The sequence below is a fragment of the Camellia sinensis genome, chromosome 2 (assembly GCF_055761805.1).
Source record: "Camellia sinensis isolate YWXY chromosome 2, ASM5576180v1, whole genome shotgun sequence".
NCBI lineage: Eukaryota > Viridiplantae > Streptophyta > Magnoliopsida > Ericales > Theaceae > Camellia > Camellia sinensis.
The window spans coordinates 88,060,319-88,132,407 of record NC_138962.1 but is presented as its reverse complement, the minus strand read 5'-3'; the positions used below and the strand labels follow the sequence as shown (position 1 = coordinate 88,132,407).

The following is a 72,089-nucleotide window of genomic DNA, read 5'->3' as shown; positions in this document are numbered from 1 at the left end:
GAGGAAATAAACCAATAAAGGAGGAAAAAAAAAAAAGGGAAACAAACACATATTACTAAACCAAATCTTACAAACTTGATTTAGAGCAATCCAAATACCTAAAAAACCTTAATTAACAAATCAATTTAAGGTTTAGAAAAACAAAAATCAAAACCAAAATGAGTAATCTGTTATATGATCAAAGCCCCAACTCTTTGGGATATATGATCAAAGCCACAAAACTATACTGAAATCGAAAAGGGTTGTAAGGGAATCTTACCTTGCGATGAAGAGAAGCGTGACGAATGAGGAGGGGGAAGAGCGTCGGTAGCGAAGAGGGTGGGAAGGAGGAGCGTCGGTAGCGAAGAGGGTGGGGTTTTTTTTGCTTCTGTCGAATAAGAGAAGAACAGAGAGAGAGAGAGGACAGGTAGGGAGGATGGGATCAGACGTGGGTATATTTAGGCGGCAATCATCATTCATTTTAACCAATTTGAACCGTGGATATAAACTTAAGATTCATCTCAACCGTTAATATCAAATGTATCTCACACACATTTTATACATTTTCAAAAACATTCTTCCCTTATTATATAGATACTAATTGATACATATATTATTATTAAAAAAAAATAATAAATACATATATTATTATTCAAAAAAATAAAACTTCAATTACAGGTTGCAGGTGTTGAGAAAGCGACGAAAACGCGTCAAAGATTCAAGAGAGAAAAAAGGGACACAGACTCGTACCAGCCAATACTCATCACTCTCCAATCTCACCCAAGAAAGAGAGAAAGAGCTTAAACCTTGTTTGGATTGGAATGGCATGGCCTTCTCTCTCTTCCTTTCTTCCCTCAAAACCCCTACAATCTCACTCATCCTTCTCTCCACTCTCCTCTTCTTCCTCTTCCTCACACCCTCCCCAAACTACCCCTCCACAAACCCATTAATCCCCCACAGGTCCCTCCTCAACACCATCACCACCACTACTTCCCTCTCCTGCTCCTGCATCCTCCGAACCCCACCTCACAATCGCTGCTCTTTCTCTCTCCTCCACTGCAATGGCGACTCTAACAGCCTCATCAACTACTTCTCTCTCCATTTCTGCCTCTTCCACCAAAACCCATTTGCCTCTGTCCCCTTTCTCTTCCTCACTATCCTCTTCCAGTTTTATGTCCTCGTCAAGACCGCTCAGGATCAATTCTCTGTTGTGGTCACCAAGCTCGTTACCCACCTCAATTTGTCACCCAGTATTGGGGCTGTGACTCTTCTTGCACTCGGCAATGGTGCCCCCGATGTGTTCGCATCGGTCGTTGCGGTCTGCGGAGGCCATCCGAGGACTGGGTTCGGCGCGATTTTGTCGGCCGGGACGTTTGTTTCGGCATTGGTTGTTGGGTTTGTGGCGATTTATGCAGCACCCTTTTCTGTGGACCCTGTGCCTTTTGTGAGGGACGTGTTGTTTTACTTGACTGCAGCTTTGTTCTTGTTCTATGTGTATCTTAGTGCTGAGATTTTTCTATGGCAGGCTATTGGGTTTGTTGGGTTCTATCTTTTCTTTGTTGGGTTTGTGTTTTGGATGGATTTGGGGATGAATGGTGGGAAAAGAAAAAGTGGGGTTGAGGTGGGTGGTGGTTTGGTTGGGGATGTTGAGGTTCAGAAAGATTTGATTGCGCTGGATTATGAAAATGAAGAATTGTTGGGGAAAGTAGAGGGAGGGAAGCCGGGATTTCATTTTCGACAAGTTGGTAGGCAGGTATGTTTTGGGTTACAATTTTACAATTCTGATATCTTGCATTGTTTATGATCTATCTATGTATTATCTCATCGTATTAATAGTGTGAAAGTTGTGATTGCCTGGTTAGTATTGCAATTGGTTTAACTAAGTACAGCTATCATGTATCAATAATAATGTGTGATTGAAACTTAGATCTAATTCTGCAGTCTGAGTAGGGATCTAATACTTGAAATGTTGATTATTAGAGATAGTAAAAATTTGCTTGACATGAAATGACTAAGAATGTAATGGATGCCTTCTTTCCCAATGTAATATCTTGTTATGAGCTACAGTTCCGATGATATGTTTGGATTCTCTATGGCACTACTACTCACCTCTGCACCTTAGCTATTTGTTGGAGCATCATCATGCTTAGTTTTTTCTACTAATGCAGTTGCATAATTTACTGAATATTCATTTATACTCAATTGAATGTGCACACTATGAGGATGAATAGGAAACCATTATAGAAATATATACTACTATCATTCCTCTTTTGTACATCCTAGAAATGACACCGTACATGCTTGCCTAATACTTTAGTTTTGGGATCGCCATGTGTTTGCTATCATGGGACACTTGTTCAATCTCATTGACCAATCTCAAGACGATGGAACTTAGTACATGCCGCAATCTCAGTCTAGGTGATATCTTTTGCCTCTTCACCAAGGCCAAGAGGTGAGACCTACACATGCCGAACAACTTAGCATGCACTACGACGCTTTGGGGTCTATTGGCTGGAGATGAAGGTTCACTGCAATGTGTTACTTTGTGTAGGTCTAGCTACCTTAGGTAGGTCGATTAAGAGAGATACTTCTCCAGACCCAGGCTTCTCCTAAAATCTTCTAGATGCTTGGTTTATCTGCCTCAAAGATATGGGGTTTGTTTGGTTTGTTTTTCTGAAAAATTTATGGGAAAAATTCTCTACATACAAATTTTCAAGAGTAATCAAACCAAACAAATTTTTCCAAAAAAAATCTCAAAATTTTGTTTGGTTACCTATTTTCTAAAATCACTCTCTCTCTCATACACATCAAATCAATCACTTTTTTTAAAACTTTCTTTCCAAAATAATTTTCTAAAATCATTTTTGAAAAGAGGCAAACCAAACAAGTTTTTGTATTTTTTATCTCAAAAACTACTCTACAAGCACAAACCAAACACACCCATGGTTTCTTGCAAAAAGTAAGCACATGGAGTCTAATTTATTTCCTTAGTAAACTCCTAAATTCATGTGACGTAATTGTGCAAACAAACACTTTACCCTTGGGTAAAGGTATAAGATATTTGTCCGACATGTCTAGTTGAGCATGTGCCAGTAGTAACCATGTCTAGTAATTGAGTTTACTGTTTGATGGTACATAAAACTCTCACGCTATGCATAAAATGCTCTATGTTACTTTTGAGATACCATTTAACCCTAGAAAATCGAAGAAGAATATTATGAAATATGAATGTCTAGTTGTATATTCGTGCTTTTAGACACAGTAATTTGAAGAATCTAGCTTAGACTCATGTTGGCACTTGAAACCCATACACTAGTCCATGAAACATAGCTTATTACCTGATGTTATTCAATATAAAACTCTCACTTTACGCATAAAATGCTCTATGTTACTTTTGAGAAACCATTTTATCCCAGAAAACTGAATATTATGAAATATGAATGTCTAGCCATGTCTTTGTACTTTTAGACGTTCTTTTAGACAGCAATTTGAAGAATCTGGCTTAGACTCTAAATCGCACCTGACACCCATACATGAGTCTATGAATCATAGCTTATGACCTGATGCAATTCAACAATGGATTTGCAACGTATAGTTGGTTTATAATTTTGTACACAACTTAGGTTGCAGCACTGGACTCAGCACTGACCGCATGCATGAGTGTGGAACAAAAAACATAATTATTAATATGGGCAGAATTGAAGAAACTACATATTTTTTGCTAAAACTGGCTTAAGGAATAGTCAATTGTTAGCAAATCGGAAGGCACCTAATGAAAATGATAATAAATTTCAGCTCAATTTGTTTTAAAGTTATTGAGCATCAGGAGCCAACTAAATAAGGGGCACAATCCTATACACATAATTATACAACAATAACAGAACTATGAATCTCATACACTTTTCCAACATGTCTTTGTGGATATACATTTCCTTCAAAAAGTCAACAAAAGAGAGGCAGAAAAAAATTTCTTTCTAAGCCAGAAATTTATAGAGATAAGCATGGTTCTTTTTAAACAAATAATCAATCTGTACACCTTCAAAAGTTCCCATATTTCTCTCTCTAGATGCACCATATAATTTTTATATTTTCCCCTATGACATCCCTTTCCTAATAATTTTTATATTTTCCACTACAACATCCCTTTCCCCTCCTTAACTGACTCTGGCATCACGCACTCAACTCCAAACACAGAGTGCAATTGAAGATAAATCATACTCTTCCTCGTGTTCTGGAGGACATGCAAGACCAATGTAACACAAATTGGCACCTCTTTCTCAGATTATTTGTCATTAGGATAACTTCTCTAGCTGCCATCTAAGGAGCTTTTGAGTGTCGAGTCACTTTCTAAGGAAAGCCTTCATCCCCTACCCAAACTTCCGATAAAAAGGAAACCACTTAAAAAAGTGTTGTTCTTGGACTCTCTTCATACCAAAGGATCTTCCATTCGTGCTTGCACCCTCTTGACCCAAAACACCCTTCTTGAAAAAGTCTCTCTAGAAGATCGGATTCTGTAGCACTCCCATGGTAGATAAGGTCCGACAATCTTTCATTCAGATTTAAGATTTAACTGCAATTTCATAAAGGTCTAGAAAACCTTATTTAACTACCTTTTGACCACACTAGGGATCCTACCACAATTGCACTCTACGATCCTTCCCCAGCAATGAAGCCCTTCAAAAGAAAGAAATATTTTTTATGATTTTTCAAGTTCCCACATCATATGACCCCTTATATTAAGTGTACCAATCCCCCAACCATGACCATATTTTCCACTAATCATTGTTCACATCTCTTCCTCTTCCATGTAAAGCTCCATATCCATTTCCTCTAACCAGGCTTTGTTGAACACCTCTAACCTACAAATCCCCAAGCCTCCTTTCAAAGGTAAACAAACCTTGTCCTAGTATACAAGATGATACTTCAACTTCACTTCAATCCCTTCCCCCCATCCACCTAAGAAAGTTCCTCATCAATTTCTCCAACCTTTTCACAACTTAGATAGGGATAGTTAAAATAGACCACTGAACATAGAAAGGCTGGAAATGGTGCTTTTGATGAGAGTAAGCCTGCCCCCCTCAGATGCGTATTGTCTCTTCAATTTAGCTAACCACTTCTCAAACCTTTCCACCACTACATCCTTAGGAGCCTTGTTTTTGAAGGACAAGTCAATGGAAGCTCCAGGATGGTCGAAGACAGATACCAACCTACATTCCAAATCAGTTGCCAAAATATCCGCATCATCTACCACACCAATCATAATGATGTCACTCCTTTTCATGTGAACCCTAGGGCCCAACACTATTTCAAAACAAAGTAATACACATCTCAAAGTTCTCAATTCCTTCTTCTTCTTCTTTTTTTTTTTTTTAGCAAAACAAATAGAAAATGAAACTCTAATACGATCTCATCACCTCTATTACCCACCTTGTGTCCAAAGTATCTCACTATCAAAACCATCCTCTGAATCATATGATTAAGCACCTCTAAAAGGATGAAAAAGAGTAGCAGTTGAGCGTCACAAGCCCTAGAGCTCTAAAACGGCTCTTATCTTCCCCTTTTACTATCGGGAAAAAACTTTACAGAAGAGATGTTGAAGCTTATCTACCTACAACACCTCACCCCCAAGCCCATCCTCTCTAGTAAATTGATTAAGAAATCTCAGCATACATGATCATATGCCTTCTCAATATCTAGCTTGCAAAGAATGTTTCCCTCTATTGTAGAGCTCACACACTTTTTAGCCACCAGTAGTACATCAAGGAGTTATCTTCCTTCCACAGACATTATAGACTTTATGAACACTGCTAGTCAAGCTAGTCGACTTATAATCTTTGATATCATCCATAGCACAATCTGTTGGCACTAGAACAATAAAGGAGGCGTTTAGGTTCCTCTCAAACTCTTAAGTCTCATAGGAGTGTATGTGATGGCTGGACCTTTGACTGAATGGAAGCTCATTATCATCTTTGGAAGTTTGGGGTGAAGCCTGTGTGGGTCCATTACATGGACCAAAGACGTTTTGATCCCACAAATGTAATTGATAGATTATTATTATTATTAATATTTAGTTATATTTTATTCCATAAATTTAGTAAGATATTTTTAATTTAATTAGGATTATTAGCCTATAAATAATGGGTTTCTCAGTGTATTAGGGAGTTTCTGGCTTAACAATATTGTGAGTGTGTTAGGGATGTGGCCTCTTTAGTGATTCGGTCTCTTTCCCTTTTGTACATCAATATGACTGCTATCATAACACTACAATGGGTTCAGTTGTTAGCGTGACTAGTCTGCAATTTCAGGCCTCCTCTTGCTATTGAATGAAAAGTCGTTGCTTGCATTTGAAAGCCTACCATAAACAAGTGAAGCATTCTCATGTACTCGCAATTTCAATCCTCCTCTTGCCATTGAAAAACCGTTGCTTGCATTTGAAAGCCTACCATAAACAACTGAAGTCTTGTCATGTACTTGTTCAAGGAAGGGGTCCATATAGCTACACGCCCAAACAAATGAGGCCTACCATATACAATGTCTCACATTCAGATGTGGCACTGAGTTTTTCAACGTTTAAACATATGATTAGTTAATTCTATTTCCTGATGGAGAGTTAGAAAAGTCATATAACTTAGCAGTAGAGTGTCACCTTGACGTCGTGGTATTTTATATTTTTCTTTAAATTTAACAACACTGTTGGAAGAAAATTATAGAGGATCCGCCAGGCCATAAGCCTTATCTCCATTGAGACTCTTCAAGGCCGCAATCACTTCCTCCATAGATCATTCTCTCTAGCCAAGTTCTTTCCTCATCTTGAATAGAATCCAACTCCAAGACATCAATAAAATGTCTTCTCAAATCTGACTCAAAGTATAATCTCTTGTAGAAGTCCACAATGTCCATGGAAGTAGCCTCTTGCTGCATCAAATCCTCACCAATAATCTTCATCTATCCTATATGCTTAGCTCTTCTATGAGCAGAGGCCATCCTAAGCAAGAATCTGTTTCTCTCTCTCTCTCTCTCTCTCTCTCTCTTAAGGCCAGCTTACTTCATCAGAAATCACGAGCCCTTCGACCTTACCTTTTGATGGGTTGTTAAGCACACCAAAAATAAAGACTAAACTATATCTAATTTCCGTAGAATAATGGCAAGTTTAGGTATCGATCCATAGGAACTAATGTTAAATTTAACTATTTTAAATGCGAAATTTGATGGGAATGGTTGATGGCTAAGATATTGAAACGAGAATAAAACTGAAAATGAGAAACTAAATTAACAATAAATAATAGGGTTTGAGGAATTGAGTTGGGGAAAATCCTAGGGCAATGAATCCACCACTAGATACATAAATAGGGTTTAAAGTTGAAAATTGATTGCGTTACTGTTTGAACTACCCAATGCTTCACAACTACAAGCTTGAAGCATTGATCAAGAGAATTGTCGCGTTTAACTTATAGGCATGAATCATCCCAAGTAGTATGAGTTGTTCGCTCTAAACTAAGATAGCAGCACGACTCATCTCTCGTAGCATGACTCGTCTCATATTTTGAATACGAATGAAATGATATCAATTGTATGGAAAGAATTCAACAATCACAAAAAGAAGAACACTTTGAGAAAATAATAGAAAATGTATTGAAAAACTTCTAAACAATACAATACAACTCATTCAAACCATTACACAAGTCAGAAACCTAAGAAAACCTATTTACATGGCTAGGGTTTCATCAAAATCTTAGAAATTGGAGAACTAGACACTCATGGAGGAGTGGGAAGATGAAGAGGATGAAGCCACCGTGAAAGAGCACCTTCAACCTTGAAGTCCCAAGCTTTCTATCTTCCAAAAATCCTAGCCTCTTTTTCTTTACAAAAATAATCGAACCCTTCTTCAGCCTTTCTTTCCCCTTTTATACTTTTCCAACAAAACAGGTGACTTTTAGAATTTTGGTACGCATCTCGAGTTGTGCCACACGTGCGGGAAATACCCTTTGCACGTACGGATTATTGCAACTGTTTTTGGCCTTGAGAAGGGGGGCTGCTGATGGGTCGTTTCACACGCCAAAAATAAACATTAAACTATATCAAATTCCTTAGAATAACGGTAAGTCTAGGTATCGATGGGGACAAACGGGAAATTAAATTTAATTGTTAAATTTCTAAATTAATTTTAATAAAAAAGATGGTTGTTCATAACCTAATGATAATTAAATTAAACAAAGCGATTAAACTAGCGATTAAAAATGAAATTGGAATTACTGATTGTGGAAATACCTAGGGTAATTAATTCACCACTAGTTACATAAATAAGGTTTCAATTTGAAAATCAGTTATGTTACGGTTCAAACTAAATAGTATTTCGCAATTACAAGTTCAAAGTATTGATCAAGAGAATTATCATGTTCAATGTATAGGCATGAACCATCTCAAGTAGCACAAGTTGTTCGCTCTAAACTAGGGTAGCAAAACGACTCGTCCCTTGTAGTATGGCTCGTCTCATACCTTGAATATAAAAGAAAAGAAAACCATTGCATGGAAAGTATTCAATAATCATAGAAAGAAGAATACTTAAAGAGATAATGGAAAAAATATATTTGAAACTTCTTAAACACCATGCAACTTGTTCAAACCTTTACATAATCAAAAAGCAAAAAGAAAACCCTATTTATTTGGCTAGGGTTTCATCAAAACTTTATAAATAGGATCCTAGCCATTCATGAAGGAGTGGAAGAAGTAGAGGGAGAAGAAGCCACCATGGGAGACATTCTTCAAACTTCAAGTTCTTTTTCTTCCAAACCCTAACCTCTCTCTCCCTTTGCAAATTATCAAAACCCTAATCTAGCATTTTTTCTGTCTTTTTATACCTTTGCTATTTTTTTCCAAATTCAAAACATCAGGCATGTTTCCCGATGTAGGGCCGCACGTGCGGAAAATTCCACCACACGTGCGGGAATGCGCCTCCGCACGTGCAATTTTTTCAGGCTCTGTTTGGCTGCGATGAATGGGCCGCACGTGCGGGAATAGTCCTCCGCACGTGCAAGAACGTGCGGAAAGCATGTTTCTCTCTAATTTTTGCATTTTTGCTCATTTTATGCTCCCGCTGTGTCCAACCTAATTGGCATTAAACATGCATAAAATATATAATTTGACAGGCAAGTAGGGTTAAGAGATCCTAATTATCGGCCTTAGTGTTGCACAATTCGGCCTCAATCACCTACACATGCAGGAATGGCCCTCCGCACGTGTGGTGCATTCTGCTTGGTTAATGTTCCACTTTGGACTTGTTTTGCACTTTAGGCGCATCCAACCTGATCTTCCTTCTGCATGAACACCTGCAAACAAACCCTTAAGAGTACATTGATGGTTGTCCTTCTCATGGGCCCTCCAATGATCAAGTGAGTTTTGTGCTCGAGGAAGATGACAATGGAGAATTATGGTAGAATAGATAGTGTATCTTTCATAGAAGAGTTGGGTGTATATACATAGACTTGCCTCTAACGGTTGTGCTCCAAAGAATAATTCTGTTAGTCTTTCCTCTACTTGAGTAGTGCCACGTGGACTTCCATCATTCCAGGAGGTTAAGGCTACGAAATACGTCCTTCTACTAGGTAGTGTAGTTGTAGGTGGAGAGGATCACTTGATATCATGCCATGTGTACCTTGATGTTGTAACCTTAAACCCCGTGTTCTTGCCCAAGTTGGGACAATGAATTGCCTTGATGAACTTGTTGAATATAAGACTATATTGTTAAAGATTTTAGAAGATATGGAAGATATCAAAATATATGAAGATCTCATGATTCCATATATTCTGATATGTTTAACAATATAATCTTATCTTCAAAAGAGCTAACCATGAGACTGGGCTAGGTTTGGAATGGGTTTTCCCAACCAACTTAGTGCTCTCCCAGCCAGCTTGGCAAGGTCAGCCCTCTTAACTCCCAAGTTGGGTCACTAAACCTGACATAGATCATTGGGCATGACCATTGACCTTACCTGCTATCGATTGGGCTTCCTGAGTCATGGGCCTGGGTCCAACGGGCTAAAAAATGGTTGTAATTTGATGCATTGATTTTTATAGCAACAAATGAGTTCACTGAAACAACAAAACAATTATTGAGATTTCAGAATCAATTTGTTGATTTTGAGTACTTAACATGACATGAAATATAACTAATCACCATTATTATCCATTAATGATGGTGTGATATGAGTTAGAAGATACCATGATATGAGATAGAAGGTTTCTGTGTCTAGCAGTGTGGAGGACTATGAAGCACATATACTTTTAAAAAGGCAATGTATTCGTATCGTATCTGTATTGGATGCCGATACTCCTTGTATACTCAATACGTATCGGATACTTCCCAAAAGTATCGGATGCTTCTTAATTAATTTTTTATTAATTTTGAAATATTGGATAATCCAAGTCACATATTACCTTTACGAAATTAGATTTGTAGCATTTATTGCATAGCATTATAATATAATATAATATAATATAATTGCGAGGATAAATACAAGAATATTTTTTCAATATTTTGTTTAGTTCTTTGATAAGAAGAATATAGCAAATTAAAGTAATATAATTTGTCAAATTGTTGTGTCATGCATGTCCCTTATAGCTACATAGAAAGTAAAATTAAATTAAATATCTTTGGTGATATTGAAATGAAATATTTATAAGACCTATTAAAAATTAAAAGAAGTAAACTAGGTACCAACTTAAATTAATACCTAATAATTAAAGATTAGTATTTTGCATTATAAAAAAACAATATGGTTTCTCAACATTCTTGAGCTCATATGTACCCGACTACCTATAATTTTTAAAAATATCTTTTTCAAAAACGTATCCTAGCTGTACCCGTATCTTATTTTTTTAGATTTTGTCGTATTGCCGTATTCGTATCGTATCATCTCTGTATCTCGTATCCATATCTATGCTTCCTAGGTGGAGGATAAAATGTCTTTAACTTGTATAAATAAATTTACGTATGTAGAAAGTACCTTTCTCATAAAAATATATATAATGCCTTCCAACTATATAGAAGCATTTATAAATGTCTTGTACTGGTGAAGGCAAGGAGACATAGTATATCAAAATGTGCAGTACATAAGTACATAACATGGTTAATTTTCAATGCTCTATGACATGATCAAATTTCCTATTACTATGAATAGGATTGTAACCCATCTTGTACATAACATGGTAATGTCTTGGGGTAAGGGGAATGGTGAACTCAGGCCATCCACTTCCTGAGGGAGATTCCACTGCATGTCATATGGTCTTTGGGGTTTGTTAGGGTTATTCAAATTGGGAACTTTTTAGATTTTTATACGCCTCCCTCCCAACTTGACCTTTACAACTTTTCTTTGGATTTCTTGCTAAACCTATTAATGTTTCTGTTGTCTTTACCTGCCCAGAACAGGAACAGGAAATTGTAATTCTAAAATCACTAATTTGAATCATAAAGTTTTCCCTTAGTTCATTTTTGAAAATGATGTTCCTCATTTTGGGTAGAGTAATTGGATTTTTATAATGTGAAATATCAGAGGTATATAGTAGAAAGATATGATGAATGATATTGTTGTCTTCACTTTTAGGCAGTTGATTATCACTTTTTGGCTGTTGATTAGCACAATTGCAAATGAAAATGCTTGGGATGTCCCTAAGTTGCTTAAAGGGAAGCACTAAAGAATTCCTGCTTGGAAATTTTTCTGGCAGCCACTGTTCAGAAGGGGACTGAATCTGGATGTGGTCAAATTTTATGAAATGAAGTATTTGATTATAAAAAATGCCATTTTTGATATTTTATTATTATTATTTTTTTTTGAAGGGTTATTGATGCAGTCAAAATCTTAAGAAAATTATATTTATATTTTATTATTTTAAAATAATAGTTAATTAGAAATATTGTAATTTACTATAGAATAGACTAGAATTATCATGTGTGTTTGGTTTGAGTTTTTTGGATTAAGTTTTTTGAAAATTGATTTTTTTTTTTTAGTGAATATTTTTAAAATTTGAAGCATTTTTTTTTATTTTTTTAGATGCACCTTACTTAGATGTATCTAAAAAGTAAAAAAATTGTGAAAAACTATTTTAAAAAATTAATAAATACATAAAAATATGAAAAATATATTGAATTCTCGTATTTTTTTATTTTTATTTTTTGTATTTTTGGTATTTAGTGAATTTTTAAAATATTTTTTTTCACAAAAATTATACTTTTTATGTGTATTTATGTTAGGTGTGTCTAAAAATTAAAACAATTTTTTTAAAATATTGAAAAAATTCAGTAAAAACAAAAAAATATGGAAAACAATAAAGTATAATTTTCTGAAAAGTGTTTTTGGAAAACCAAAAACTAGCAAAGTGAAATTTTCCTGATTTGGGATTATTTAGTTTTCCAATTCTATTAGTTTTTATTTTATTTCCTATTTTATTAGTTTCTTATTCTATATGAATTAGGCGAATTATAAATAAAGATGCAAGTCTTGGGGCAGCACAGTTTTGATGATTAATACAATTCAAGTTCGTACTCTTTTGTTATAACCTTGGGTATATCTTTTAGAATCAACCATTGTTGAGCCTTTTACTCCCAATATTCTGTGTGAATCAACATGTTTAGAGAAGGATCTTAGAATCTTGTTTGCAGGTATTCATTTTTGAATCAACGGACCCTAAAATCATCACTATCACACGTTTCCACTACATCAAGTATGAATGTGTGAAATTGAGCATATTGCTTCTATTTGGGCTACACATGCTTTAAGGTATAGAATGCTGGGATAAATAGGGGTTAGGTTGTATTTTTTGATAACTGGGTGTCCGGGCCAGCTTACACGCATCTTTACTAATCCAAGGGCCTTGAAATTACCTCCAGTGACACCTTGGAGTGACTTGAACTCGAGATCTTGTATTTTATCCTTAAATCTTTACTACTCGGCGAACCCCTTGGAGTTGGGGTTAGGTTGTATTTGATCTTAGCTTGTAGCAGTGAACAAAAACTAGATGCATATAAGTGAAGAAGCTATGATCATCAATAGAGCTTAATGCTGAATGTTTTTGTGTCCTTGCAAAACTAGTGTGTTAGGTTATGTTGAGTTCACTTTGTTTCTCAGTAATACATAAATATGTTTTCGGTGTGAACAAACAGTGATTCCATATATAGAGTCCAAATCACCCATTAGCATTAAATCTCACATAGTTGTGTCTTACATTGTATATGATAATGGGCATATTATGATTTCATGAAGTGACATTTTTCCTGTTGATGAACCGTTGTTTGTAGCTTGAGGAACATTTACTGGAATGGCTCTATGCGATGGACTTTGCCTTTAAATGCTATAGAGAACAAAATTGCGATCTTTGGGTTCATGTGGCAGCCTCTCTTTATAGAGAGGAACAAAGAGGGACAAATAATGGCTCCTTCACACACCCTGATTTATTCTGATCTAGAGGTTCCCGGCCTTAGTTGCAGGAACCTTCTATTCAAGTGGCATTTCTTACTAAGAAATGCGATTCCGTGTTTTCAAGTAAGAAACCCAACTGAGATAGAAACTTCTCAAACATATAAACCTTATAGAAACAAAAGAAAAATAATTCAAACTTATTCTAGTAGTTTCTATTTATATAGTATTTATTTATATGTAATAAAGATAATTTGTAATTGACATAAATCTCTAATATTTATTCATATTTTAATACATATATTACAACTAAGCAGTAAAAATAATTGCTAGAATATTTTTATATATTTAATAAATAAATATATACATGCTCCCATATGTGGTCCCAACCTAAGAAACTTTTACATATGCCCTCGCTCCTCAGCTCCCGGCCCCCATCCCCACCTCGGCTTTCTGCAACTAAGTTCCCAGCTGCTAATTCAGGTTTTAGTCAGTTAGGTTTTAGTCGCTTGGCAAAGGGGGAATGCCTATTTTTACTATTTTCATAGGCTTCCTTGATTATCAATCCAGCATATTGCTCTTGTCTTTGGATTCACTAATTTATATTGTAAAAAACAAAAAAGAAAAAAGAAAAAAAGTTACATTAATTTTAATGATGTCATGGAACTTAATGCTGTTGATTAGAAGTAATTTTAGAAGTAGCCCATTTGGAGTTGAACTATATGCATGATGTGACTTTGCTTTGTACTCGCTTCAACTGTAATGTTTCTTTAGAATGTGCATCATCAGCTCATCTGTCTACTGTAATAGTATAAATGAGTACTACTCTTCTTTTGACTAATTCTCTTTTTCTTTGCTTGCAGATCTCAAAAGTGTGGGAGCTTCCAGTCTCAATTCTTCTAAAACTCACTATCCCCCAGACTTCTCCTTCTCAATGGAACAGATTCTATCGATCTGCCAACGTTGTTCTTTGCCCACTTGCCCTTCTATACTCTTGTAACTCATTCATGCCACTAAATCATCCCATCAGTTTTCTCCTTCCGAATTTCCATTTTCCTCTCTGGCTAGTAGTACTCTTTGCATGCTCCTCTCTAGCAGTTCTTCACTACATAGTCCAAAAAGAGCCCCCCAAAACCGAGGAAATTCCCGTAGTGCTCATAGCATTTGTAATGAGCGTATTTTGGATCTCTGTCATGGCCGGGGAACTCCTAAACTGCCTTGCAGCTCTCGGAGTATAGCGATCCCGGGTTTACCCTTGTTGTACAGTGATCCGGACATGTGTCCGTGGATGTTGGTAGTTGATTATTATCTTGTTTGCATCCTTTTTACTTTGTATATTGAGTTATAGGATGTGTTGGGCAGGTTTGTTACAGGTTGGTTGTGTTTGGGAGCCTAGTGCTGCTCTCCAGATTTTTGGACCTTCGCTCGAGCGAGGAGTTGGTCGCTCGAGTGAGAGTTGAGTTCGTGTCTGGTGGATCGAGCCAGAGTGGCTTCGCTCGAGTGAGCGATTGCGTCTGGTTCTAGACCTGAGAGTTGCATTTCTTGGCTTGAGCGAGTTTTCTTCGCTCGAGCGGTCTGGCTTGTTCTTCGCTCGAGCGAGAAGTCTGTCGCTCGAGCGTGCTTCTGGTTGCAGACCTGAGGGTTTGAGTTGTTGGCTCGAGCGAGCATTCTTTCGCTCGAGCGCACTTCTGAGTTTTCGGTTCGAGCGAGAACTTCGTGGCTCGAGCGAGAGTTTTCTATGTCTGGTCGCTCGAGCGACAAAGGCTTCGCTCGAGCGAGCGTGTTTTATATCAACGGACAGTAGCGTTTTTGAACATGAGTTTTTCACTTTCTTTTTCTTTCAAACCCTAGATCCGAGACTCTCTCTCTCTAAACTTACACTCTCTCTAAGATTTGATCTCCCTAGAGTGTGAATCTAGCCTAGGGCCTTTGTTAAAAAGATAGAGGGCGTTGAGAGCTTCGACTTAATCTGAAAAAGTTTGGATTTGGAGCACGTTGATCTTCGAGTCTTCATCTCCTTTTTGGCTCAAACTTCGAGGTAGGGATATCCTACTCCTCTCTATGGATCTTGTCTTTAAATTTTAGTATTTTGAGATATTGGGGTTGGTTTGGTAATTTGGTGAAAGTTTGGGGCTTTTGTGTTATTTTACAAAAGTTGGGGTTTTATTCATAATAAACCTAGATGCATGTTTGGCATAGAGAAATGGAATAAATGTTGAATCATTGATGAAAATGGGACCTTAGGGTTGAAATGTTAATTATGGAAAATGACCTAATTACATTGTTTGATTAATTGAAATAATTAATTGTGAGAAATGAGGAAATGAAATGGAATTGTGAGAGTGGGAATGTATGGGGTTAAAGGGTGTAGTTGAATTATTTGTCACTCACCGGAATGAAATGTTGATTGAATATCCATTGTGCATTTATTTTCTGTTTAGAGATAACTGCTTTGGGCTATCGGTGGAGGATAGTCGTGATTGTTGTAGACAATGCATGATGATTAGGCAAACGGAAACTAATCAATGGAATGTGTCATGGATTTTGACGGTTGATAGAATACATTAACAGTATGTATTGAGTGATTGTATATAGAACCAATGTGTTTGTATACGTTATGTGTAGAGGAGGAGATGGGGGATGTACTCCGCGGTTTAGGGGAAGATGGGGGATGTACCTCTAAACCGGATAGCGTTGGGAGGAGATAAGGGATAAACTCCGTAGATACAGCTCATATGCTTGTCTAGAGAAGTGAAGATAGAGCTCATATGCTTATCTTTGTGAAGTGTGGATATAACTCATATGCTTATCTGTGAATGTGGGATATTGTTGTTATACATATCTGTTGAGAATGTGGATAGAGCTTATATGCTTATCTGTTGAAAAAGGGAAAATGAAAAGTAACTTGGACTCATAAGTCGTATGACATAAAATGTGATTTATGTGAATGTATCAGTGTTGGCCATCTATCAATTGCTAATCTTTTAGTCATTATTCATGGTTGGTTTAGTGTATTTCTACTGGGCTGTGGCTCACCCTATATGGGAATATCATTTTCAGGTACAGGTAGCATGCCACCTCCAAGGACATAGCTTGGGAGGCTAGAGGCGGACATACTTTTGTCGTTTTACTTTTTGATGTATTACATGTAAATTCAAGCCAAGGGCTTAATGTGTAAATGAGTTAGTACTCTTTTGTTGTAACCAAGTGTTAACTTGGAAAGCTGTAAGCCCATAGGGCATTTGCTTTTGTTGTTAACATGTAATACTTTTTGTAATGAAACTCTGATAAATGGAAGAATGTGGAACCTTTACATATCAATGCATATCTTTATTGATGGGTTTAATGTTGTTATTTTGAGGGCGTTACAACTTGGTATCAGAGCGTACCGGGTTCGAATACTTTGGGTACGTGGGAAGTGATTAGTATCACAATGGGTTTGTCTCGCTTGATAGGGACTTAGATGTAGTGTTATATGCTACGTGCTTAATTGATAACATGCTTATGTGACTATGTGGGTATGGGATTTAGTTTCTAGGATGTTGATTGGATCCTTGGGTTTCTGGGAGTCTTGTTGGAAAAGCACTTGATCAATGCTATTTCTAACCGGAACTCTAGTAACGCCTCGGGACTATCATTATCTGGAAATGAAATTCGTAAGTGCTTATGTGTTTGTGTGCTTACGTGGAGTGAATTACAGTTGTCCATGCACTAGAACGTGGGTGTTTAGTTTCGGCACATTTGTGAATGTGCTAATGTTCTGTGTTACCTTTATTAGGATGTCAGGACGAGGAAGAGGTGCTAGGCGTGGTAGACCCGCGAGGCAGGAAGTACCGTTACCGGGTGAGATTCCGGCAGTGCAGGAGGGAGTTGGCCAGGCCAATGTGGCCGAGCCAGTAGGTCAGCAGGCTATGGGTGCCTTGGCCAGAGAGATAGCAGGAGCTTTGGGTATTCTTAGAACTGGGAATCAGGCAACTGAGGCAGGGCCTTCTTTCTTGAAGAGGGAGTTTTTCCGGTCTAATCCGGATGAGTTTATCGGGGATCCGAAGGAGCCACTGAAGGCTGATGAGTGGCTAGAGCAAATGAGTAAGACATTCGAGATGCTTGGCATCGAGAACGGAGCACTGAAAGTGACCTTGGCATCCTTCCAACTGAAGGGAGATGCGGGTCAATGGTGGAAGTACGAGAAGGCTCGTGTTGGTGGTACTTGGGAGGCGTTTGTGAATGCTTTTCAGGAGAGGTTTTTGTCTGCAGCAGCTAGGGAGAAGCTGAGGGACCAGTTTAGCCGACTTAAACAGCAGGGCTTGTCAGTGGCCGAGTTTGAGGCTACTTTTACCAGTCTGTCCAGGTTTGCACCGGAACTAGTGGCGTCTGAGGAACGCCGTTGCTATGAGTTTGAGCGGAAGTTGAGGCGGGGCCTCAAGTTGAGAGTTGGTGGGTCTTACATCCGAGAGTATAGACACCTGGTAGATGCCGCTGCTCATATGGAGATTATGATGCAGGAAGAGGAGGAAGAGCAGAGGGGCTCCAAGAGGAGCCAAGATGGTCAGAGTGATGGCAGGAGGCAGAGGGGTTATAACCCTCAGCAGTCTCAGGGTGTAGTTTCTAGATCGACCTTTCCAGTGCCGAGTGCAGGCTCGGGGAGAGGCAATCAGGGGGAGTTTGCTTGTTACAAGTGTGGCCAGCTGGGTCACAAGGTTTCTGTTTGCCTGCAGAAGGGTGGGGGTCAGAGAGCTGCTTCTTCTTCAGCTAGACCGCAGAGTCAGAGTTTGGGCAGGGGGCAGCCCTTGTCTTGTTATCAGTGTGGACAGCCTGGGCACCTGAAGAGGTTTTGCCCGCAGTTGAGTGCCACTTCGGGAGCGTCTGGTTCTAGGCAGACGCAGGGTTTTCAGCCAGCTCAGTCTGTGCAGGCCTCGAGGGCCAATCCGGGAGCTTCGTCATCCCAGTCTGTGCAGCAGTCTTTTGCTCCGAGAGGTGAGCAGGTAGACCAGGGGCCTACGGGGCGCGTGTATGCTGTTACCGCGCAGGATTTAGTACCGGCTCCATCGGTAGTGAGAGGTACTTTTCTGTTTTGCAACTTGGTTGCTAGTGTGTTGATTGACACGGGTGCATCTCATTCTTTTGTATCTGCTGCATTTGCATCTGTTTTAGAATTGGAGTTGGCACAGTTAGCATCTCCTATTTGTGTGGTATCGCCTTTGGGTGGTGAGTTGATCTTGAAGCAAGGTGTTAGAGGTTGTGATATAGAGGTCGCCGACTATAGGCTTCCTTTTCCGTTTGTTGTCATGCCCATGAAGGGTTTTGATGTTATTTTGGGTATGGACTGGCTATCGTCATACCGGGCAGTTATCGATTGCTACCGCCAGAGGGTCACGTTATGTACCTTGAGCGGGGAGTGGTTCCATTTCTTGGGAGACCGGGTTGGTAGTGTTTTGCCACCGGGGTATGATTCGCGAGGGCGAAGTGAGCTTAGTGGTCTACTTGCTAGCTTTGAGAGTGGTGAGTGTGATGAGACCCAGATTGTATTGCCGAGGGTGGTTTGTGAGTATTCGGATGTCTTTCCCGAAGATCTTGTTAGTTTGCCACCTCACCGAGAAATAGAGTTCTCTATTGATTTAGTGCCTGGCACGGCGCCGATTTCTATGGCACCTTACCGTTTTGCTCCAGCAGAGTTGGTTGAGTTGAAAGTTCAGCTCCAGGAATTGCTCGATAAGGGCTTTGTTCGCCCTAGTGTTTCGCCGTGGGGAGCACCGGCCCTCTTTGTTAAAAAGAAAGATGGTGCCTTGAGATTGTGCATAGACTACCGGAAGTTGAATCGGGCTACGGTCAAGAATAAGTACCCTATGCCCCGTATAGATGATTTGTTTGACCAGTTGAAGGGTTCCCGTTGTTTCCCTAAGATAGACTTGAGATCGGGTTACCACCAGTTGAGGGTCAGGGAGGAAGATATTCCGAAGATGGCATTCCGTACGCGGTATGGCCATTATGAGTTTCTGGTGATGCCATTCGGGCTTACCAATGCACCGGCAGTCTTTATGGACTTGATGAACCGGATCTTCCGGGAATTCTTGGATCGATTTTAGTCGTTTTTGTGGATGACATCCTTATCTATTCGCCTTCTGAGGAGGAGCACGAGGCACACTTAAGAGTGGTGCTTGAGTTACTTAGAGCCCATAGGCTGTATGCCAAGTTTGGGAGGTGTGAGTTCTGGCTGAGGGAAGTCAAATTCTTAGGCCACGTGGTATCCGGGGAAGGGGTGTCTGTTGATACATCCAAGGTAGAGGCAGTGCAGGATTGGGCACAGCCTAAGAGTGTGTTTGAGATCCGCAGTTTTCTGGGATTAGCTGGGTATTGCCGTCGGTTTGTGAAAGATTTCTCCAGGTTAGCGTCACCGTTGACTAGACTGACTCGGAAGGAAGTCAAGTTTGTGTGGAGTGAGACTTGTGAAAAGTCGTTCCAAGAGCTGAAAGTTAGATTGACCACCGCTCCGGTGTTGATTATTCCGGAGAGAGGGTTGGGTTATGCGGTTTATTGTGATGCCTCACGAGAGGGTTTGGGTTGTGTGTTGATGCAAGAGGGGAAAGTGGTAGCTTATGGCTCACGTCAGTTGAAAATACACGAGAAGAATTACCCCCACACACGACCTAGAGTTAGCAGCAGTGATCTTTGCCTTGAAAATTTGGAGGCACTACCTTTATGGTGAGAGGTTCGAGGTATTCTCGGATCACAAAAGTTTGAAGTATCTGTTTACACAGAGAGACTTAAATTTGAGGCAGAGGAGATGGATGGAGTTCATTGAGGACTATGATTTTGAGTTACACTATCACCCGGGAAAGGCCAATGTTGTGGCCGATGCCCTTAGTAGGAAGTCCATTAGTGATGTAGCTTGTATAGCCATCCGGGAATGGGAGATGTTGGGTGCACTTGGCGAGTTTGACTTGCTTCTGAGTGAATCAGCTGAGGCTGCGGCCTTGTTTTCTGTTGTTGCGTAGCCTACACTTGTGACTAGAGTGTTAGAGGCACAGAGAGGTGACCTTGACGTAGAATCCCTCCGAGAGAAGATCTCCAGTGGGAAAGTTGAGAAGGGCTTGACAGTGTATCCCGACCTGAGTGTGAGATACCGAGACCGTTTGTTTGTACCGGAGTCTTGCCGAGAGGAGGTGCTTCGAGAGTTTCACCATTCACGCCTCGCGGTGCATCCGGGAGGCACTAAGATGTATCGGGATTTGGGTCGCCAGTTTTGGTGCGGGGTATGAAGAGAGATGTGGCTGTTTTCGTATCGAAGTGCCTTACTTGCCAGCAAGTGAAGGCCGAGCATCAGAGGCCAGCGGGTTTGTTGCAACCCTTGCCTATTGCCGAGTGGAAGTGGGAGTATGTCACTATGGACTTCGTTGTAGGTCTTCCGAGGACTCAGCGGGGTAGTGATGCTATTTGGGTGGTTGTAGACCAGTTGACTAAGTCGGCGCACTTTATTCCTATGCGCGTGAGAGATTCGGTAGATCATCTTGCCGACTTGTATATTCGGGACATAGTGAGATTGCACGGGGTCCCAGTGACGATCGTCTCAGATAGAGATCCTCGTTTTACTGCTAAGTTGTGGCAGAGCTTGCAAAGTGCCTTGGGCACTAAGTTGACCTTTAGTACGGCCTACCATCCTCAGACTGACGGGCAGTCCGAGCGTACTATCCAGATCCTCGAGGATATGCTTCGGGGTTGTGTCCTGGACTTCAGTGGGACGTGGGAGAGGCACTTACCCTTGGTAGAATTTGCCTACAACAACAGTTTTCAGTCTAGCATCGGTATGGCACCGTTTGAGGCCTTGTATGGCCGACCGTGTAGGTCTCCAGTATGTTGGGCCGAGGTGGGTGCTGCACCTTTGTTGGGTTCGGAGTTGGTTAGGGAGACGACAGAGAAAGTTGAGCTTATCCGTAGGAGGCTTGTTACAGCCCAGAGTCGACAAAAGAGTTATGCCGACCGTAGGAGGAGACCTTTGGCATTTGAGGTAGGTGATCATGTCTTTCTGAAGATATCACCTAGGCGAGGCCTGATGAGGTTTGGGAAGAGTGGGAAGTTATCCCCTCGGTTTATTGGTCCTTTTGAGATCCTTGAGAGGATTGGCGAGGTTGCTTATCGGTTAGCCTTACTGCCGCAGTTGTCCGGAGTTCATGACGTGTTTCATGTGAGTATGCTTCGGAAGTATGAGCCAGATCCATCACATGTGTTGGATTGGACCGATTTAGAGGTACGTGAGGATGCCTCGTATGAGGAGAGACCGGTTCGGGTCTTGGATAGACGGGATCAGGTCCTGCGTGGCAAGACCATTCCTTTGGTGAAAGTCTTGTGGAAACATCACAGAGTGGAGGAAGCCACTTGGGAACGTGAGTTGGAAGTCCGTGAGAAATATCCGGACTTGTTTGTTGATATGTAATCTTGTATTTAAATTTTGAACTATTGTTGCACTTAAGAGCTTTTATATATGTCTTAAGTTGTGAAACATTGAAAATGTTTTGGTTTCTTGGAAGTATGTTTTGGAACTTGGCTCATATGGAAGTTGATTGTAACATTTTATATGTTGAATATATCGTTGAGATTGGAAAGGAAATGCGTAATGTTGATGCATGTTGAAAGTACATATGTTGTTTACATATTGTGAGATGCCTCTTGTTAAAGGGATGGGATGACCGGTAATGGGTCGAATTGTTGAATGTTAAAATGTAACATTGTTTAAATGGAGAGAAACTTGTGTTTGAAAACTTGTGCTTAATTTCGGGGACGAAATTCTTTAAGGGGGGGAGGTTATAGCGATCCCGGGTTTACCCTTGTTGTACAGTGATCCGGACATGTGTCTGTGGATGTTGGTAGTTGATTATTATCTTGTTTGCATCCTTTTTACTTTGTATATTGAGTTATAGGATGTGTTGGGTAGGTTTGTTACAGGTTGGTTGTGTTTGGGAGCCTAGTGCTGCTGTCCAGATTTTTGGACCTTCGCTCGAGCGAGGAGTTGGTCGCTCGAGCGAGAGTTGAGTTCGTGTCTGGTGGATCGAGCCAGAGTGGCTTCGCTCGAACGAGCGATTGCGTCTGGTTCTGGACCTGAGAGTTGCATTTCTTGGCTCGAGCGAGTTTTCTTCGCTCGAGCGGTCTGGCTTGTTCTTCGCTCGAGCGAGAAGTCTGTCGCTCGAGCGTGCTTCTGGTTGCAGACCTGAGGGTTTGAGTTGTTGGCTCGAGCGAGCATTCTTTCGCTCGAGCGCACTTCTGAGTTTTCGGCTCGAGCGAGAACTTCGTGGCTCGAGCGAGAGTTTTCTGTGTCTGGTCGCTCGAGCGAGCGTGTTTTATATCAGCGGACAGTAGCGTTTTTGAACATGAGTTTTTCACTTTCTTTTTCTTTCAAACCCTAGATCCGAGACTCTCTCTCTCTAAACTTACACTCTCTCTAAGATTTGATCTCCCTAGAGTGTGAATCTAGCCTAGGGCCTTTGTTAAAAAGATAGAGGGCGTTGAGAGCTTCGACTTAATCTGAAAAAGTTTGGATTTGGAGCACGTTGATCTTCGAGTCTTCATCTCCTTTTTGGCTCAAACTTCGAGGTAGGGATATCCTACTCCTCTCTATGGATCTTGTCTTTAAATTTTAGTATTTTGAGATGTTGGGGTTGGTTTGGTAATTTGGTGAAAGTTTGGGGCTTTTGTGTTATTTTACAAAAGTTGGGGTTTTATTCATAATAAACCTAGATGCATGTTTGGCATAGAGAAATGGAATAAATGTTGAATCATTGATGAAAATGGGACCTTAGGGTTGAAATGTTAATTATGGAAAATGACCTAATTACATTGTTTGATTAATTGAAATAATTAATTGTGAGAAATGAGGAAATGAAATGGAATTGTGAGAGTGGGAATGTATGGGGTTAAAAGGTGTAGTTGAATTATTTGTCACTCACCGGAATGAAATGTTGATTGAATATCCATTGTGCATTTATTTTCTGTTTAGAGATAACTGCTTTGGGCTATCGGTGGAGGATAGTCGTGATTGTTGTAGACAATGCATGATGATTAGGCAAACGGAAACTAATCAATGGTATGTGTCATGGATTTTGACGGTTGATAGAATACATTAACAGTATGTATTGAGTGATTGTATATAGAACCAATGTGTTTGTATACGTTATGTGTAGAGGAGGAGATGGGGGATGTACTCCGCGGTTTAGGGGAAGATGGGGGATGTACCTCTAAACCGGATAGCGTTGGGAGGAGATAGGGGATGAACTCCGTAGATACAGCTCATATGCTTGTCTAGAGAAGTGAAGATAGAGCTCATATGCTTATCTTTGTGAAGTGTGGATATAGCTCATATGCTTATCTGTGAATGTGGGATATTGTTGTTATACATATCTGTTGAGAATGTGGATAGAGCTTATATGCTTATCTGTTGAAAAAGGGAAAATGAAAAGTAACTTGGACTCATAAGTCGTATGACATAAAATGTGATTTATGTGAATGTATCAGTGTTGGCCATCTATCAATTGCTAATCTTTTAGTCATTATTCATGGTTGGTTTAGTGTATTTCTACTGGGTTGTGGCTCACCCTATATGGGAATATCATTTTCAGGTACAGGTAGCATGCCACCTCCAAGGACATAGCTTGGGAGGCTAGAGGCGGACATACTTTTGTCGTTTTACTTTTTAATGTATTACATGTAAATTCAAGCCAAGGGCTTAATGTGTAAATGAGTTAGTACTCTTTTGTTGTAACCAAGTGTTAACTTGGAAAGCTGTAAGCCCATAGGGCATTTGCTTTTGTTGTTAACATGTAATACTTTTTGTAATGAAACTCTGATAAATGGAAGAATGTGGAACCTTTACATATCAATGCATATCTTTATTGATGGGTTTAATGTTGTTATTTTGAGGGCGTTACACGGAGCACTTCTTGAGTTGCCTCCTGCACTACTTGGGCTGACAGTACTTGCATGGGGAAACTCAGTGGGTGATCTTGTTGCTGATGTGGCAGTCGCTAAAGCGGGCCAGCCAGCGCTGGCCATGGCTGGTTGCTTTGCCGGGCCTATGTTTAAGATGCTTTTTGGGCTTGGCACGGCTTTGGTAATTCAGACTGCCAATGTGTATCCAAAAGCTTACGAACTCCATTTCCATGTCAGTATTGTGGTTGCGTTTGTGTTCTTGCTTCTAAGCCTGATGGGCTCTCTATTAGTAATAACTTGGTATAGGTTTCGGGTACCTAGATTTTGGGGATTTTGCCTTGTTGGTCTCTATGTTTCTTTTATAGCAGTGAGCTTAGTTATTGCCAAGTTTACTGTGTGATTTTTTCCACATGCCTGGAGAGCATTTTATCTGATAATTGCTGAACCAACAGTGGTGATCACGGGAAGATTACATGGCAAATTCAGTGTTTAGGGTTATAGCTGCTCATGAAATGCTTATATCATTCATCATAAGAAGATAATTTGCTGTATTTACTGTGGTGAAAGTGTTGATCTTCCCTTGTCTGCCCAAAGTTGAGGTCATGGATACATCCCATTTTCAGTTTGAAGGCACGGAGCATACATCTTGTATCATTTTTTTATTCTTTCAGAAAATATACTTCTGTTCAGTTTTCCTGCTTTATTCACACGGGGCGAGATATTTATTATTTAGCTGACAATCACCAAATATTAAAAGTGATTTAATTTGTCATGGACGTGTTGTAGTCATGGCAAGAAGATTTAGCATTTTATATTTGACCGGTCTATTTTCAAGATTTTGTTACACTTTGTGGGAATTTTACTGGTTTCATATAGGCATTCTGAGCTGACTGCTCATTCAAATCAGATTTTGATTGAGGAATGAATACCTTTGCTAGTTTCTATGATATAGTGAACCCTCGTTAGACCAAGCTTTTGCGTGCGTTCATGATTCCCCCTCCCCCTCTCCCTAAAATCATTGTACTCATGATAACTGGTCCTTGCTTAGGCTGGCATGATAGTGACATTCTGCTGGGCTTTGTCATGACTGATCTTTGAAGTGTGTTTGTATTCTCAGTCAAGCTGGAAGAAAGCATGATCTCAATTTAATAAAATTCTTAGTTAACACTATTTTTTGTTTTGGTTTGGATATTAATTATCGAACAAAAATCAATGATTTAGATATCAGTTGTTAAAAAAAAGAAAAAGAAAAAGAAAAAAAAGTTCTATACTTTTAATATTCACACAAACAAAATGGTGTGAACTAAAAAAAAGATTGGTATGCAAATAGAAGCTCCCGACTTCTCGTTTTAATTGAAGAGAGGTATCTCAAACATTAAAGTAGATCACCAATTGGGTTATGTACATTGTTAATTGAATTTTAAATGATTAATTATTGCCATAGATAAAAATTAATTACTTACTTTCTTTTAGAATACTTTTTGTTTAGTTTATTTCTTTCTTATTATCGGCTCTTTCTTATATTGGTTACTGGTATTATTATTATAAAAATAATAATATTAAATTATATAATTAATTTTATAAAAAAATTCAATAAGACAAATGGTAAGTCTATATGATTAAGATTTGTTTGTCAAAGCGAGAAATCTTGGTATTGTAAGAGAAGGGGTATTAGGTCAAAATTATAAATGGGTTGAGTTAGTGTTAAAATAATTCTGACACAATTCCAAAATAACACAATTGAACACATATAGATAAAATGTTTGAATTAGTGGTCATGGACAAATTTTTCAGAGCATTTTCTTATGGTGAAGCACTCTTTATTGCATAATACAAAACAGGACATTTTGAATCTACAATCAGTTTAGAGCTGTAATCTAAATTGGAACTTTTGTGAGTCTCCTACTTTTCTTTATTCAAACCATGCAAGTGAATTTATCTTTACTAATGTTCAAATTATTTATTTGAATTTTTGAAAAGTTAGTCAAAATTTCAACCTAATCATATTGGGGGAAAAGGAACTTTCGTCTCCAAATTTGTTTCGTATTTTTAGATTTTCGAGGTAGAAAGACTCGAGCATCATAGAGAAAATGTATGCTCTTAGAATTAGAAGAGGTCATAACCTATATCAACAACATCACAAATCCCAGTTGGTTAGGATACCAAATTCAAGACAAGAAAAACAGTTAGACAAAATCTTAAAAACCAGCAAAAAAATCCCAAAAGTTCACTGGTATTGTGAAGGAGATTCAATGGTGACAAACACACCTCAGATTTTGCCTTTACCCATGAAACAATTCACTTTCACTAATTTGATTATATTCTCCCAATCGATTCCTCCTTGTTAAATGTCAGCGTATTCCTGCTTAACCACAGAAACCACATGATAGTGGAAAATAATGTCTCCTAAATTAATTTTGTCAGATCACAATACCTTGAAGTAACCGAGCTAGCTCAATAGTATAGGCAACTTAGCAGTTTGCCCAAGCCACACCAATAAATTCTTTCTTGCCAAAGGCCCCAACTGTCCAAGGCCCTAGAGCCTAAGGCCTCATTTTGATGTTTGGCCTAGGGCTAAAAAATCCTTAGGCAACTACTGTGAAGTAAACCACCAATTCATCAAGCTTTGTAAGTTTCCTGGGAAAACTTGCATGACTGATTACAAAGTAACAACAAATGAACTGTTGTTTCAATCTCATCATCATCAAAAAAAAAAAAAAAAAAAAAAAAAAAAAAAAAAAGAAGAAGAAGACCCTACTACTACTACTACTACTACTACTACTAACAGACAATGGTAAGGTATGTTAATCAATTAAAAGATCCTAGTAGAAGTGCTTGCCAACAAAAAATTTGGATCCTTGGAGGAGCTAGACTTGTCCCGATTGTCCTTATAGGGTCGAAGCTCAATCCCAAAGCTCTTCTAATAACAGATGCAAAAAGAGTTTACTGAAAACTAATAGCCCATTCTTTTCGCCTTTTTAGTGAATACCATCCTCCTTAGGAATGTCTATTTCACATTGTCTAAAATTCGCTGCGGTTCTTTCAAACAATCCTCCTCCCATACAAATAGCTGTCTCCTAAATTCCAATCTCCACCTCTTACTTTCACAGTCATGAATAAACACTCCCACTCCAGCTACACTGTCAAGTTTTCCATTGAAAGTCAAACAACCTAGGAAAATTCTGCTTTAATGATATGTCACCAGGCCAAATATTAGTCCAGAACTTGCAATTTAATCCATCTCCTATCTTCAACGGCATATTACTCATAAATTTTAATATCTTCAGTACTAATAATGATTCCTTTTCTTTCCCAAACCTCCACCACCATTTTGAAAGTAAGGCAACATTTTTTATTCTGATGCCACCACTAGCCTCCAAACTCCATTATTAGTAGAAATCTTTTTCCAATTCACCAAGTAAACTTTCCTTTTTTTTGGAATAAAGGGAAGTTATGGTTTGTTAATCAAATGCTTGGGTTCATTTACTTTTTAATGTACTGGACAGTAGAGATGGATGCGAAGATAGTGTAAACTTTCGACTCCTTAGAAATAGAAATCTAAATCAACATGTTGTACATGTCCTACTAGCTGAGCAATGTCAGCTTCATTCAGTTTTCAAACTATAGTGAAACAATTTTTTGTTTATTGTATTGTGACTGTAAATTATAATCTTGATAGAATTATGTAATCTATATTTCATAATGATTGTTGCACTGAACTAAAATCCTCCGTGTTGTACTGTACAGGTGACTAAACAAGGGAAAATGGCTTACTTTACACTATTTTCTATTGAAAAATAAATAGAACTATTCAGTAAGATAAACTGAAAACAATCAACATAAAACATGCTCATGGATTGGTGGTACTTCCCACTATTCCCTAATCAAATGAATTAAAAAGACAAAAAAAAGAAAAAAAGAAGAAGACGAAAACTCTTATTGACAATTGACATGCAGAAGTAATGTAGATGATCAAGAGTAAAGCTTTTATCAAGGTTGAAGTAGATGAAGCATTAACAACAAAAACAATGCAAATTAAATCTGCTGTTGAAACAATATCAACAACATTATCGGTTATAGTAGTAAAGAAACGACCACATCACTCCACAACAACAGATACATACTTCTTAATTATGTTATAGAACACCAAATATTCTTTTTTTTTAAGGCAAAATAAAATATTTTATTGATGATTAATGTAGTACAAGAAGTGCATCGAAATTACATCAATAAAAGATGCACATTCCAACTAGAACAGCATATGCATCAAGCAAAACATAAACCAAACTCAAGCAGTACAACAAAATTACATCAATAAAAGATGCACATTCCAACTAGAACGGCATATGCATCAAGCAAAACATAAACCAAACTCAGGCCAAGCCAAACAAACTTGGCAAGACAACACCCAACAACCCTTCTAAAGACAAGGTGAATTGCCAAACAAAATCAACCCCACTCCAACAGCAAGCCACAGCACACAGCAAAAAGAACACAAATACAAACAAGAAAGTTTCAGCAATTCCAAACAACACTCGAGCAACTCTAACCATCACTCAAGACAACAATCACTACAAGAAATCAACTTTTTAGGGACAAATTTATTCCGTCCCTAATAGTGTAATATTTGTTGGAAAAAACTTTAACCAACTAATTTCTTCCGTCAAACGCCAAAAAATGACTTTTAGAGACAAAATTTTGCATTTGTCACTATAAATAGACTTTTAGAGACAAAAATATGTGGTTGCAAAAAGGTTTGATTTTGAGACAACCAAACTTTGTGTCTAAAAGTCTAATTATAGTCCAGTTTTAATTTTTGAGACAAATGAAAGTGGTGGCTAAAAGTTTTAGTTTTGCAGGTGTGAAGGTTAAATTTTTTTTTAGACAACTAAAATTGGTCTCTAAAAGTGTGATAATTTTTTTTTTTTTTGGCTTTTTATTTTGTAACAATTATTCTAAAAATACTAGTCTGAATATCAACTTATATTCCTTTCTTGATTTCTCAACAACCAAACAGAAAATATCAAACGCATCACCAGACCATCTGCTCATCTCCAAATTAAAATTCAACTACACCAAAAAAAAAAATGCTCATCGCATTCAATAACAAACAAATACCATGCTCTGATTCATTAGTGCATAATATCTTGATTGTATATCATAAACTGACAAAGAATTCAAAAGTATCATTTCCAATTTATAAGGCTAGTGCCATAAGTATTGTTTGTAGCATTCAACTATTCAATGAACAGATTGTAATTGGAGTTATATCTACCTACATAACAAAACAACTTATCGCATCTTCTTCTCAAGGACTTCGTTGAAATGGCATTCAAAATCTAGCAGAGAGCTCCCAAGCTTCAAATCGATGCATGCAAGACCTGTATAGAACTGAGTCTTAGACCAAACTTGATGATAACAAGAAACATCGAAGACATAATGCTTCCTCAAACCCCCACTCCCAAAAAAGAGAGAGGGAGCAGTGAAGAAATTTAAAAAGAAAAACACCCCCAAGCTAAAAGATTAAGAATAAAGATTTATAAAATAAAAAAATATGGATTCCTCAAACATCTAATCACAATTGCCAAAGATGAATATAGCTCTCCACCTAATCTAACTATTTCATGACGATATATGGATATTTATTGATAACAAAAAAGATAACAAAGAAAGGTAATTCAGGAAATTCCACCTCAATTCTGCACTTTTTTCCAGCAAGTCAGGGAACCTTCTCCAGGTGATTTTCTCATTTATATGATTCAGAATCTTCTCATTCGAGAACTCTTATATTTCTTTCTCACTGTGTCTAATAATATCAACTAGACTAAAAGTACTTGGAAATTGGAATGCAAATAGATAATAAAGAATTAACCTTGACACACTGTTTGTTTCGGCTAAAAATATTTTTCAAAAAACAAGCGTATTTTGTACAAAGACCAGTTCTAATGCCTAGGAATTTGTACTGGTGGCAGCTTATGCATGGTTGAAGTGTGAAAGGGAAGAAGACGAAGACTGTTACGCAGTCCTCCAAGCAGCAAACATCATTGGCCGCAAGGGTACAAGGTTTGGTGTCAAAAATTTCCATGTTCGGCGCCGCCTCCTCAGAAGCCAAAATGACTTTGAGTTATTACTGAACCGATTAAGAAAATTGGTCTCCGAGAAAGATGGTGCTAAAATCATGTGAATTGTGAAGAATGAAGATCATAATCAATCATCTGTTGATTGTAAAACAGAATAATTTTTTCAAGTCATTTTATATTATTGTTGTCGACATCCTATGAAAAGGGTCATGTCTATTGACCATTTTTTCAAAACAATGTTCATCTCTAATCTCATGCTGGCACCAAAAATTAGAGGTCTCTTTGTATAATAATCTCCTTTGCTTCCAAATATAAAGGATGCTCAGGTCTATTTGGTGTGTATTCTGATAAAGCTACAGCAGCAGCTCAGCCTATATCTACAGAAGCTCAGCCTATATCTACAGAAGTTGAGCTGCAGTTAAAGAAGTTGAGCTGCAGTTAAAGCCACAGAGCTAAGCTCATTTCTGCAGCAGAGTTATACAGTAGAAGCTGTCCAAATCTGTTACAAATCAGTTAGAGCTATTAATACACATGTTACATATAGTGAGTTAGTTAGAAAGTTGTTATGTTAACTATACCTTAGTTAACTGTACCTTAGTTAACTAGTAACTAGAGTTACAATTAGTTTGTTGTATATAAATATACCTGTGTTGAAGATATGTTGTATAATGAAATATTAGATTCATATTCTCTTTATGGTATCAGAGCCACATAGCTCTTGTGAGCATTAAAAGCTTCCTCTTCAATCTATCAATGGTGAATTTTCATCAAGAATCTGCAATGGCAGATCTTCCAGCAAGATCAACAACAATGGCAGCTTCTTCATCTGGTATAACTACCAGTTCTTCTTTACCTTCCAATCTCACTCTGCTCATTTCCAATCTGAAGTCATTTGTTCCAATAAAACTTGAGTCTACAAATTATCTGATATGGAGAAGTCAATTCCAACACATCTTACGAGCTACAAATCTCCTTGGATTTGTTGATGGCTCAAAGATCTGTCCTTCTTCCACAGTTCTTGATGAGAGTTGTAATGCTGTAGTAAATCCAGAATACACAGACTGGATCACTATTGATGCACATTTACTCAGTTGCCTTACTGCTACACTATCTTCATCCATATATACCTCTGTTCTTCATTGTATCACTAGTCATGCTGTGTGGACTACATTAGCTGCACAATTCACCTCCTTGTCTAGGTCACATGTCCATCAATTGAAGACTAAGCTTAGTCATCTTACCAAGAAGAATTCCACAATGGAGGAATATCTCTGTCAAATCAAGACTATTGCTGATCAATTAAGTCTTGCTGGCTCACCAATTCATGATGAAGATCTGGTTTTACTTACTCTGAATGGATTACCTGATGAATACAATGCCTTTAAAACATCCATCCGTACCAGATCTGAACCTATCTCTATTGCTGCCTTGTCTTCCTTATTATGTTCTGAATCTATTCACATTGAAGGCTTCCTGAAACAAACACATACAGCAGACCTCCCATTTGCTTATGCTGCTAACAGAACTTATTCTAGAGGGAATTCTAGAGGTTACACCAGAGATGGTTCTAAAAGTAACAACTCAGGAAATTCAGGCAGATTTTATCAAAATACTTACAGAGGTGGAGGACAAGGTAACACCTATAGAGGTGGAGGACAAGGCAGAGGTGGAGGCCAAGGCAGAGGTGGAGGCCAAGGCAGATCATCTTTTCATCATTCAGACCAACATGGACTGATTTGTCAAATTTGTGGCAAATCAAACCACTCAGCCATGGATTGCTGGCACAGAATGGATCAAACTTTTCACTCCTCCTCTTTACAAGGAAAAGGATCACAGTCTAAGGCCTATGTTGCCTCTTCTTCTTCAACCACTTCTGCTGCATCTGTCCCAGAATATCAGTCTGCCTATGCTGCATCTGTCCCTGATTCCAATTGGTTCTTAGATTCTGGAGCAACAACTCATTTCACCAATGATCTTAATAATTTCACTCAATTTCAGCCTTATCAAGGTTCTGATCATGTTACTATAGGAGATGGTTCTACTCTGCCCATTCATCACACTGGAAATGGTTTGCTTCCTACACCAAGTACTTCTTTTCACCTTCATAATTTGCTTCATGTTCCTTCCATTTCTACCAATCTTTTGTCAGTTCATCAATTCATAAAAGATAACAACTGCACCATTACTTTTGATGCTGATTGTTTCATTATACAGGATAAGTTTTCCAAGCAAATTCTTCATAGAGGTCCTCACTCAGCTGGTCTTTACTCTCTCTCAGCTTCATCTGTTGTCCCTGGAACTTCTTCCACCACTTGCTTCAACACTTCCACTGCTTCTACCTGCAGCAAGAGCACTTGGCATAGTAGATTAGGTCATCCTTCTAGTAATAAACTACAAGTGCTTGTATCTCAGAATTTGTTACCTACTAATGTACCTAGTTCTAATGATAATAAGCTGTGCACACATTGCTGTGTTTCTAAGAGTCATAGGTTGCCATTTCATCTTTCCAATTCCACTGTAAATCAGCCATTGGCTCTTATTCATTCTGATGTATGGGGACCCTTTAATGCATCTGTTTCCCATTTTAAGTACTATGTTCTTTTTATTGATGATTACAGTAAATTCACTTGGCTATTTCCGTTGACTTACAAAAGTGAGGTCTTTTCTAAATTTGTTGAATTCAAGGTTTTTGTTGAGACTCAATTTACCACTAAGCTTCAAATCCTTAGAAGTGATAATGGGGGGGAATATTTGGCACATAAATTTCAGCAATTTTTAAAAGCTAAGGGCATTGAACATCAACTTAGTTGTCCTCATACTCCTGCTCAGAATGGAGTAGCTGAGAGGAAGCATAGGCACTTAATTGAAACTACTATTGCCCTAATGCATCAATCTGCTCTTCCTTTGTCCTATTGGTTTGATGCTCTTGCCACCTCAGTCTTTCTTATTAATAGACTTCCCACTTCCAAACTTAGTAATCTTACCCCTTTTCAAACTTTGTTTCATTATTCACCTGATTACTCCTTTCTCAAAGTTTTTGGTTGTAGGTGTTTTCCTTGGATTAGACCTTACACAAATCACAAACTTCAGCCTAGATCTATCCCTTGTGTTTTTATTGGTTATGTTCCCTCTACAAAAGGATATAGATGTCTTGATGTTACTACTGGTCATATTTTTGTTTCTAGGCATGTTGTTTTTGATGAATGTACCTTTCCCTTCCAGTCTCAGTCTAGTTCTCCTGCTCAGTCTATTCCTCCTTCACTTTCTCAGCTGCAAACTTTCTTTTGGCCTGCCACTGGCTCAGTCCATTCCTGTTCTATTTCTCCACCTACATGTTCTTCTCTCCCTATTGTCAGTCCTACTCACTCTGCTCCAGTTCTGTCTGTTTCTCATGAGTCTCCCCCGTCTAGTTCTGACCATGTTGAAGTTGCTGATAATGTTTCTGCACCAGTTGCAGTTATAGGTTCTGGTTCTGTTCCTGCACCAGCACCAGTTGCAGTTTCTGGTTGTGTTCCACCAATTCCCATTTCTTCAATCTCCATTGATTTACCTTTTTCCTCTTCTACTTCAAATACTCATCCCATGCTCACCAGGTCTAAGTCTCACACTCTCCCTGCTGGCTGCCTTCTCACTACTTCTTCTTCCCTTACTGAACCTGCTACTTTTCAAGCTGCTGTTGCATCTCCTGAATGGCAGGCAGCTATGTTAGATGAGTTTCAAGCTTTGCAAAGACAAGGCACTTGGTCTCTTGTGCCTTTACCTCCAGACAAACTTGCTATTGGCTGCAAATGGGTTTATAGACTCAAAAGAAATTCAGATGGATCCATTGCTAGGTATAAGGCTAGGCTTGTCGCCAAAGGGTTTCTTCAAACTGAGGGCATTGATTATCATGAGACTTTTAGCCCTGTTGCAAAGCAACCTACAGTCAGAGTTCTTCTGTCCTTAGCTCTGCATTTTCAATGGTCTATTAGGCAGCTTGATATATCCAATGCATTTTTGCATGGTGTGTTAGAGGAGGAAGTCTATATGCAACAACCTCAAGGATTCATTGATGCTTCTCATCCTCATTTGGTTTGCAAATTGCATAAGGCTCTTTATGGTCTTAAACAGGCTCCCCGGGCATGGTTTTCTACCTTTTCTTCCTTTTTACTGTCCTGTGGTTTTCTCTCTAGTCATTGTGATTCATCCTTGTTTGTCAAGAAGACAGCAGATTCCATTACAATTCTCCTCATTTATGTTGATGATATCTTGTTAACTGGCAGTGATTCTTCTTATATAACTGCTTTGGTTAATCAAATGCATGGTGCTTTTGCTATGAAGGAGCTTGGGTTGCTTAATTACTTTCTTGGTATCTCTGTGTCCTCATCTTCTATGGGCTATTTCTTATCTCAGCATAAGTATGCTTCTGAGTTGCTTGTGAAAGCTGGTATGGCTGACTGCAAGCCATACTCTTCTCCCATGGCTCTTAAACCTTCTTCTTCTCCTAATGATCATTTACCATGTTCCAACCCCTCTCTCTACAGAAGTATTGTTGGAGGCCTTCAATATCTCACCATCACCAGACCAGATATTTCTTTTGCAGTCAATTTTGCTTGTCAATTTATGCACCAACCTCTTGTTCAACACTTTGTTATGGTTAAACGGCTTCTCAGATATCTCAAAGGCACTCTTGGCTATGGTCTTCAGTTTAGTCCTGGGCCTCTTACCCTCCATGCTTTTTCAGATTCGGATTGGGCTGGAAATTCACTGGATAGACGTTCCACTACTGGCTTCTGTGTTTTTCTTGGTCCAAATTTAGTGTCATGGTCTGCTAAAAAGCAGCCTACTGTGGCTAGATCATCTACTGAAGCTGAATACAGAGCATTGGCTCACACTGCTGCTGAGTTAAGCTGGCTTGGCATGCTTCTCTCTGATTTGCATGTTCCTTCTCCTTCTCCTACTTTATGGTGTGATAATATAGCTGCCATATCTCTGTCTTCCAATCCTGTTTTTCATGCCCGAACTAAACATATAGAGGTGGATTATCACTATGTCAGAGAACGGGTAGCTGCAAAACAACTCTCCATTTGTCATATTCCAACTTCTGATCAGGTGGCAGATATTTTTACAAAACCTCTGTCTATTTCTCGCTTTACTTATCTTCAGTCCAAGCTTATGGTTCTTCCCTCTCCCATCCGCTTGAGGGGGCATGATAAAGCTACAGCAGCAGCTCAGCCTATATCTACAGAAGCTCAGCCTATATCTACAGAAGTTGAGCTGCAGTTAAAGAAGTTGAGCTGCAGTTAAAGCCACAGAGCTAAGCTCATTTCTGCAGCAGAGTTATACAGTAGAAGCTGTCCAAATCTGTTACAAATCAGTTAGAGCTATTAATACACATGTTACATATAGTGAGTTAGTTAGAAAGTTGTTATGTTAACTATACCTTAGTTAACTGTACCTTAGTTAACTAGTAACTAGAGTTACAATTAGTTTGTTGTATATAAATATACCTGTGTTGAAGATATGTTGTATAATGAAATATTAGATTCATATTCTCTTTATATTCATCCTTTTGCTTTCAAATATAAAGGACGCTCAGGTCTATTCGGTGTATATTCATTCTTAAGTACCAACGAACTCGGAGCACTTGTAATGAGTGAGGACCAAACCCAATCGGTTCCAAAGCAATTTCTTAAGACTGATTCAACTCATATAACAATTTAAGAAATAACAGGATAGATTTAACAACCGAGATGATAATCTAATCAAATCATTTTCAAATTAAGGAGATCATTTGTATGGAGCAATTAAGCAATAATGAAACAGGCAATATGCATTTACAGAATGCTGTGTGTTATAAGCGTCTTATGTCTTAATGCCAAAGGTATACAACTAATGTCATGTTCTTTCATTCTATATGATGTGCTATAGTAAGAATATAAAACTGCATAGTACTAGAAAACAGTGAGGCTATTCGATTCTCACCATAATAGTACGTGGACAAAATGGTGATGCGCTTAGTTCGCTGAAATAAAACAACAATCAGTTTAGTGCAGAAAATGGTGTGATCAAACCAAAAATCCTAGATAATAATTTATAAATATTGGAACTTAGAGCACAATGAGATATCAAAAGTATAGGTTGCTCTCAAAGAAAACTCAACTAAAACAAGAACAGGCTATATAGTAGGCTACACAAGGGAGCATAAACAAATGAAATAACAGTCACAGATGTTGGGTTAGAATCCAATCCATTTTGCTGCAAACAGCAAATCTAAATTCTAATCAGACCTGTCCAGGTAAGAAAAACCATGGATCTAGATCAGATGATTACACCGTAAATTATATAAAAAAATGATAAAAAACACCACCCAAAGGAGTGTTAGGCTCCTTGGTAGAACACAAGAAGTGCATGCCTCCAGTTCCACATGAATCTGACATGCATCTCAACATAATGCAGGAGGTAAGAGCAAATATAGTTTGTTTTTGACTCCTTCGTGGTATGAGTTTTGCTCAGTATAGTACTGTTATAGATTGTATCCTGTGATATGAAGGAAGATCAAGAATAGAGTACAACCAATATCAATGAGGTACAAGTTTTAAGATATAAGCAAAAAATGAAAGTATTACTCAGAATTACCCCTCCTCATTCTTCATAATGTAGTCTTAATTCAAGGACATAATCCTAACTTCTCTTTTCTAGTGATACAAACCAACCAAAATCTGTACACCTTTAAATCTGTACACCTTTTAACTTTTTACAAAAATATGTGTAGAAAAATAGGAAGGTTATGTGATCCAAAAAATATAAAAAGATAAGAAGTGTGCTTATATAGCACACCCCGAACAAACTCCTAATCACACAAGAAACACTAGAGATTAGTAGATGTAAAAGTAAATAAATAAAATAAAACAAAGGGTTCATAGCTTGATTACAGAGGAGGGCCCGTAACCATAATTATATAAAAATACTCTCATGTTAAAGGAAATTATCAGAATGAGATATTTATCAAAGTGGACATTATGATGAAATTTTGTCACTCCGATGAAGCACGCGTACATTAGAAGAGTTCAAACTTTGGATGAATACATCCAAATTTTTTAACATGTTATGAGAGCTGATTGTTAGGTGTCTCACGAACCAAATCTCCACCTCACAATTGTTTCTCTTGTTGTCTAAATACATCTCCCTCTATTGTCAATTGATTTTGGGTTGAATGTCTCCAAAAGTTTACGGTCTCACAATGCCGTTAAAGAGAGGAAACAAATCATGCCAAGGGAGCAGATAATAAGCAGCACTAACTCTGTTAGTGTGGTAGTAGAATAAAGGTTCTATCCTATTTTGTGATTTTTTAAATGATTGATATTTAATTCTATCAAAGTTGAAGGTACAATAATCATTTTATTTTCCAACTCTCAAAGTCTCACCTTATCACTCTAATAAAATCCACTCTTGAACAAAATCCTTAAAATCTGTCTATTTCTTTATCTGCAAACTTATTCGGTAACAGCTCTAATGCAGTAATTAATCACTGTGGATGCTTTTAGACCTGGTAAATGAGGGTCAATCACCAAATCTAAGCCTAATCAATCACTATATTTAAATATATAAGAATAGGAAGAAGTCAAAGAAGAAAGAATGAAATGTATGAATAAACCAAAATGGAGTAAAGTGCGATTTAAAATATATATATATATATAAAGCACTGGGACATATGCTAAAAGCAGAACAAGTGTTGATTAGTCTACCACGCAATTGCTTCATAAATTTCCCTACTGTAGTTGGTCATGGAAACAATGCAAACAAATATATAATCTAACTACCACTAATAAAAAAATGATAATAAGATAAAATCTATTTTAAGCAAATCTCATAGATATATTTATAATTTATCCTAAAAATTTTAACCACGTGGCTGAAGAGATGCAAAGAGCAATTTTGCCTTCACGCTAGGGAATCAGGGGCAGACAATTCCTTACGTTGTATTTGGTTGAGAGATTTAGGAAAGAGATTTGAAAAGGAAAAGGGAAAATGTGTGTGAAACAAGGTGAAATGTAAATATATTTTATTCACATTTCACCTACATTTTCCTTTTCTTTTTTCTTTTTTAAATCTCTTCTTAAATCTCCTAATCAAACACAACGTTCGTAAACAATGAGAACAAGTAACAAACTACCCCCCGTGGTTTCTGTTTCTTCTTGTCTATTTTCATTTTCATTTTTTAGTTTGGAAATTGGAAGGCATTACTTGTTTACGATATTGTTTTTGTTTTTAAATAAAAATAATGTTAAATTCTAAATTTTCAAAATTTTTAAAAAAGGATCCTCCAATAATATACATCTACAAAAAAAACTTATATCATATACAAGTTATGATACTTTGTAATAGTCATTTAGTGGTGTTAATACCATAAAGTGTCGTAACAAAATTACTTTTAGTCATAACTAAAGAAACCAAAATAAATCATAACCAAACGGCATTTGAGTTATAAGCAAAGACTTCTTTAGTCATTACCAAAATAACAATCATAATAGCTTATAACTAAATTGTAATCAATACCATAATGAGTCATGGCCAATCGAGTCCCCACCAATCTATATAATAAGGGAAGAAGGTTTTTGAAAATGTATAAAATGTGTGTGAGATACATTTGATATTAACGGTTGAGATGAATCTTAAGTTTATATCCATGGTTCAGATTGGTTAAAATGAATGATGATTGCCGCCTAAATATACCCACGTCTGATCCCATCCTCCCCACCTGCCCTCTCTCTCTCTCTCTCTCTCTCTCTCTCTCTCTCTCTGTTCTTCTCTTCTTCGACAGAAGCAAAAAAAACCCCACCCTCTTCGCTACCGATGCTCCTCCTTCCCACCCTCTTCGCTACCGACGCTCCTCCCCCTCCTCATTCGTCACGCTCCTCTTTATCGCAAGGTAAGATTCCCTTACAACCCTTTTCGACTTCAGTATAGTTTTGTGGCTTTGATCATATATCCCAAAGAGTTAGGGCTTTGATCATATAACAGATTACTCATTTTGGTTTTGATTTTTGTTTTTCTAAACCTCAAATTGATTTGCTAATTAAGATTTTTTAGGTATTTGGATTGCTCTAAATCAAGTTTGTAAGATTTGGTTTAGTAATATGTGTTTGTTTCCCTTTTTTTTTCCCCCTTTATTGGTTTATTTCCTCCTTCTCGATTAAAGCCATTGTTGAGAGCAACTACCTAATTATTGCAGTTATTGCATTTTTTTGTTGGAACTTTTGAGTTTTTTTCCCCACTTCAGTGTTTTGGTAAGGTTTTCAATTGATCCGATTGAGAACTGCGAAACTGTGCTTCGATTGGCTCACCAAGTTCGCTCCTCTGTTTGCCCTACTTCGTGAATAGAATAAATGAATAACTCAACATGATGATGAAATTGATATTCAATTCAACTTTATTATGTTCTTGAGTCTTAATTCGTGATTTAATCATAATAAACGAATCTTAATTTTTAAACTTTCCTAATTGTTTTTAATTCTTTCAAACTAATATAATAATGCCTCCTTTTCTGATACAGGCTGCATCTAGTGGACGAACTTGCCAACTTCTAGAAAGTCAGATGGCCTATAAGAGTTGACTGACTTGCTTTATGTTATTCATTTACAATACATGGTAACTTTGTAAGGTTATTTTTAATTTTACTATTATTATTTTTATTTTTATTTTTAAATTTGATGGAGTATGACATACTGTGCTATTCAAGTTCGATTTCTGCATCTCGATTTTTGGTTTGTATCTCTCTATTGGGTTCGATTTCTGTTTCATGCATGGCTGATTTCACCTCATCAGGATAATTTACTTTTGTATATTATTTTGGCCTTTTTAAAAATAATAATAACAATAGAGATTGGCCCTAATTATGCTTTGTCAAATCTTTACAATTTACTCATGATTGTCCATACTGTCCTATGCATCTCTCACTCATGCTTATGTATGCCTTTAAATGTTTAGGTGTTCATGTCTTCTGTCATATTTAGGAGTTGTTTGGGGTGTCCTAAATAAGTGCACTTTTTGTCTTTTTGGACTAAAAAATTGAGGAAGAAAATATGGATGTTTGGGTTAGCTTTTTGACTTTTTATGGAAAAATGTGTAATAAAAAATTGTAAAAATTGATTTGTAGGGAAAAATTAGAAATGGGGGTTGTGCAGCCGTAATTGTTGACTTTTGGTGAATAGTGTTAACTTTTTAACTTTTTGAGTAACTTTTTGACTTTTTGGCTTTTTTACAATATGCCAAACTTGGCCTTACATGCTCTTTTGCAATGCACTTGCAGACTGAATGTATGCATATTTATTTCCAATCAATTTTTTATTTTTGTGTCATTGCTGCAGTCTTTCAATTTAATCTGTAGCACCATGTATGTGCCTATTTATTTGAAATCTGATCTTCCATTGAAACCTTTGGTTTATGTTTGGATTTGGTCATACCAGATTTTGCCACAGTTGCTTTATTACTTTGGTGTGAAAAATGGAGTGGATTCTCTTGATTGGGCAACTATTGTTGTCTATACATGTGAAATGTTATATACATGCATAATCATTACTCATCCTTCAAAAATTCTGAAATGGGTTTCATTTTAAAAAATTATTGATTGATCGTTTTTCCAACTGAAAAACAATGTTATAAAGGAAATTGGAAAAAGCAAAAATAGGCAAAAATGATCTCTCTTTATAAGACCTATGTTATCCTTCCTCGCAAGTGGTGTCTACACCTGCATTTTAGTTGATGGGAAATAGGTATTGAATCGCTAATATGGATTACAAGCTTCCTTAATTTCCTAATAATCATGCAAATTTTGTTTAGGCACGTAATGGCACCTAAATTGTTATCTTGCTCTAAGCACACTAAACATCAGTGGACTAGCTTTAAAGTGTTCCATCGATGGTATAAAATATGTAGATCTGTACATAAATATTTCTGTGCATCAGCATCACTATGTGTGTGCTGTATGCCACATAAAATTTGTTTGCGTGGCTACCTTTGCATGTCTATAGTTTATGTTTCAGGTGTGTAAGGTGTTGGACTTGGAACATTTCTAATTTAATAACTAGCCAATTCACATCTTGGAATATCATTCATCGTTATTATTATTTTTTTCCCTCTGATACATTTACCTGTGGCAAATTTACCTCTGAGCTATAATATTATTGATCTGGTTGGTTAATTCAATTCTTTCTTTAAATGTAACAGGTAATGTAGGTATGAAAGTGCTAAACCCTTATGGCCCATGTTCAATTCTTTCATAAAACTAATTAGGATACAAGTCGGTAAGTATGTATTTACTGTTAAATTCCCTTTAAAAGAACAAAAGCAGAGCTTACTGCTAATACATTGGAGAAGCTGTTCCTTAACTCCCATGAAGAAGGTTTTGATTGGGTGAATGTTTTGATTGGATATCCTTATCTCTGTTTTCTTTTTTGTCTTTTTTCTTTTCGTAGTTTTTTTTTTTTTTTTTTTTTTTTTTTTTTTTTGGTGGTGGCAAAATAAGACAAACTCATAGTCAGTGGCACACTTGGCTGAAATTGAAGAACAATTAAGTTATTGTTAACTGTAGGACTTGAATCAATTTCATGGAATGTGGATTGTTGTGGTGTTTAGAGTGAGAACATGATTTGGTGTTATGTGTACTCAAGAAATGGATGGTGGATCATATGCTCATTTCAGTTACTCAGTTGGAGTATAGTAATTAATTTTGAATAAATTTGCCAAATTAATTGGTTTTAAATTTTGGTGATGTTGATGCCGTGTGCTACTGCTGTGTGCTTGTTGTTGTGTGCCTAGATTGCTGCTTATTAAAAAACATCTCATCTGGTGTGTTGGTGGAGAGATTATTGTATGTGATATTCCAATTGAAGACTACAACATAGAACTGGAAAATCAGAGTGGAGAAACAGTACAATTGGGATCTGAGACTGATCAGCGGTATGGTGTATAAATGAATATTTTATATGTTTTATTACTAAAATACTTTTGTAGGTACGTGATCAGTTCTCTTTCTAAAGTCTTTAAACCACATTTCTTTCTAACGGAAACAAATTTTGATGGTAATTTGACAGGGCTGTGATGATGGGTTTAATGCTTCATGCAAATGCTAAACAATTGATTAGAATGGAAAGGTATAAAGATGCATTGGAAGTGCTTCCCATAGGAGACGTTAGTATCTGGTGGACTACATGCCAAAACAAAAAGAGTAGGTTTTTGTGATATAATTGTGCGTGGATAAATACTCAATTTAATTTATGGCCTTCCATTTTTAGCTTGGGTTTTATATACCAAATTCAAGAACTACTCCAAATGATGGCCTAGAGGAGGGGTAACGTAGGGTGTTAGCCTGAGCTGCTTTCTTCATAAATTTTCCTGCAATAAGATGTTGATGGTCATCAATTTTTTTTATGTAGCTCTTCCTTGCTTGAGCACCCTTTGTTCTTCATCTTCCTGGAAATGTATATGTATTAATAATCAAGCTGACAAGAATTGAATTTTGCTGGTTTGCAAAAGATCTCGCTGCAGAAGCCCTTTGTAGAAATGAGAATGACACTCAGAAGGCTTTGGATGATTTGACAAATCCAGAATCTAATTCTGCCATACAGGTAAGTTATCATTACTTGAATATTTTCTTTGGTTGAGTAATCTCATATTTCTGGGTGTTTTTCCAAAAATGAAAAACATATGACAGAAAATGAAAACATTCGAGTATTCATATGTATATATAATCATAAATATTAAAATGATGGCCATTTTTAGAATTTTTCATTGTCTTTGCTTTTCAAAAAAACTAAAAACAGAAACACAACTAAACGGCTAGGAAAATTATTTGTTCTATGTCACATATTGGGGTCATATACTATCCCAGAAAAATATATAGCAAAGAAGAAAATATATACATTTTTCCCAGATCTCATGTCGATTTTATCTTTAAATAGCGTTGGGAATAAATTTAAATTTAAATAGTGTTGGGAATAAATTTAAATAGTGTTGAGATTAAAAAATAAATTTAAATAGTGTTGGGATTAAATTTAAATTTAAATAGTGTTGGGGTTAAATTTAAATTTAAATAGTGTTGGGATTAAATTTAAATTTAAATAGTGTTGGGATTAAATCTAAATTTAAATAGTGTTGGGATTAAATTTAAATAGTGTTGGGAATAAATTTAAATTTAAATAGTGTTGGGATTAAATTTAATAGTGTTGGGATTAAAAAATAAATTTAAATAGTGTTGGGATTAAAATTAAATTTAAATAGTGTTGGAATTAAATTTAAATTTAAATAGTGTTGGGATTAAATTTAAATAGTGTTGGGATTAAATTTAAATTTAAATAGTGTTGGGGTTAAATTTAAATTTAAATAGTGTTGGGATTAAATTTAATTTTATCAAATTAAAAAATAAATTTAAATAGTGTTGGGATTAAATTTATAATAAATTTAAATAGTATTGGGATGAAAAAATAAATTTAAATAGTGTTGGGATTAAATTTGTAATTTTATCAAATTAAAAAATAAATTTAAATAGTGTTAGGATTACTTGAAGAACCGACCTGATCAGCAGAATACGATGGAGGTGGTTTCGACCACTCGGTTGTGGTTGAGATTGATGAATTTAATTCTTATCTCGGATAGATATTGAATTTAATATATAAAAAACCATATGATCAACTCAATCAACTTATTCATATGCGTACAACTTGAAACATGTGTGTTTGTTTTCTAAATTAATAACTTGAATTCAGCTTTAAACAATTGTCGCCAAAGGGCTTTAAACAATTGTCGTAGAGTATAGTCTGTTAAATATATTTTTAGAACTGCATTTTAATCTTAATATTATTTACACCGTACCTTTAGGCACGGGCATACGCTAGTACTACAATAAGTTATAATCAAACACCGCTACACTTACACGTATACCCAAAGATTTCTTTGATCATAAGCAAAAATAACAACTATAATAAGTCATAATTAATTGATAACCAACCACGATGAGTTAAGCTAATACTGCAATTAGTTATGATAAAATATCACAAAGAAATATATGGTATATATATATATATATATTAAAGTGTGTATTATAGAATTTGCAGATATACTTTCAAAGTAAAAAGTATCATACAATAAATAAAAAAAAATGTGTGTCGTCGCACCTGTGGAACGAGATAATAGTTCGTATTTCAGTCCAACTGGTGTCTCCCTCCATTGTTATATGCGCGGTATATGCCGAACCTTTTGGTGATCCTTGCTCCCTTCTCCACGTATGCCTTCTATGAGCTCATTCTTAACCAGCCTCAAAGTCAATTCTTGGAGATCTTCGAGATACTCGATGCCATGAGGTAGTATCTTTGTCACGCCCCAAAATTTGGACAATTAAAAATTAAATTAGGACTAAACCCCAATTAATATTCCATCATCCAAATCCTAGGGATGAAACAAAAAACAACTAAAACGCCAACTAAACTATCCACCATAAATTCATAACTAACAAATACCTCAACATTAAGGTAGCAACAACTAGTCAAAACAACTTAAATAAAGTACGGTTACAAACCATGCCAAATTATTCCAATACTAAAGTCATAAAAATAATAATAATAATAATAATAAATACATAAACTACTAACAAGCCTAAGCTCAAAAAAAACAAAAGAAATCCAAGAGATATGCCCAAAAACTTTAGTTACTTCTCGTCACCGCCGTAGCCTTAACTAATCCTGCAAAGGAAGCTCAGCTGCGCTCAAACAGAACGCACCCGAGTTGCCAAGAGACAAAACGAACGAATTTAACAGAAACTGAACAAGTTAAGAGAAAAACTTGATATAAAAATCTAGACGGATTTCAACCGAAAAAATATGAAACCGAAAACGAACAGAAACTATCCTAAGATGATTTCTTTCGGAAAAGTTCAAAACACAAAAAGTGTGCAGAATAATGTTTTACTTCAGTTTGCGTGAAACCAATAAAAATGAGCTCGTTTCATGGGTTAAAACAGCCTATAAAATCTACATTACCAAAATGAATCAAACCGACAATAACCAAGGTCATCCGATTATAAGTTCTAATCGATCTTTTTAATAAAAAGCTACAACACAAAAGTTGTTCAAAATCACGTATACATGCCTCTCCTCAAATTTCATAATTTATCAAGATCGTTTACTATTTTTTTTTATCATGTATATAACAGTACCATACACACTACACTAATAAATTCATAATTAAATTCTTTGTTCCTTAACTCCACCACTTCGGCTCTCTCCTTCCGGCCTACACATATATCCCATGTGCCTCTCGTATACCTAACACCGCTCCGAAGCCAAACTTGCACGGGGATATCGTCCCGAGTTTGACTCACACTCCCCGGATGGCTAGCATATACGTACGCGCTCAAATCAAAGCACTCGTCTACTCATGAGAACGAGGCAATACTATATATATACACAACATCTCACACATGAGAATAAACATAACAATGCCGAGCCTAAGGCATTCAAATAAATCTCATAATCCTCACTTTTTTTTATACACTTTTTCTCACCATCACTCAAATAAAACAATAATCCATAGAGTCATGGTGGAGTATAAGGAATTTATCTATAGGTTTTTAATTAATTTTAATTTCATATGACCATGAGTGTAATTACAACAATAAAATAAATCCATATAAAAATCCTTAACATAGCATACACAACTAATCAAAATAATTAAAATTAATCTATCATCTACATGCAAATACAAAATCAATCCAACATCAAATAAAAATAAATAAATAAAAATAACGAATCAATCCATCCTCTAACCAATATATATGGATTCTAAGTTTATTTTAATTTTATATAATCATGAGTGTGATTACAATCATAAAATCATTCCATATAAAAACCCTAAACCTTGCATATACAACTCATCAAAATAATTAAAATCAATTAATTATCTAAAAACCCTAAACCTTACATAAACAACTAATCAAATAATTAAAATCAATCAATCATCTATAAACCCTAACCTTACATACACATCTAAACAAAATAATTAAAATCAATCAATCATCTATAAACCCTAAACCTTACATACACAACTAAATAAAATAATTAAAATTAATCAATCATCTAAAAACCCTAAACTTTACCTACACAACTAATCAAAGTAATTAAAATCAATCAATTATCTAAGAACCCTAAACTTTACATACACCACTAGTCAAAATAATTAAAATCAATCTATCATCTTTACGTGAATGCAAAATCAAACTAATATTAAATAAATAAATAAAAACAAAAAATTAAATATAAATCAAGGGAAGCGGGTTTTGTACTCACAATTATTTTTGAAGATCAAAGAATCACTCAAAGAATTAATAAAGTCACCCAAAATAAAAACCCTAAACCTTGCATACCCAACTAATGCAAATAATTAAAATCAATCAATCATCCAAAAACTCTAAACCTTACATACACGTCTAATCAAAATAATTAAAAATTAGTCAATCATCTAAAAATTCTAAACCTTACATACCCAATTAATTAAAATAATTACAATCAATTAATTATCTAAAAATCTTAAATCTTACATATACATCTAATCAACATAATTAAAATTAATCAATTATCTAAAAAAATCATAAACCTTACATACCCAATTAATCAAAACAATTAAAATCAATCTGTCATCTTCATATCAATACGAAAATCAAATCAATATTAAATAAATACAAATAAAAAAATATAATGAATCAAATATAAACAAAGAAAAATGGATTTTGTACTCACCATATTTATATATATATATATATATATATTTTTTTTTTTTGATAATTGAAGCAATATCTAGAAGATTAATTGAACCACCAAAGTAAAACCCTAGCCCCCTTTTTTATTTTTCTTTTCTTTTCTTTTTCTTTTTCTTTCTTTTCTCCACTCCACTATGCTCTCCCCTGCCGTCTCTCTCTCTCCCTCTGCCGTCTCTCTCTCTCTCTCTCTCTCTCTCTCTCTCTCTCTCTTTCTCTCCCCCTCTCATGCGGCTGCCTCTGTTTTTCTTTTTTCTTTTTTTTGTTTTGTTTTGATTCTAACCTAATAAAAACTAATGCTATTATATTATATACAACAAATACCATATAAATAATATGATATATATATATATATATATTATTAACTAACTACAAAATATATAAATATACTTTAGGATAAAGACTGGTAGCTCGAAAATCGTGGCTCGAAATCGGCTCGAATTGCAAAACGACGTCGTTTTGCAATTCGATTTTTTTTTTCTTTTTCTTTCTTCCTTTTCTTCTTCTTCTTCTTCTTCTTCTTCTTCTTCGTTGAAACCAGAAGAAGAACAGAGGGGAAGAGGAGAGAGGGAGCCTCCGCCGCCTCCGCCCGCCGTCCTCGTCGCGAGGAGCTCGTCGCCTTCGCCGCCTTCGCCCGTCGCAGAAGCTCCGATCGTCGCAGCCCCGCCGCAGCTCGTCGCAGCCCCGCGCAGCCCCACCTCCGGCCCCGACTCCTCCTCCAGCCATTTTTATGGCCCCCTCCCCTCCCTCCTCCTTCCTCCTCCTCCTCCTCCCTCCTCCTTCTCCTACTGAAAACAAAAATCGAGCCACTCTCGAGCCACAAGATTCGAGCTACGAATCACTGCCGTATACTTTATAACATCAATACATGTCACACCCCTTTTTTTATATATATAAATATAAATATTTGAATTAATTATATATAATTAACTATCACATTAAATGAATTGAACAACACATTAAATTAACTAAATATCATATTAAACTAATTAAATATCACATTAAATTAACAGAATAACACATTTAATTTTCATGTAACCACACCATTAATAAAACCAATAATAAAATAAAATCATAATAATAATAAATAAATAAATAAAGACTTACAAAAAATTAGGGTCGCTACAATCTTCAACTGCATACATTTCCCAATATAAAATTCTTGGAGACCTGGCATCACCCCCCTCTCTATAATAATCTCATTTAACTGAGGGAAATTCCACAAGTTCAATATTCTAAGTTTATGGAACCCTTCACTGAAGCATAATTGTCCTCCTCCTTCATATGCATTACAAAGGTTCAACAGTCCCAAATTCGGAAGTGCTTGAATGTATGGAATAGGATCTTCTGTTAGTCTGAACCATCGCAATGCCAAAAAAGTAAGGTTTTGAAGTGAGTGAAACCAACGAGGCACTTTCTCCAATTTTCCAACTAAAACGAGCACATTGAGATAGCGAGGAGGAGTTGAGGAGAGTGCATCCATTCTTAGGTATTCATCCTCATCAATCACCATCACAGACAAGCGACGAAGGAGACTCATATTTTGGATTGCAGTACACAAGTCCTCCTTGTCTACTTGTCTCACCTTTGTGATCCCAAACCTTTTAAGTTGTGTCATGTTCTTGATTTGCTTCATCAAGTCTGCTTGTGCTTCTACACCTGCCAAAACTTGTAAGTTTTTTAGCTTGCAAATATTAGATGGTGTTGTCGTACCACGTTCAAAATGAAAGTCATCCCAAATTTCATTGTCAGAATGGTACATCATTAGATGTCGCAAATTTCGCAACTCTGTGATTCCAGCTGGAAGCACTTCTATTTTGGACTTAGTAATGTCTAGAGTGTTTAGGTTGCAGAGTCTTCCAATGGATTTTGGAAGTTCCTTCACCCTAGATCCTCTCAAGTTCAAGTATCTTAAATTGAACAGATCCACTAGTTCTTCGGGCAGTACTTCGATCCATGCATTCTCAAGATCCAATACTCTTAACAATCTTAAGCCTAGTGGCAATGCTATCTCCCCAACAACAAATACAAGAAGAGTCCGAAGCTTCAACATGCCCTTCCAGTTCCAGGGTTGTAATTCTCTACCAATTGATTGAATCGACATGCGACGATTTGTTACACTTCCTTCTTCATCATTTGCCTCTCGTCCATCATATACAACACAAAACTTCTCTGCTTTAGATGTAGAAATTGCGAGCTCACGCATAAGATCATGCATCTTACATCTTCTTGGCCTTCCTAATTCGTTTCTCTTTACGACTTGAAGCATGCTTCGGCAAATAAGCTCCATAAGGTAGCTTTCTGCTATCTCCTATGGTGTTCTCCCCCTTAACTTTTCTATGAACCTTTCTGCCATCCAAAGTCTAATGACCCTCTTTCGTTTGATCTCATAATCTTCCGGGAAAAGACAACAATATAAGAAGCAACACTTCAGTTGGTACGGCAAATAATTAAAGCTAAGCAACAATATAGTTTTCACAACTTCTAGCCCAGGGTTGTTGCTCAATTCCCAGCTCAAGCTGTTATAAATATTTCTCCATTCCGACTCCAGATATTTAGAAGACATGACACCCCCCAAAGATACAATTGCAAGAGGAAGCCCTCTACATTTTGCAACAAGGTCTTGAGCTAAGGTTTTGAGATGTTGAGGACAACATCTATTTGGATTGCTTGAAAAAGCTTTCATACAAAAGAGGTTCCATGCATCACTTACACCCAAGGTTCTGAAAAGCGGTTGCAATCGCCGTAACGGTGGCTGTGACGCGGTTGCGGTTGCGGGGTGTAAAGGCCGTAGTGTGACAGTTGCGGTAACCGAAATCGTGAATTTTTTTATTTTTCGCACAATTTGAAAAAAACTTACCAATACGCATATTTTTTTTCCATGATCATATTTATTGGGTTAAAAATAAATATTGATCAATTTTTATAAATTTTTAAGTATGATCCAATATATTTCATATTTTGAAATCATTATAAACTGAGATTTTTGCATTTTATTTTAATAATTAATGACTTTATATTATACAAAAAATCAATTACTAACTATTATATATAAGATAAAGAATGACAAAAGTAAGAGAATAAATAAGAGCTTAAATATATATATATATATATACATACATATTTTAACCAACCCAAATAGATAATGACCATACTTATTATTATTATTATTTCCAAACAATATATAGATAGACACACACAAACAAAATAGTTTAGTGATAGCAGCTGAATAGAATAGCATAGGTCTTACAGTTTCAACAAATCAATAACATGTTCTTCATCTTCCTTCTTCTCTCTCTCTCTATCTCTTGTTCCTCCATTTTCTCTCTTTATCTTCCCTCTTCTCTCTATCCCTTTTCCCCAATTTTCAGCTTTTTTTTGTATGTTTTTTTGAAAGAAGCAGTTTGGAACCGTTATGTAACGGTGTATAACAGGCCGTTACAGCTGTTACGACATTGTTACGACTGCTACGGCAGCCGCTACGGCTGACACACCTATGAATCTCAATCACACTGCAAAAGCGGCCGTAACGGGTGGCGATAACCGCCAAAACCGTTACGTAACGGCGTTAGGTAACGGTTGCGGCTGCTTTTTAAAACCATGCTTACACCCAACAATTTGATATAATGGACATAACTTTTTACCCCAAAAGAAGATGAAGCTATCTCTTTATTTCGGGTTGTAAGCATGACCCGACTTCCTAGTCCTTCATCAAGAAGTGATACATGTATTTCTCTCCAGAGGTTGCTACTCCATACATCATCAAAGACAATTACGTACCTTTTCAACCGTAAGAAGTTCGTAATCATCTCTATGAGCTCCCTATAACTCATACTGCTTAAATCCATTGGAATTGCTTCCATGGCACCTTGGTAGAATTCCTTAATCATGCTTCTAAGTAAGTCGTCAACTACATATGTTTGGGAGACAGTTATCCACGCATAGCAATCAAATTGTCTCTTGACAATTTGGCTGTTGTAGGCCTGGGCAGCCAAAGTGGTCTTACCTGAACCACCCATCCCCACGACTGAAATAACCGTTCTTTGTAATTCTTCTTTGTCCACCAACCAACCCAATAGTTGTTTCTTTCCATCTTCGATCCCCACTAGATCATCATCTTTAAAAAATAGAGAAGACTCGCTAAGGTTTGGCAGCCGCCTCTGATGGTCTTGGGAGCTTGAGCTTGCTCCTCCTACACGATCGACCCCATAACGTCGGTTTCTTTCTAGGATGGCTTTGATCATGCTGTTGATTTTCTATAACTTTGTGGCTGTTCGATGCCTCACCCATAGATTCTTTGGGGCGTGGACTATCTGACGGAGGAACCTTGTGAATTTACCATATACTTTTTGCTTGTTCATGTAATACATGTATTCATCTATGATATCTTCAACCTCGTAGGCCAAGTCTCTAACATTGGCCACCCAAGTCTTCTCTCCTTCAGTTTGGACTGTTGTTTTATCGGCATCCTCCAGAAAAGATCTCATGCTTGTTAATTCATGGTTGAGTTGGTTGAGTTCATCGCGTACTCCTCCAATCAACGATGCTTCGTTCTCAAGGGCTGAAACTATCCTGCCAATCACAAGTCCCACGGCAGATAAGGCCATGTTAGCTTTCTACCTCCCTCCCCTCTTACTTCTTAGCACCCTGCTCTCTCTTGTCTTGAAGATGAATAATTTGTAATATGTACCTAGTTCACTTTGTTTCATATATATATATTTTTTGGCGTTGGTTTATTTGTCAGATCATTACATATAGGGACCTACACAACATTATACGGATCAAACCTGCCAAACATTGTTGACAATTGTTTATATGTCACTTAGTTTTGTATTATCATATTACATTTATGGTAAGATATTATTTATTTATTTTAATTACTTATTAATTATTTTAATACAAGAAAATCAATTATACATGGAAGTGATATAAAACAGTAATAATAATAATAATAAAAAAGCCGAAATACTCGATTTTTGTACATTATTTTGGTGTCATATATGCATATAAATGTGGAGAAATCATAAAAAAAATCATCACCTTTATTCTTTTCTTTTCTTTTCTTTTCTTTTTTTAGTTTCTGTATATTTGTAAAAAAATGCTTCCAACCTCTAAAACTTGACCACTAAATTGGTACTAATGACGTGGCTGCCAACGTGGAAAGCTGAGGTAAACTCGCCCGTTTCTCCCTCTTTCTTATTCATTTTAAATTTCAAGTTCATTTTCACAAAACATTTGAAGACTCTCTCTCTCTCTCTCTCTATTCTTCCTTCTCTTCTCTGCTGTGCCTCTTTGTCGACGAGCTCCCGACGAACGCAGCTTCTACAATCCCGACGAGCGCAGCTTCTCACGAGAACGACGAGCACAGCTTCTGAAGAGACTGTAATCACAAATCACAAATATTGAGTTTATTGGAGAGACTGTAATCACAAATCACAAATATTGACTAGTCAATGATCTTGCAAGATATTGACAAACCACATAATTTCTCCACTTTTTTTACTCTTGGTTTGTGTTTTCTTCCACCTATGTTCAGGAGTTCAAATTTCCAACAAAAACCACGCTCCTTAATTTTACTTTTACATTGTCGTCTTTCCTACTAGCTATTTTTAAATTCAGTTTTCTAAACAGTTCTTAGAATGAGCCAAACTCTTGTTTACCAATCTTGAAGTAGTGGGTTAGAATCAAAGGGACTTGGTGCAATAATGTCAAAGCTAGATCCATACCCAATCTATCATTTTATGGTGACTAAACTAAGCGTGCATTTTTCTTGTTAATTCGCAACTCCGAGAAGAAAAAATTGTTTTTAAAAGTCTGCCAAACACCGTCAACTTGGGTATTGTTATTGAAAACTGATCTAACTTATAAACAGGGGATTTCTGAACAGATTTTTTTTTTTTCCATATCTATCTTGCTATGTGACAGAGATAGAAATTGACCAGATGGAAGTCCAAGTCCGACAAAGACGCCGGACGATGGAGGAGGGAGAAGACGTCCGACGGTGGAGGAGACGAACGGCGGAGGACAGATCTACAAATGTCGAATGAGACAGCAAACGCCAAACGGTGGAGGAGAGGGACGACGGAGGAGAGGGCTGACGCCGGACGGTGGAGGAGAGGGCAAACGCCAGACGGTGGAGGCGACAGAACGGTGGAAGAGAAGCTCAGATCAAATGTGCGGGAATTTTTTTTTTTCTTTTATATACATGAGCTCGATGGATCAACATTTGAGCGGGATTGAACTTTTTTTTTTTTTTTTTTTTTAACAGTGCGTGAAACACACGCACTCAATATGCAAATGGCCTTCAATTTCACGCCTCACATGCCACCTGTTTAGAGCTCGGTTTAGAGCTCGTCTTCTTGTGGTCCGTAGCGGAACTGAGTTATATTGAAATATAAATAGAGAAATGTTAGGCCTTCAATTTCACGCCTCACATGCCACCCGTTTAGAGCTCGGTTTAGAGCTCGTCTTCTAGTGGTCCGTAGCGGAACTGAGTTATATTGAAATATAAATAGAGAAATGTTAGGGATCATGAAATTTTTTTCATGAAAATGATCATGAAAAATTTGTGACCCTTAGATTACCTTGATTAATATGTGGTGCTTTATTCTAAGTGTAATCCAAAGGTTATAAGCCTTTCATGATCATTTTCATGAAAGACTTTTCATGATACCTAGTATTGCTGATATAAATAAATACAATAAACTATATAAAAGTACCTGGGCCACTTGTTCAAGTCTATGCCTCTGAAGCTTTTGCTTTGACGTGTGGAAGATATGTATAAGTACCTGGGCCACTTGTTTGTTTGGTTTTTTTGGACCTAGTCCTTGGACTTACACGTCGTCATTCGGAAAAATTCTACTAATACTGAAAAATTGTTAAAGAAAATTATCGTGATAGGTTAACTGTGGTTTAATTGAATTTAAACTATACATTGACATTTTAAAAAAAAATTAAATGTATTATTAGAGCTGAAATATTTACAAGCCTAGCAACGGATCCACGTGACGCACATTGTATTTTTTTTAAAACTTTATTTCAGGTGATAATAAGTTAAAAAGAAAAGGAGAATTAAAAAATTGCATATAGCATTTTCATAGTAAAAATCATATAAAATATGTGTTTGTGTGACATTGTTGCCAATCTAAGACACAATGATAGTTGTTTTGTCTTGAACTGAAAAGGATCACAAAAAATCACATTACTCTTTATTTTTTTTATCAACAGGATTAGGATCCGCTTTGACTTTTTCGGGCTCAAAACGAACTTTTAACATGGGCCTTTCATACATATTTTTTTTAAAATAATTATGTGCCTAATTTTTTTTTTGATATTTTACCGTACTCGTAAAATAATTACTTTTAATATATATATATTAAAATTTGAGCAAAATATGCATTAAAGTTTACAATAAGGAAAATGACCAAAATAATTTAAGTTGAAATATTAAACAAAAAAGAAACAAACCATAAAAAAATCACTTAAATATCATTCTCCGAGCATTTTTAACTATAAAATTACTAATCTAGTTTGCATAATTCAACTTATAAACTAAATCATTTTTTATGAATAAAATTACTAATTTATTTAATCTTTCATTTGACATAATTTGACATAGTAGAGTAAATGTAAGATTCACCTTGCTGATCTTTTTTGTTTTTTTTTTTTCTATTGTCCAGATGCACCATCGAGCATCACCCGAGCACCCATCATCTCTACAATCCAACATGATACCCGTCGCCACCCATCATACCTCTCACTCCATCTCTCTCAGCTTCATTTCCCTTCCTTTGCTTCATTCATATTCTCTCTTCCCGGTCAGTCCCTGATTCGAAACAGAAACATTTTAATTTTGAGATCTCAAATTATATACACATAGATTTGATTATGAAACTAATATTGGATATTTAATTGTAACATTCCGGACATCCCATAAAGACGTTGATTTTTGACTAATAGTTGATCGGAGTGCAAGACAAAAAGTGTGTAGGTGCGTATGTGCAACAATTGGTGAGCCAACTTTGCACTATGTTATGTGCGTCTCGAGGGTATACAAAACTTTAAAATCAAGAAGAAAGGAAGAAGAAGGTAGGTGCTATGCTATGGTGAACTAAATGAACAGTTTAATCATGAGCGACCCTAGTTAAGTTGCTTTAGGATATAAAATAATTGAATTAATTTTTTTTACATATTTTTTTAATAAAAAGTTAAAAAGATACGATATGCTAAAATAGTTAATAAGATAAAATATTATATCAAATTTATAATTATTTTATTTTTTTCTCACAAATATCATATCCAATTGTAAAAAAAATTTAATCTTCTTTCTAAATATAATTATTTTAACCTACTAAAATAATCAAAAATTAAAAAACTTACTAAAAAAAATCAACTTTCCAGACGAGGCCAATGTGTCAGTGAATCACTGGTTGTCTGTAAAAGACTACCTTCACAGTAGAAAAATGGTTGGGTGGTTTTTTTTAAGACTTCTACAATCTCTTTTGGATCTCAATTATTGATATATGTGTGGGACCCATTCATGTATGTGTGGAGCCTACACCATCAATGATTAAAATTTAAAAAAGATTGTGGGAATTTTCAAAAAAAGAAATCTCAATCATCATTGCTTCACGGTATGACCGTGTATAATTTAATCCCCTCTAGATAATCCACATATTTGGATTATAATCATTTAATAATTTTAAATAATTGGCCACATTAATAATTTTTTTGATTTCTTTTGATAAATAACAACTATCTATTAGTTTTAAATAATTTATCATATCAATTATCTATTAATTTAAGTTATAACTGAATTTTAAGAACTTTTAAATTTCACTGAGATTTTTTTATAAATTAATATAATAATTAATAAAAATTTAGAGCCTTTTTTTTTGGTCAATTTTTCGAGGCCAAAGCGACGAGTTTGCTAACTTGTATCCAAAGTTGGGCCTTGAGCAAGGGGCTTTTTCTAAATTAAGTCAAATTTGCAATTTATTTTTAAATTAGGCTTAGTTTGGATGGAATTTTTAAACTAGGCTAAAATGTGGTTGTGAACCTCGTTTTCAACGTTTTTGTGGCTGTCGCGCAGAAATTTTGTGGAATCGTAAAAGCTTGTTTCCAAACTACGTTTTTAATTAAGAAAGCGTGGTTTGTAACCACGCTCTTAATTAAATTTTTTTTTTCTGAAAACGTTGTTAGGAACCACGCTTTTAAGTAATTATTATTATTATTATTATTATTATTATTATTTTCTGAAAACGCGATTGTGAACCACACTTTTACTGTTGACCAAAGAAACTTTTAAGAAAAATGTAAAAACGTGTTTTGAAAACATGTTTTCAACAAAAAAAAAAAAAAAAAATTGAAACCCAGCACTCTCTTCTTTCTCACATTCACACTCACTCACTCTCTCTCTCTCTCTCTCTCTCTCTCTCTCTAACGCACTCACACACTCACATTCATATATAATTTTTAATATATATAAATTTTATTTTATAAAATTGAGACGAATATTAAATATATATATATAATAATTTATAATAGCAAATAATAATCAACTATATAATTTATATATAATTTTGAAAAAAATAGCTTTTATTGAAAAAATAACTTTTTTTTTCAATTAATTTTTTTTTTCAAATAAAATTAATTGAAAAAAACTTTGTTAGTAAAATTTTTTAATTTTTTTTTAGAAACCAGCGTAAACTCATTTTTTAAATTTATGTTTTTTCCTCAAATTTACAAATTGAGACAACTATTTATAAACAAAAAAAAATATCAAACAAGTTTTTATGATAGTTTTTAAAATTTTTGTAAATATAAATTGAAAACTGAAAACGAAATGGTTATCAAAAAGTTAAAATTGAATGATAATTAAAATGATAAAAAGTTAAAATTGAAACAACCATACGTATGTATATAACCTGCCCAAAAGTTAAAATGATAATTATTTTTTATTTCTTAACCAAATTAATTTTTAATTTTTTAAAAAAATTCTAAAAATCAAACCATACATAGTCTAAAAATCTTTTGATAAGTAATTTCCTATGTTGGTAACTTATTTAATTATTTGTTAATTTTACGACATTTTTACCATCTGAGACATGTTTGGTAACCATTTCGTTTTCAGTTTTCAATTTATATTTATAAAAATTTAAAAAATTATCATAAAAACTTGTTTGATAATTTTTTTGGCTTATAAATGGTTATCTCAATTTGTAAATTTGAGAAAAAAACGTAAATTCAAAAAATGAGTTTATGTTGGTTTTTAAACAAAAATTTAAAAATTTTACTAACAAAAAATTTTTTCAATTAATTTTATTTGAAAAAAAAATTAATTGAAAAAAAAAGTTATTTTTTCAATAAAAGCTATTTTTTTTCAAAATTATATATAAATTATATAGTTGATTATTATATGCTATTGTAAATTATTATTATATATATATATATATTTAATATTGGTCTCAATTTTATGAAATAAAATTTATATATATTAAAAATTATATATGGATGTGAGTGTGTGAGTGCATTAGTGAGAGAGAGAGAGAGAGAGAGTGTGTGTGTGTGTGAATGCGAGAAAGAAGAGAGTGCTGGGTTTGAATTTTTTTTTTGTTGTTGAAAACGTGTTTTACATTTTTTTTAAAAGTTTTTTTGGTCAATAGTAAAAGCGTGGTTCACAATCACGTTTTCAGGGGAAAAAAAAAATTTACTTAAAAGCGTGGTTCCTAGCAACGCTTTAAAAAAATAAAATAATTAAAAGCGTGGTTATAAACCACGTTTTCTTAATTAAAAGCGTGGTTTGGAAACACGCTTTTACGATTTCACAAAATTTCCGCGCGACAGTCACAAAAACGTTGAAGCGTGGTTCACAACCACGTTTAAAAATAGTTTGGGAATTCCGTCCAAACTAGGCCTAGTTTAGAAAATAAGTTGTTAATTTAACTTAATTTGGGAAAAGCCCCCTTGAGCAAGACTCATATTATTCTATATAAATTTTCCGTATACAAATTTTTTTTTTTTTTTTTTTTTGTATCACGTTGCCATAAAAAAATCTTTGTTAGTGGCTTAGCTAATTTAAATGATAAATTATTATTTCGTTGTTGAACAAAAATGAGGTAGTGATGAGATTATAGGATGAGAAATGATATGTATCAATTATTTTTGAGTCAGGCTTGTTTCAGCCTATTTTGTAGATTAAACGGTGCTGTAAGGTCTGTGAGGTTTATCACAGGTTCTGTTTCGATAATCTGAACCGTTAGTGTATAGAGCTCGTTAAGTACTTTATCCCTGTAAAAAAATACATTAATCTAATATCGATAGCTACTTGATTAGATCATATTTTTATCAACAATTTATTTAAAATTATATTTACCGTTGACAGAAATCTGATCCGATCAAGTAGCTATCGATATCTGATCAACGTGATTTTTTTTACAGGGATAAAGTACTCGACAAATTCTACATATTGAACGATTCAGATTATCAAAACAGGACCCATGATGAGTTCTCCTGAATTCAACAATATACTCTAATTCGATACTCATGATCAATACTTTCTTTGAAAATAATCATTAAGAAAGTAATCCAGACAAATAATATAATATTGTATAAGCGGTGATACAAAACATTAAAAAAGAAAAAAAGAAAAAAAAAAAGAGACAGCATCTATTTTGAAAAGTAGTTTAAAAGTTACTTTTTGCCTCCGTTTGGGAAGTGGGTTGGCTTTTTGGCTTTTTGGTTTTTTTGACTTTTTTTGTGAGAGAAGAATGTAATGATTATGAGTTGGATGTGATATTTTTGTTTTTTGTGGCTAAAATAGCCAAAAAAAGCCCCATTTAGCTCTTGCTAAATAGAGCCTTTAACTTTTAACCAACTTTCATCTCTCACAAAAAAATTAAAAAAAATTAAAGAATAACTTTTAACCATCTTTCTAAAACACCCCATTACAGCCCTCTTGAAGGAAATGACTGACTTTGGGAGATGAAGCCAGTGTTTGGCATACTATAAAGTAGTACAAAAAGTTTAAAAAAAATTATTAAAAAAAAAGTTCAAAAGTACGGGGGCGGTGTTTATATTATGGCCATGACTTCTGTCCAGTCTGGGATGGAATTGGACCGTGCTGTTGAGTCCGTGGGGGCCCACCACGGGTCCCGTTTTGATAATCTAAACCGTTCAATGTGTAGAACTCGTCGAGTACTATATGCCTGTAAAAAATCACGTTGATCGGATATCGATAGCTATGTGAACAAAACAGTTTTTTTATCAACCGTTAATTTTTTCACTGTCCATTTTTTTTTATACAAAACTGATTTGATCACATAGCTATCGATATCCAATCAACGTGATTTTTTACAGGCATGTAGTACTCGATGAGTTCTACACATTGAACGGTTCAGATTTTCAAAACGGGACCCGTGGTGGGCCCCCACAAGCTCAACAGCATGGTCCAGTCCGATCCCAGACTGGACAGAAGCCGGACCCTTATATTATATTCCTTGTAATGGAAAGTAGATTAGAAGATTCTTTCTGTAAATTCTGTTATTTATGACATTTATTTTTTTGTTAAAGATAAAAAAAAAGAAAAAAAAAAAAAGAAGTTGTTAGGTCATCAAACGTTGAGGGTAAACAAAAAAGTTAGGTCAAGTTAGGTCTTGTTTGGTTTAACTCTTAAAATATAATTTTTGGGAAAAAAAATTAAAATTTTGTTTGGTTGGAAATTTTTTAAAAAAAATTTTTAAAATTATTTTCTCTCTCCTATACATCAATCAATTATTTTTTTCTCTCTTCTCTCATTCTCAATCACTTTTTCTCTCACACATATTTACTCAACTAAAATAAAATATCAAATCATCCAAAATTCCCGTACTCCAAAACTAATTCCAAAATATACAAACAGCCAAATTAAAAAAAATTCTAAACTCTTTTCCTAAGATTTTTTTAAAAAAATTATCTTCTAAAATCAAACCAAAAACACTTTTTGTTTTAGATCATCTAAATGCTTAATACTATTTTAAAAAAGACTTGTGACTTTGTTAATCAAAAATAATAAAAGTACAAAAATAATTTCACCATCAGAAAAATAGATCTGTACAATTGTTAAGAAACGTGGAATTTTAGCTTGTTTTGTTTCGTTTTTCTGAAAACAGTTTTCAGAAAATTCTACTTTTTTATTTTCTATGTTTTTTTTTTTGTTTTTACTGAATTTTTTTAATATTTTAAACAATTTTTTTAATTTTTAGATATACCTAACATAAATATACCTAAAAAATAAAAAAAAATTGAAAAAAACCTTTTAAAAATTCACTAAATACCAAAAATACAAAAAAAAAATACAAGAATTCAGTACATTTTTTATATTTTTATGTATTTATTAATTTTTAAAAATATTTTTTCACAATTTTTTTACTTTTTAGATACATCTAAGTAAGGTGCATCTAAAAAAGTAAAAAAAATGTTTAAAATTTTAAAAATATTCACTAAAATAAAAAAAAAACACGAAAATAAAAAAACTCAATTTTCAAAAAACTTAATTCAAAAAACTCAAACCAAACACACTGATTATTTTGTAAATACGTATGTATTTCCACAACAAACAAATTATCATTTTTTTTTTAAAATCCAAACAAGGAGTTTCTCAATTAGTTCGGTTAAAAGAGTTCTTTAAACTATGTTTGGTTTTGACTTTTTGGCTAAAAAAATATAAAAGATAAAATCAGCTAGATAAGTCAATAAGATAAAATGTCACCTCCAAATTATAATCATTACACTTGTTCTCTCACAGAAGTCAAAACAAAAACCAAACGAAACGAGACTAAAAAAGCTAGGCTAAAACAATCAAAAAGTCAGGCTATTTTAGCTCTTTCCAAATGAAGAATAGGTTTTTTAATAACTTTTTGACTTTTTGGCTAAACAATGATGTAAAAAAAACCAGTATGTTTGGGATGACTTTTGATTTTTTACGAAAAAATGTGCAAAAAGTAAAGAGAAAATAGAATCTTTAACTTTTTTATATAGGTTATTGGCTTTTTTAATTTTTTTAATGACTTTTTGACTTTTAGGATAAATTGTGATGTTGCCTAAAGAGATCTTTATTTGACAATTTTGGTTCCGTTATGTGTTTGAAAAGAATTGTGAAATGTTTTGATCAAATCACCATCCCGAATGCGAAAAAAAATAATGTCAACATAAAATGAAAAAAATTGTTACAATTTGTATAAATTAATTCACAAAAAATTTCAATATTAACATATTTTCTGTTACATATTTTTATTCCCAATTATTTGTTTTTGACAAAAATAAAGAATGCGTATTTTGTTTTAAAAAAAATTGAAAATATTTGATTATAAATTTTAAGAATAATTCATAAAAGAAAATTTTTTTTTTTTCTGAAGACAACTTCCGTTTGTATGGGTTTTCAAATGTATTGGTTTTGATGAAATGCAAATGTTTTCATCACCAATCCTGTTCCCAAAATCAAACAAAGGCGGTACCAAAAAAATTTTAACAGCAAAAGCAAAAGAAAAAACAAAAACGTTCTTTATTGTCAGATAGATTCCTGAGCAATTGAAGAAAGGTCTGGATTATTGCGCTTCAAATATTTCTTGCGTGTTGGATGTATGCAATAATGGTCACAGAGCATCTCTGTCCGCTGCAGGACAAACGAAAAAAAAAAGAAATGAAATTTTAAAGTCCCATCAACGTGCAGTTGTTGCAGATTTGTTGGTAATAAAGGAGGGGTAAATTTAAACAATTGTGATTGGGAGCCCGAAGGCCCCCCCGCCACGAATCCTCCGAATTTGGAAAGAAGAAGAAAGAAGGAAGAAGGAGGAGAAAGGAAGGAGGAGAAGAGAAGAATTGGACTGAAGGGGGTAAATTATTAAATGGCTGGAGGCAGAGGCAAGGGGCAGAGGAAAGGGGTGGGAGGCGGAGGCGGAGGCGGAGGCGGAGGCGGCGGGGCTGGGCTGCAGAGGCAGGGGGCAGAGGAAGGGTGGGAGGCGAAGGCGGCGGGGCTGGGCTGTGACGGAGCTGGGCTGGACGACGACCGGGCTGGGCGACGACGGAGCTGGGCTGGACGACGACTGGGCTCGGCGATTGGCTCTCCTCTCCTCCTCTCTTTCTCCCTCTGTTTCTCCTCTCCTCTCTTCTCTCTCTCCTCTCCTCTCCTCCTCTCTTTCTCTCATGTTTCAGACAAAAAGAGAAAAAAAAATAAAAAATAAAATGCGCAAAACGATGTCGTTTTGGGCATTCGGGACATTCGGGCCGAAACTTTCGGGCTACAAATCTTTATTCAAATTTAAATTACTATCCATTATTTTATATTATGTTTTTTTTCATAATATTTTTTTAAAAAATTTAAATATATATATTTTTAAAAAATAAAAATTATTTGTTTATCTATGTTATGCCAAACAGTACTTTAATAATAACACCATCTATCCATGGGATGATTATTTAGGGGCAATTTGGGAATATTAGCTTTTTAGTTTTTTTTTTCAATTTTTTGAATTTTTTTTTTGTCACATCACCTCTTTATTTTTTTTAATTTTTTTACACAAAAAAGTCTAAAAAACTAAAAAATTAACTTTTTACTATTTTTTCAAAACACCACTTAATAGTTTAAGAATACGATCGCGTGGTATTTTATAATAGTATAATTAGTAAAAAAAAAGTGTAATATTATAATTTTATATTAAGTGATTAAAAGTATGAAAAAATATAACAAATAATAATTGATAAAAAAAAATATAACCATGATATTTCAAATGTAACGCCCTCAAAATTAACCCATTATATATATCAATGACATGCATTATTTAAAGAAAACATTTCAATAATTCATTATAATATTCATCAGAGTCTTACTAAACAAAAACATTACATGTAACATCAAATTAAATGCCCTAACGGCTTACATCTTTCCAAGCCAACACTTGGTCACAAAAGTATGAGTTCTAACTCAAAAATAAATAAAGCCCTAGGCTTGAGTGTTTACATGTACTAACAATAAAATAAAACAAATAACTAGAAACAGTCTTCAAAGTCCAAGTCCTTCCAAGCTAAGTCCTTGGAAGTAGCTTATCACCTGAACCTGAAAATGATGTTCCCATAAAGGGTGAGCCACAGCCCAGTAGAGATATACTAAACCACATATAAGTAATGAATAAAGCAATAGCATTCAACAGATGGATAACCAGGATAATCAATTACTTCATTTTACAGCCTCATGACACTATTGCCTAAGATACGTTTTACTTTCCAACTTTATCAACATGGCTCAGAACCTGGCCAAACTTACAACAGTGAATTATATATATATCATATTCACATTCTTCCAATATCAACAAACAAATGAGACTCAAGCTCAAATCAAAACACTTCATACTTCCAGATTGATACACATTTTAGTGTTGTATCAACAAAACACTTCAATATAAATAAGCACACATAAAAGTGATGCTATTGGAGTCCATCCCCTATCTCCTCCCAAACAAAATCCGGTTTAGAGGTCCATCCCCTATCTTCCCCTAAACCGTGGAGTACATCCCCTATCTCCTCCCACACAAAACAAAGTATGTAAACACATAACATATACATCACACAATCAAAACACATAATGTCTGTATTAATTCAATAGTCAAAATTAATGACTCAACTAATGTGATTAGTTTCAGTTATACCTAATCCACATGCATTGTCTACAACAATCACGACTATCCTCCACCGATAGCCCAAACAATTATTTCTAGACTTGGAAATAACTATAACAACAATTCAATAGGCGAGTGATTTAAATTATCCAACTACACCATTTAATCAATAATTTCCCAAATTCATGAATTTAACCAAATTCCTCAATTCCCTTAAATTAATTATACAAATTAATTAATTATTACAACTAGGGTTTTTCCCAAAATTATCAAAGTAACCCCAACATATCAAAATACCAAAACTTAGAACAAAACTTATAAAATGGAGTAGGAAATCCCTACCTCGAAGAAAACAACCCAAATGGAGAAGACAGAGATGATACCCAAATACCAAAGTGCTCCAAATCGCCAACTATTCAGATTAAAACGAAGCCCTCGACTCACACACTCTTTTTAATGAAGGATCTAGGGTAGAAACACACCCTAAGTAGATCAATCCTAAGAGAGAAGGTGTGTAAAGGGAGAGAAAACTCGTAACTAGGGTTTTGGAATATGAAAGTGTATGAAAAACAAATCTGAAACACGCTGCTGCCTATTTAAACCTGACAGGCTCGCTCGAGCGAAGACGTGGTCGCTCGAGCGACCAGACACACGAAAAACTCGCTCGAGCGAAGAAAAGCTCGCTCGAGCCAAGAATGCAGTGCTTCAGGTCTGCAACCCTGTAGCACGCTCGAGCGACAGAATGCTCGCTCGAGCAAGGAACTCGAAAACATACACCTCGCTCGCTCGAGCGAAGAAGATCTCGCTCGAGCGAATAAGCACTGCCCTCAGGTCTAAACCAGACGCAGTCTCTCGCTCGAGCGAAGCAAAGCTGGATCGAGCCAGAAGACACAAAATTCAACCCTCGCTCGAGCGACGAAACCCAGGCTCGAGCGACCAACCCAAAAACTAGACAGCAACACTTGGTTTCTAAACCCAACCAACCTGAAACAAACCTGCCCAACACTTCCTATAACTCCAAATGAGAAAATAAGGGATAACAACAACAATTATACAATGACAGAATCTACGGAACCTAAGTCCGGATACAATAATCAAATGGGAAAAGACCGGGGTCGCTATAACAAATTGAAGTGTTTTGATTTGAGCTTGAGTCTCATTTGTTTGTTGATATTGGAAGAATGTGAATATGATATATATATAATTCACTGTTGTAAGTTTGGCCAGGTTCTGAGCCATGTTGATAAAGTTGGAAAGTAAAACGTATCTTAGGCAATAGTGTCATGAGGCTGTAAAATGAAGTAATTGATTATCCTGGTTATCCATCTGTTGAATGCTATTGATTTATTCATTGCTTATATGTGGTTTAGTATATCTCTACTGGGCTGTGGCTCACTCTTTATGGGAACATCATTTTCAGGTTCAGGTGATAAGCTATCTCCAAGGACTTAGCTTGGAAGGACTTGGACTTTGAAGACTGTTTCTAGTTATTTGTTTTATTTTATTGTTAGTACATGTAAACACTCAAGCCTAGGGCTTTATTTATTTTTGAGTTAGAACTCATACTTTTGTGACCAAGTGTTGGCTTGGAAAGATGTAAGCCGTTAGGGCATTTAATTTGATGTTACATGTAATGTTTTTGTTTAGTAAGACTCTGATGAATATTATAATGAATTATTGAAATGTTTTCTTTAAATAATGCATGTCATTGATATATATAATGGGTTAATTTTGAGGGCGTTACAACTTGGTATCAGAGCGTACCGGGTTTGAATACTTTGGGTACGTGGGAAGTGATTAGTATCACAATGGGTTCGTCTCGTCTGATAGAGACTTAGTGTAATGTTATATGTTTATGTGATTATGTGGGTATGGAATGTAGTTTCTAGGATGTTGATTGGACCCTTGAGTTTCTGGTAGTCTTGTTGGAAAGGCACTTGATCACTGCTGCTTCCAACCGGAACTATAGTAACGCATTGGGACTATCATTATCCGGGAATGAAATTCGTAGGTGCTTATGTGATTATGTGCTTACGTGGAATAAATTATTGTTGTCCAATGCATTAGGACGCGAGTGTTTAGCTTCGGCACATTTATTAATGTGCTAATGTTTTGTTTCCTTTATTAGGATGTCAGGACGAGGTCGAGGACGCGGTAGGCGTGGTAGGCCGGGTAGGCAGGAGGTGCCTGTGCCAGAGGAGATTCCGGTAGTTCAGGAGGGAATTGGCCAGGCCAATGTGGCCGAGCCAGTAGGCCAGCAAGCTATGGGCGCTCTAGCCCGAGAGATAGCAGGGGCATTCAGGGAGTCAGTAGGCATTCTCAGAGCTGAGAATCAAGCTCAGGTTGTTGTTGCGGATGCAGGACCTTCCTTTCTGAAAAGGGAGTTCTTCCGGTCTAATCCGGATGAATTTGTGGGTGATCCTAAAGAGCCGCTTAAGGCAGATAAATGGCTCGAACAGACAACGAAGACGTTTGAGATGCTTGGCATCGAAGACGAGGAGTTGAAAGTGACCTTGGCATCTTTCCAGTTGAAGGGAGATGCGGGTCAGTGGTGGAAGTTTACTAAGGGTCGTATAGGAGGTACGTGGGAGGCTTTTGTGAATGCTTTCCAGGAGAAGTTCTTATCTCCAGCAGTCAGGGAGAAGCTGCGCGACCAGTTTTGTCAGCTTAAGTAGGCGAGTTCTTCAGTGGCCGAGTTTGAGGCTGCATTTACTAGCTTGTCCAGGTTTGCACCTGAGTTGGTGGCGTCTGAGGAACGCCGCTGTATTGAGTTTGAGAAGAAGTTGAGGCGTGGCCTCAAGCTGAGAGTTGGGGGAACTATGATTCGGGATTATGGGCGTATGGTTGATGCTGCAGCCCACATGGAAATCATGATGCAGGAGGAGGAGGAAGGACAGAAGGGCTCTAAGAGGAGTCAGGATGGTCAGAGTGATGGTAAGAGACAGAAGGGTTTTAATCCTCAGCAGTCTCAAGGTAGCTTTTCTAGATCGACTTTTCCTGTGCCGAGTGCTAGTTCGGGGAAAGGCAGTCAGGGAGACATTACCTGCTTCAAGTGTGGCCAGCTGGGCCACAAGTCTCCAGTTTGTCCTCAGAGGGGAGGAGTTCAGAGAGCAGCATCTTCTTCGGCTCGATCTCAGAGCCAGGTTCAGGGTAGAGGCCAGCCACTCTCGTGTTATCAGTGTGGTCAGCCAGGGCATATGAAGAGGTGTTGCCCGCAATTGGGTGGCACACCTGGTGCATCTGGTTTGAGGCAAATTCAGGGTCAGCAGCCAGCTCAGTTAGGTCAGGCCTCGAGGGCCAATCAGGGGCCTTCATCGTCCCAGTCGGTGCAGCAATCTTATGCTCCTAGGGGTGAGCAGGTTGATCAGAGGTCGTCTGGGCGCGTGTACGCTGTTACCGCGCAGGATCTTGTGCCAGCACCATCAGTTGTGAGAGGTACCTTCTTGTTTTGCAACTCGGTTGCTAATGTTTTGATTGATACGGGTGCATCCCATTCCTTTGTGTCTGCTGCATTTGCATCTGTTTTGGAGTTGGAGTTAGCACAGTTAGCATCTCCTATTTGTGTAGTGTCACCTCTTGGGGGTGAATTGATTTTGAAACAAGGTGTTAGGGGTTGTGATATAGAGGTTGATTATCATAGAATCCCATTTTCCTTTGTAGTTATGCCTATGAGGGGTTTCGATGTTATTTTGGGTATGGACTGGTTATCGTCTTATCGGGCTGTTATTGATTGCTACCGCCAGATGGTCACTTGTTGTACCGTGAGCGGAGAGTATTTTCATTTTCTGGGGGACCGGGTTGGTAATGTGTTGCCACCGGGGTACGTTCCTCAAGGACGGAGTGAGCTTAGTGGTCTACTTGCTAACCTTTCGATTAGTGAGGATGATGAGACTCAGATTGTGTTGCCAAGGGTGGTTTGTGAGTACTCGGACGTCTTTCCCGAGGATCTTGTTGGTTTGCCACCGCACCGGGAGATTGAATTCTCTATTGACCTAGTGCCCAGCACGGCGCCGATTTCTATGTCACCTTATCGTTTTGCCCCAGCTGAGTTAGTTGAGCTGAAGATCCAACTCCAGGAGTTGCTAGATAAGGGCTTTATACGTCCTAGTGTTTCACCGTGGGGAGCACCGGCCCTCTTTGTTAAAAAGAAAGGAGGTGCTTTGAGACTTTGTATAGATTACCGGAAATTGAATCGGGCTACGGTTAAAAATAAGTACCCTATGCCTCGTATAGATGATCTGTTTGATCAGTTGAAGGGTTCCCGTTGTTTCTCGAAAATAGACTTGAGATCGGGTTATCATCAGTTAAGAGTCAGGGAGGAGGATATTTCGAAAACGGCATTCCGTACGCAGTATGGCCACTATGAGTTTCTGGTGATGCCATTTGGGCTCACCAATGCACCGGCAGTTTTTATGGATTTGATGAACCGGATATTCCGGGAATTTTTAGATCGTTTTGTGGTTGTCTTCGTGGACGACATCCTTATCTATTCACCTTCTGAGGAGAAGCACAAGGAACACTTGAGAGTGGTGCTTGAGTTACTTAGAGCCCATAAGCTTTATGCTAAGTTTGGGAAGTGTGAGTTCTGGCTAGAAGAGGTCAAGTTCTTAGGCCATGTAGTTTCTGGGAAAGGAGTGTCTGTTGATACATCCAAGACTGAGGCAGTGCAAGATTGGGCACAGCCTAAGAGTGTGTTTGAGATCCGCAGTTTTCTGGGGTTAGCTGGGTATTATCGTCGGTTTGTGAAAGATTTCTCCAGATTAGCTTCGCCTTTGACTAGATTGACTCGGAAGGGAGTCAAATTTGTATGGAGTGAGACTTGTGAAAAGTCGTTTCAGGAGTTGAAAGTTAGACTGACCACCGCTCCAGTATTGATTATTCCAGAGAGAGGGTTGGGTTATGCAGTCTATTGTGACGCCTCACGAGAGGGTCTGGGTTGTGTATTAATGCAAGAAGGGAAAGTAGTTGCCTATGGCTCACGTCAGTTGAAAATTCACGAGCAGAATTACCCTACGCATGATCTAGAATTAGCAGCTGTGATATTTGCCTTGAAGATTTGGAGGCATTATCTTTATGGTGAGAGATTTGAGGTATTCTCGGATCATAAGAGTCTGAAATATTTGTTTACACAAAAAGACTTGAACTTGAGGCAGAGGAGGTGGATGGAGTTCATAGAGGATTATGACTTTGAGTTGCATTATCATCCGGGAAAGGCCAATGTGGTGGCCGATGCCCTTAGCAGAAAACCTGTTGGTGACATAGCTAGTATAGCCATCCGAGAATGGGAGATGTTGGGTGCACTTGGAGAGTTTGATTTACTTTTGGGTGAATCCGTTGAGGCTGCGGCCTTGTTTTCAGTTGTTGCACAGCCTACTCTTGTGACTCAAGTGTTAGAGGCTCAGAGAGGTGACCTTGATGTAGAATCTCTTCGTGAGAAGATTTCCAGTGGGAAGGTTGAGAAGGGTTTGTCGGTGTATTCCGACCAGAGTTTGAGATACCGAGACCGTCTGTTTGTGCCGGAGTCTTGCCGAGAGGAGGTACTCCGAGAGTTTTATCATTCACGTCTTGCGGTGCATCCGGGAGGCACTAAGATGTATCGGGATTTGGGTCGCCAGTTTTGGTGGCGGGGTATGAAGAGAGATGTGGCAGCTTTCGTATCTAAGTGCCTTACTTGCCAGCAAGTGAAGGCCGAACATCAGAGGCCAGCGGGTTTGTTGCAACCCTTACCTATTGCCGAGTGGAAGTGGGAACACGTCACTATGGACTTCGTTGTGGGTCTTCCGAAAACTCAGCGGGGTAGTGTATTTGGGTGGTTGTGGACCGGTTGACTAAGTCGGCGCACTTTATTCCTATGCGTGTTAGAGATTCAGTCGATCATCTGGCCGCTTTATATATTCGGGACATAGTGAGGTTGCACGGGGTCCCAGTAGCGATCGTCTCAGATAGAGATCCTCGTTTTACTGCCAGGTTGTGGCAGAGTTTGCAGAGTGCCTTAGGCACTAAATTGACCTTTAGCACGGCTTATCATCCTCAGACTGACGGACAGTCCGAGCGTACTATTCAGATCCTTGAGGATATGCTTCGGGGTTGTGTTCTAGACTTTAGTGAGTCGTGGGAGAGGCACTTGCCGTTGGTGGAGTTTGCCTACAACAACAGTTTCCAGTCTAGTATCGGTATGGCACCATTTGAGGCCTTGTATGGCCGACCGTGTAGATCTCCTGTTTGTTGGGCCGAGGTGGGTGATGCACCTCTGTTGGGTCCGGAGTTGGTGAGGGAAACGACGGAGAAAGTTGAGCTTATCCGTAAGAGACTTGTTATAGCACAGAGTCGTCAGAAATCTTATGCAGACCGTAGGAGGAGACCTTTGGTGTTTGAGGTGGGTGATCATGTCTTTCTGAAGATATCACCTAGGCGGGGTTTAATGAGGTTTGGGAAGAGCGGGAAGTTGTCCCCTCGGTTCATTGGTCCTTTTGAGATCCTTGAGAGGATTGGCGAGGCTGCTTATCGTTTAGCTTTGCCACCGCAGTTGTCCGGAGTACATGACGTGTTTCATGTGAGTATGCTTCGGAAGTATGAGCCAGATCCATCACATGTGTTGGATTGGACTGATTTAGTGGTTGACGAAGATGTCTCGTATGAGGAGAGACCAGTTCGGGTCTTGGATAGGCGGGATCAAGTTTTGTGAGGCAAAACCATCCCTTTGGTGAAAGTTTTGTGGAAGCATCACGGAGTGGAGGAAGCCACTTGGGAACGGGAATTGGAAGTCCGTCAGAAATATCCGGACATGTTTGTTGATTTGTAATCTTGTAATTAGATTCTGTTATATTGTTGAACTTAAGAACTTTAAGTATGTCTTAAGTTGTAAAACATTGAATTTGTATTGGGAAATGAGTGTATCTTGAAACTTGCTTCATTATAGAAGTTTAGTGTATCATTGCATCTGGTGAGTACATTGTTGAATGTGTTATATATATCATGCGATTGAATATGATATGAGAATTGTTAACATTGAAAGGAATAATGCATAATAATGATACAAATTGAGATATATGTTGTTTTATATAAATGACCAGTATTGGGTCAAGATGTTTATTGCTGTTATACAATATCTTTGAGAATTGAGAAAAATCTGTTTTCAAAAACTTATGCTTAATTTCGGGGACGAAATTCTTTTAAGGGGGGGAGGTTATAGCGACCCCGGTCTTTTCCCATTTGATTATTGTATCCGGACTTAGGTTCCGTAGATTCTGTCATTGTATAATTGTTGTTGTTATCCCTTATTTTCTCATTTGGAGTTATAGGATGTGTTGGGCAGGTTTGTTTCAGGTTGGTTGAGTTTAGAAACCAAGTGTTGCTGTCCAGTTTTTGGGTTGGTCGCTCGAGCCTGGGTTTCGTCGCTCGAGCGAGGGTTGAATTTTGTGTCTTCTGGCTCGATCCAGCTTTGCTTCGCTCGAGCGAGAGACTGCGTCTGGTTTAGACCTGAGGGCAGTGCTTATTCGCTCGAGCGAGATCTTCGTCGCTCGAGCGAGCGAGGTGTATGTTTTCGAGTTCCTTGCTCGAGCGAGCATTCTGTCGCTCGAGCGTGCTACAGGGTTGCAGACCTGAAGCACTGCATTCTTGGCTCGAGTGAGCTTTTCTTCGCTCGAGCGAGTTTTTCGTGTGTCTGGTCGCTCGAGCGACCAAGTCTTCGCTCGAGCGAGCCTGTCAGGTATAAATAGGCTGCAGCGTGTTTCAGATCTGTTTTTCATACACTTTCATATTCCAAAACCCTAGTTACGAGTTTTCTCTCCCTTTACACACCTTCTCTCTTAGGATTGATCTACTTAGGGTGTGTTTCTACCCTAGATCCTTCATTAAAAAGAGTGTGTGAGTCGAGGGCTTCGTTTTAATCTGAATAGTTGGCGATTTGGAGCACTTTGGTATTTGGGTATCATCTCTGTCTTCTCCATTTGGGTTGTTTTCTTCGAGGTAGGGATTTCCTACTCCATTTTATAAGTTTTGTTCTAAGTTTTGGTATTTTGATATGTTGGGGTTACTTTGATAATTTTGGGAAAAACCCTAGTTGTAATAATTAATTAATTTGTATAATTAATTTAAGGGAATTGAGGAATTTGGTTAAATTCATGAATTTGGGAAATTATTGATTAAATGGTGTAGTTGGATAATTTAAATCACTCGCCTATTGAATTGTTGTTATAGTTATTTCCAAGTCTAGAAATAACTGTTTGGGCTATCGGTGGAGGATAGTCGTGATTGTTGTAGACAATGCATG

At 36.6% G+C, this 72,089-nt stretch overlaps 2 protein-coding genes, 1 long non-coding RNA gene and 1 pseudogene across 3 annotated transcripts; 1 reads left to right on the top strand and 3 right to left on the bottom strand.

Annotated features, from left to right (window-relative positions):
- The first annotated feature begins 693 nt into the window (after positions 1-693).
- On the top strand, positions 694-25,116 carry LOC114291367 (cation/calcium exchanger 5). The gene is given in 3 exon segments (XM_082915040.1): positions 694-1,732; positions 14,252-14,645; positions 24,308-25,116. Coding segments are annotated over 3 exon segments (1,716 nt in total). The 5' UTR covers positions 694-805; the 3' UTR covers positions 24,703-25,116.
- Positions 25,117-29,383: 4,267 nt separating this feature from the next.
- On the bottom strand, positions 29,384-37,002 carry LOC145820176 (uncharacterized). Its single transcript, XR_014361294.1, has 2 exons — positions 36,347-37,002; positions 29,384-29,683 (listed from the first exon to the last, which is right to left on the bottom strand). It is a non-coding gene; the product is annotated as an uncharacterized LOC145820176 (long non-coding RNA).
- An 11,146-nt stretch (positions 37,003-48,148) lies between these two features.
- Positions 48,149-49,386, bottom strand: LOC145815334 (disease resistance protein RPM1-like). The gene is made up of 2 exons (XM_082911979.1): positions 48,312-49,386; positions 48,149-48,153 (listed from the first exon to the last, which is right to left on the bottom strand). The coding sequence occupies exons 1-2, from the start codon at positions 49,384-49,386 to the stop codon at positions 48,149-48,151; spliced, it is 1,080 nt and encodes a 359-aa protein (XP_082768105.1).
- A 93-nt stretch (positions 49,387-49,479) lies between these two features.
- Positions 49,480-51,412, bottom strand: LOC145815318 (disease resistance protein RPM1 pseudogene; annotated as a pseudogene).
- Positions 51,413-72,089: the final 20,677 nt, after the last annotated feature.

What these genes read in the sequence shown, in the direction of transcription:
- LOC145815334 (XM_082911979.1), bottom strand. Translation starts at nt 49,386, where the DNA reads ATGCATGATCTTATGCGTGAGCTCGCAATTTCTACATCTAAAGCAGAG.